At 43.2% G+C, this 72089-nt stretch overlaps 4 protein-coding genes and 2 pseudogenes across 4 annotated transcripts; 1 reads left to right on the top strand and 5 right to left on the bottom strand.

Annotated features, from left to right (window-relative positions):
- The first annotated feature begins 8385 nt into the window (after nucleotides 1–8385).
- On the top strand, nucleotides 8386–13389 carry LOC123114322 (actin-related protein 2/3 complex subunit 4). Its single transcript, XM_044535758.1, has 8 exons — nucleotides 8386–8641; nucleotides 8762–8827; nucleotides 8927–8979; nucleotides 10391–10418; nucleotides 11751–11825; nucleotides 11933–12037; nucleotides 12518–12607; nucleotides 12979–13389. The coding sequence occupies exons 1-8, from the start codon at nucleotides 8639–8641 to the stop codon at nucleotides 13066–13068; spliced, it is 510 nt and encodes a 169-aa protein (XP_044391693.1). The 5' UTR covers nucleotides 8386–8638; the 3' UTR covers nucleotides 13069–13389.
- Nucleotides 13390–13683: 294 nt separating this feature from the next.
- LOC123114321 (B-cell receptor-associated protein 31) lies at nucleotides 13684–17525 on the bottom strand. Its single transcript, XM_044535757.1, has 3 exons — nucleotides 17314–17525; nucleotides 16647–17184; nucleotides 13684–14314 (listed from the first exon to the last, which is right to left on the bottom strand). The coding sequence occupies exons 2-3, from the start codon at nucleotides 16930–16932 to the stop codon at nucleotides 13947–13949; spliced, it is 654 nt and encodes a 217-aa protein (XP_044391692.1). The 5' UTR covers nucleotides 16933–17184; nucleotides 17314–17525; the 3' UTR covers nucleotides 13684–13946.
- Nucleotides 17526–32756: 15231 nt separating this feature from the next.
- Nucleotides 32757–39910, bottom strand: LOC123117754 (uncharacterized). Its single transcript, XM_044538440.1, has 4 exons — nucleotides 39755–39910; nucleotides 37361–37583; nucleotides 37144–37267; nucleotides 32757–35244 (listed from the first exon to the last, which is right to left on the bottom strand). Coding segments are annotated over exons 2-4 (2589 nt in total). The 5' UTR covers nucleotides 37363–37583; nucleotides 39755–39910; the 3' UTR covers nucleotides 32757–32781.
- Nucleotides 38362–39035, bottom strand: LOC123117755 (cysteine-rich receptor-like protein kinase 19). Its single transcript, XM_044538441.1, has 2 exons — nucleotides 38871–39035; nucleotides 38362–38721 (listed from the first exon to the last, which is right to left on the bottom strand). The coding sequence occupies exons 1-2, from the start codon at nucleotides 39033–39035 to the stop codon at nucleotides 38458–38460; spliced, it is 429 nt and encodes a 142-aa protein (XP_044394376.1). The 3' UTR covers nucleotides 38362–38457.
- A 1352-nt stretch (nucleotides 39911–41262) lies between the features above and the next one.
- LOC123115321 (receptor like protein kinase S.2-like) lies at nucleotides 41263–50399 on the bottom strand (annotated as a pseudogene).
- Nucleotides 50400–53633: 3234 nt separating this feature from the next.
- Nucleotides 53634–57881, bottom strand: LOC123115320 (uncharacterized; annotated as a pseudogene).
- Between the last annotated feature and the right edge of the window lie 14208 nt (nucleotides 57882–72089).

Raw genomic sequence — 72089 nt, 5'->3', positions numbered from 1 at the left:
TTCTCAGTTTCATAATTACCCAACTAACATGACTCTAACATTACCACCTTTATATCTCAAAACAATTATCAAGTATCAAATTTATCATAGTATTCAATGCACTTTATATGATAGTTTTTATTATACCCAACTTGGATGCCCATCATATTAGGATCAATTTTATAACCAAAGAAAATTACCATGCTGTTCTAAAAGACTCTCAAAATAATATAAGTGAAGCATGGGAGATCAATAATTTCTACAAATAAAACCACCACCGTGCTCTAAAAAGGTATAAGTGAAGCACTAGCTAGCGCAAATGACAAGCTACTCCAAAAGATATAAGTGAAGCACATAGAGTATTCTAATAATTGTGCAACTATGTGAAGATTCTCTAACATTTAAGAATTTCAGATCTTGGGATTTTATTCAAACAGCAAGCAAAACAAAATAAAACAAAATGATATTTCAAGGATAGCACACATCATGTGAAGATGCAAAAACTTAGGTTCAACCGATACTAACCGATAATTGTTGAAGAAGAAAGGTGGGATGCCTACCGGGGCATCCCCAAGCTTGGATGCTTGAGACTTCTTGAAATATTATCTTGAGGTGCCTTGGGCATCCCCAAGCTTGAGCTTTTGTGTCTCCTTAATTCCTTTCATATCAGGGTTTCCTAAATCTTGAAAGCTTCATCCACACCAAACTCAACAAGAACTCATCAGATAAGTTAGTATAAAACAATGCAATAACCTTATCATTTTCTACTGTAGCAAATCAATAAATTATTATTCAACATTGCATACTAAATGTCTCTGCATATTTAATCCTCAAATAGAATCATTAAACAAGCAACATAACAGCAATCTGCCAAAACAGTACAGTTTGTAAAGAATGCAAGATTCATCATACTTCCCTAACTCCAAAAACTATGAGAAAAATACTACACTGTAGAAGATTTATCAGATCTCAATATGCAAAAAGTTTCAATATTATATCATTCTCTGACTTTTCTAGGGAATTTTTGCAACAACGGTAAACTTTCCATTTTGAAACAACAACATGTATACATGCAAAATAAGCATGGTAAAGGCTATCCTTGACATTTTTATTGAAAATATAGATGCAAAACATTATTCTATATAACAGCAAGAAAATACTAACAAAAGAAAATGATGCTCCAAGCAAAACACATATCATGTGGTGAATAAAAATATAGCTCCAAGTAGAGTTACCGATGAATGAAGACGAAAGAGGGGATGCCTTCCGAGGCATCCCCAAGCTTGGGCTCTTGGTTGTCCTTGAATATTACCTTGTGGTGCCTTGGGCATCCCCAAGCTTAGGCTCTTTTCACTCCTTATTCCATAGTCCATCGAATCTTTACCCAAAACTTGAAAACTTCACAACACAAAACTCGAAAGCTCCGTTAGTATAAGAAAATAAAACCAGCACTTAGGTACTGTTGTGAACTCATTCTAAATTCATATTGGTGTTAAACCTACTGTATTCCAACTTCTCTATGGTTCATACCATCCGATACTACTCATAGATTCATCAAAATAAGCAAACAACACATAGAAAACAGAATATGTCAAAAACATAACAGTCTGTAGTAATCTGTATCAAACGAATACTTCTGTAACTCCAAAAATTCTGAAATAAATTGATGGATCAGAGGAATTTTTCTATTAATCATCTGCAAAAAGAATCAACCTAAAAGTACTCTTCAGTAAAAAATGGCAGCTAATCTCGTGAGCGCTAAAGTTTCTGTTTATTACAGCAAGATCATAAAGACTTCACCCAAGTCTTCCCAAAGGTTCTACTTGGCAGAAACACTAATTAAAACATAAAACCACATCTAACCAGAGGCTAGATGAATTATTTATTACTAAAAAGGATCAAAAGCAAAGGACAGAAATAAAATTGGGTTGGCTTCCAACAAGCGATATCGTTTAACGCCCCTAGCTAGGCGTGATGATTTCAATGATGTCACATAGAAGATAAGAATTGAAACATAAAGAGAGCATCATGAAGAATATGACTAGCACATTTAATTCTAACCCACTTCCTATGCATAGGGATTTTGTGAGCAAACAACTTATGTGAACAATAATCATCTAGCATAGGAAGGCAAAACAAGCATAACTTCAAGATTTTCAACACATAGAGAGGAAACTTGATATTATTTCAATATGTAGAAGCATATGATCCTCTCTCATAATAATTTCAGTAGCATCATGAATGAATTCAACAATATAACCGTCACATAAAGCATTCTTTTCATGATATACTTGCATAGAAATTTTACTACTCTCCACATAAGCAAATTTATTCTCATGAATAGTAGTGGGAGCAAACTCAACAAAATAAATATCATGTGAAGCATAATCCAATGGAAAATTAAAATCATGATGACAAGTTTCACGATTATGTTTATTCTTTATGGCATATGTATCATCACAATAATCATCATAAATAGGAGGCATGCTTTCATCATAATATATTTGCTCATTAAAACTTGGGGGACTAAACATATCATCTTCATCAAACATAGCATCCCCAAGCTTGTGGCTTTGCATATCATTAGCATCATGGATATTCATAGAATTCATACTAACAACATTGCAATCATGCTCATAATTCAAATATTTAGTGCCAAACATTTTAATCCGTTCTTCCTCTAGCACTTGAGCACAATTTTCCTTACCATCATTCTCACAAAAGATATTAAAAAGATGAAGCGTATGAGATAAACTCAATTCCTTTTTTATAGTTTTATTTTATAGATTAAACTAGTGACAAAACAAGAAACTAAAAGATTCGATTGCAAGATCTAAAGATATACATTCAAGCACTCACCTCCCCGGCAACGGCGCCAGAAAAGAGTCTGATGTCTACTACGCAATCTTCTTCTTGTAGACGTTGTTGGGCCCCCAAGTGCAGAGGTTTGTAGGACAGTAGCAAATTTCCCTCAAGTGGATGACCTAAGGTTTATCAATCCGTGGGAGGCGTAGGATGAAGATGGTCTCTCTCAAACAACCATGCAACCAAATTACAAAGAGTCTCTTGTGTCCCCAACACACCTAATACAATGGTAAATTGTATAGGTGCACTAGTTCGGCGAAGAGATGGTGATACAAGTGCAATATGGATGGTACATATGAGTATTTGTAATCTGAAAATATAAAAACAGCAAGGTAACTAATGATAAAAGTGAGTGTAAACGGTATTGCAATAGTAGGAAACAAGGCCTAAGGTTCATACTTTCACTAGTGCAAGTTCTCTCAACAATAATAACATAAACTGGATCATATAACTATCCCTCAACATGCAACAAAGAGTCACTCCTAAAGTCACTAATAGCGGAGAACAAACGAAGAGATTATTGTAGGGTACTAAACCACCTCAAAGTTATCCTTTCTGATTGATCTATTCAAGAGTCCGTAGTAAAATAACACGAAGCTATTCTTTCCGTTCGATCTATCATAGAGTTCGTACTAGAATAACACCTTAAACACAAATCAACCAAAACCCTAATGTCACCTAGATACTCCAATGTCACCTCAAGTGTCCGTGGGCATGATTATACGATATGCATCACACAATCTCAGATTCATCTATTCAACCAACACAAAGTACTTCAAAGAGTGTCCCAAAGTTTCTATCGGAGAGTCAAGACGAAAACGTGTGCCAACCCCTAAGCATAAGTGCACAAGGTCACTGAACCCGCAAGTTGATCACCAAAACATACATCAAGTAGATCACGTGATTATCCCATTGTCACCACAGATAAGCACATGCAAGACATACATCAAGTGTTTTCAAATCCTTAAAGACTCAATCCAATAAGATAACTTCAAAGGGAAAACTCAATCCATTACAAGAGAGTAGAGGGGGAGAAACATCATAAGATCCAACTATAATAGCAAAGCTCGCGATACATCAAGATCGTGCCTTATCAAGAACACGAGAGAGAAAGAGATCAAACACATAGCTACTGGTACATACCCTCAGCCCCGAGGGTGAAATACTCCCTCCTCGTCATGGAGAGCGCTAGGATGATGAAGATGGCCACCGGTGATGGATCCCCCCCTCTGGCAGGGTGCCGGAACAGGGTCCCGATTGGTTTTTGGTGGCTACAGAGGTTTGCGGCGGAACTCCCGATCTATTGTGCTCCTAGATGTTTTCGAGGTATATGGACATATATAGGCGAAAGAAGTCGGGCAGGGGAGCCACGAGGATCCCACGAGGGTGGGGGCGCACCCAGGGGGTAGGGTGCGCCCTAGACCCTCGTGGCTTCCTCGAAGCTTCCCTGACGTCTACTCCAAGTCTCCCGGATTGCTTCCGTTCCAAAAATAACTCTCCCGAAGGTTTTATTCCGTTTGGACTCTGTTTGATATTCCTTTTCTGCAAAACACTAAAATAGGCAAAAAACAGCAATATGGGATGGGCCTCCGGTTAATAGGTTAGTCCCAAAGAATAATATAAAAGTGTATAATAAAGTCCATTAAACATCCAAAACAAGTAATATAATAGTATGAAACAATCAAAAATTATAGATACGTTGGAGACATATCAAGGACGCCATGGCGGAGTTCGTGGGTGCCCGAGCAGCAGAGATAGCGTGGCAACAGGCAATTCTGGAGTCCATCCAGGATGAGGCCTATGTCGAGGCATACCGACAGTTCATTCGAGAGGAACGGGCGGCGACCGACACGCTTTTCGCCGAACTTGACGCGGAGGTGGAGGCCGAAGCAGAGGAGCCGCAGAAGCCGGAGTTGCGGCTGTTGCACATGTACCCGAAGCCAGACACATATAACTTTTTCCAAATGCTTTATTATCATTTTTCAAATATCTATTCAATATTTTATTCAAAATGCATGATTAGCATTTTTATATACATGGTAAAAAAATCATTTTTAGTACACGATCAACATTTTTCTAAATGCTTCATCAATATTTTTAAATACGTGTTGAACATTTCAAAAAAAAATCTTGAGTGTTTTTTGTAATATATATTTAGAATATTTTAAATTATAAACAAAAATATAAAAATAAACCAAAAATAAAAAAGGCTTCGGCCTGCGGGGCGCATGGGTTGCCCATCTCGCTCGCCCCTTCAGCGAGTCGGAAGATCGACTCGCTGAAGATGAGTTCTCCTATTCAGTGCGTAGGTCACGCGTGAGCGGGAAGTGTATGCACGCACCATGCTCCCCCGTGCGAACAAGTGGGTCGACCCATATTTGCTCCTTTTCGGTTTTAGGAAAACATTCAATTTTTGTTTATCGCAACCAAAATTTGGTCATCGTATTTTAAAAATGTTCATGGAACTTTTATAATATGTTCAACATATTCAAAAAAGTAAAATTCAAATTTGTTCATCGAACTAAAAAAATCATCTATCCAAAAATGTTCATAATTTTTTTTAAAAATGTTCATTACATTCAAGAAATGTCTATTGAATTTTAGTAGTGTTCTCAATTTCAAAATTTGTTCATCAGATTAAGAAAATGTTCATTGATTTAAAATGTGTCCATCAATGTGCAGATTTTTGAAATCAACTTTTGAGTCGGTGAACATTTTTCGAATCAATGAATGTTTTTGTGAAATTATTGAATATTTTTGGAATTCGCGAATTATTTTTCAATACGCGGACATTTATTTTTCAAAATCATGTTCATTCTTTAAACTATGAACATCTTTTTTTTCTGGAACATATTTCGAAAATTCCCTTTTTTTTCTGGAACATATTTTCTGGAATTGTTTTAAAGAAGGAAAAAACAAAAAGCTAAAAAATGAAATAGAAAAACTGGGGCATACGGCCCCGCTCATGGGCCGGTACAATAGGGGCGTGCGGGAGGAGAGGTGGTGCGCTGGCATGTTTGCCACCGCCTCACGCACCAAATAGGAACTCCCGAAGGCGAGATATAGGGGTGTCCTTTTTCCCTTCTCGCCAGCAAGCAACTAACAAAGTACTCCTTTGGGTGGCCCACAAGGGTAACCTGGGGTGGGCTGAGAGCGCGCCAAGTGGCACACTCTCAGCCGCCGTCACGTGTCGCTCTCTGAGCGCTACCTTCGAATTTTATTTATTTATTATTTTTTCGCACACGTTTTCTGCTTTTTAGATGATTTTTTGGTTCTTTCTGCTTTTCGGGTTCCCTCCAGTATTTCTTAGTTTTGGACCAAAAAATTATGAGAAAAAACATGTTTTCTTTTTTTTTCCTTTCATGATAGGCACATTCGTGCCTCTTGAAAACGGAAACGATATCGCGAAGAACACGGATTTGCTTTCACGAGAGGCATAGTCATGCGTCTTGAAAACTAGGGAAAACGACCTTGAGAGGCACAATCATGCCTCTTGAAATCGGAAAAAATATCTCCTTTTTTGTTACGCGAGAGGTATGAATTTTCTTCCGCGAGAGACATAGTAGTGCCTCTCGAAATGAAAAAAAATGTTTTTATCTTTTTCCATTCTATGAGAGGCACATATTTAGTTCTTGTGGAAGCACGGATTTATTTCCGCGAGAGGCATAGTCGTACCTCTTTCTTAAAGAAAAGAAACATGCTTTCGGTTCGGGTTTTTTTGTCTGGTTTTTCGTCCGTTTTTCTTTGTAAATTTTTTTTCTCGTCAAAATCTATCAACATGAAATCTAGTTTTAAAGATCTCGGCGCGAGGAATCCAACAATGAAAACGGTCCGAGATTTGGATGCATGTCACTTTTCAAAACCTACCTAAGAAGGTGGAAGTGACATTTCCATTTTATTTTAATTTTTTAGAATCCGAGTGATCTTTACAAAAGTGCTCGGCTTCTTTTTTTTTGAGAAATCTCGCCTGCTTTATTTATTCAGAAGCAATTGTCATAGGTACAATATTTGGGTCATGGGGATTGCCCAACCAAACATGTCTACCTATATATAGGTTACAAGCAAACTTGGCGAGATTGTGAGCTTCAAAATTGAAGTTCCTACGCTCGAAAACAAAAGAGCAGGTAATAAAACTATTACAATGGTTCATTATTTCATGTACCAACACAGCATTGGGGCCTCCTGTTCCCTTGTTGATATCATTAACCGCCTCTTGGCAGTCCGATGCGACGCAAATCTTCTGTTGTCCAGGTCATCCGCCAAAGCAAGAGCCTCACGGCATGCATATTTCTCCAAGGTTAAGTGGTCCGTGATCCCATAGTAAACCATCGCCGAAGAGCCCAAAAAGTGCCCATCATGGTCGCGACAAAAGGGCAGCAACTGCGCCTCCTCTCCGTGATCTTACCACAACCCCATCAACATTAATCTTCGCGATGCCTCTTGGTGGAGGAAGCCACCTATTCGGTTGTGGTGGTGCAGCAACAGAGCGTTCATGCACTCGTCCAACAACAAAGTGTCCCAACTCGTCAATGTAATTATTTATAAAAGACGCCGTTTGTTGGGGGTTCTGAAATATAGATTCATAGATAGCCTTTCTCCTGGCATACCATATGGACCATAGCGTGATGACCATCCTTGTGAAGCTAGCATGGTCCAATTTCTCATTAAGATCAAACAGCCAAATTCTTGCGTTGGATTCCTCTCTCTCAGCCATGAGTGACACCAAATTTTCATCCGACAGCGCCCACACGCACCGGGACATCGTGCATGCTACCAACGCATGTCTCCATGAATCTTCACATCCACAAAGCGGGCACACATCTCTGTCTGACATGTTTCTTCTCTTCAAGACATCCGTTGTGGGGAATGAGTGATGAGCTAGCCTCCAAAGGAAGATCCTCACCTTCGACGGGATTTTAAATTTCCACAAGGAAGTCCAAGCTTTTTCGTCTTTCTCGGTGTGAGATGATCCGCTACTTCCGTTTAGCCACTCCTCCCTCTGCATTTTTGTCTTAAGCAAAAACTTATAGGCCGAACTAACACTGAACTTGCCTTTCTTGTCCGGATACCATGCCCAAAAGTCCTCAACATTGCGGGTACATACCGGGATCTTCAATATAGCATCAACATCAATGGGCAGGAACACTGACCGGACTATAGCCTCATTCCAGGAGGCTGTTGCCGGGGAGAGCAACTCCGAGACATACCTAGGAGGATGAGCAACCAGTGACGTGATGGGACGTGGTGTCATCTCCTTTGGTATCCAGTTGTCGCTCCATATCTCCGTTGTTAGACCATTACCAATCCGGCAAATGAGCCCCTGCTTCAACAGATCCCGTCCTTCAAGTATAGCTCGCCAAATCTGAGACGGTCTTGACCCCAACTCCGTGTTAAGGACCATATTGTTTGGGTAGTATGCAGCCTTCAAAATTCTTGCACTCAAGCTCATTGGTTTCTGTAAGAGTCTTCAAGCTTGACGAGCCAATAAGGCTAGATTGAAAATCTCAAGATCCCTGAAGCTTAACCCGGCTAGATGTTTCGGGCGTGTCATCACATCCCATGAAACCCAATACTCGGCTTCTGGTCACTGCGCACACGAGCACGCCTACACGCTACACCAGCCTGTACAGTGGACACGGCCCAGGCCCACAAACAGTACCGAAGCACACCTCCACCTCCACCGGCGCCTCTCCCCCACGAACTCCGGCAACCGGCGGCCACCCCGCGCTCCCGATCCACCAGATCCCTTCTCTCCCCCTCGGTCGATCCACGCGGGCGGCGACCCTCCGTAGCCATGGTGAGTCCACCCCCCTCCCCTTCCTCTCTAGATCCTCCCCTTCCCCTTCCCCGCGCACCGCCGCCGGCGGATCCTCCCCTTCCCGCGACTCCGTTCAAATGGGTTCTCGTGTCTCCGCAGGCCAACACGCTGCGGCTGTACCTCACCTGCATCCGCAACACTCTGGAGGCGGCCATGTGCCTGCAGGTACGCACCAGCTCCAGGATCGCCATTCCGCTCGGCAGTTTCTTGATTTGCTCAGAGAGAAAAATTAATGTCGCGCGTGCTTCTTCCTTGTGCCTCCAGAATTTCCCTTGCCAAGAGGTCGAGAGGCACAACAAGCCGGAGGTGGAGCTCAAGTAAGCCGATTCTTTCACCTGGACACCGTTTATTCAGAGCTTGTGTTGCTTCTTTCTCTAAGTGATTCGGTTCAGACCAGTACAAGATTCTGACCCAGCCCTCCTCCTCTCCCGCGCGTGTGTTCTCTGGACCGATTGTCATTGAGATCAGACCACGCTTCCAAGGCATCTCTACCTGTTCTTCAATTATTAAGGGCATAATTGGTTGCCCTCCATGTTTTGTCACACTTCGGTGTCATAATAAGTGTATAGCATATGCCACAGTTTTTGTGGTGACCGAATTGATCATCACCTTTGTGGCAAAATTGGCTAGCAATTGAGTCTATAACAAACGAGGTATGTGATTATGAAAGTGTGATAGAGAAGCGTGGCACGCTATGGATGCCAATCAAACATGAAGAACTTTGATCAAGTTATTGTTGATGCCAAGCTACAACTTCTAATTTTGATCTTTTGTTGTAGGATTGGTATGTTGCTTTAGTCTTGAGTTTATGGTCGTTTGGATGTTGCTGTAAGCAGGATCATGTGGACTGGTGGCCGGTTGTATTTTTTCTCTCTAATTTAAATATACATGCAGTCCTCCTGCATGGTTCCAAAAATAAAACTAAGTCGTGAAAGTACGGTGCAAAGTCGAGGCAACCTTTTTCTCCTGCAAAGAGAACGGCCTTCCGCTTCTATTTTTCGTATGTGCATTTGTGTGTCAAAACCTAGTACTAGAAACAAACTGGAGATGTCTCCAGTTTATTCATAGGATGTATTTCAAAGACAACAATCTAGATTGCACCGATACGGTTACGCGTACCAGTATGAGCGCGATACAGATACTTAAATACATCATCTCTGAAAGGGAAAAACGCCAATACCCGGATACAGTTGACTAAATACGTTATCAATTAAGCATCAAACCATTTAGCATATATTTAGTCAGTGCAGTGCATTATCTTCTACCTTTATCCATGATTCCAACAAAAGCAAGAACTAGCAGCCAAAGGGTAGCCGCAATTTACCAAACATAAAAGTTCAATTAGAGAGAAAGGGAGGAGCAGGAGAAAATCAGCATTCTACAGGATAGTGGGGAAAGGGGAGCAGGAGCACCGGGAAAGGATCCCCCCACCGGCACTACTAGAGCCTGAGAGGTATCGGGGACGTATGGTGAACTTATGGTGAAAGAATCAGTATCGGATATGGTATCCGATACGGATATGTTGGTTGCTTGAAGTATCGGTGTTTTCTTGACAACAATAGTGGCACTATCTCTGGCTTCCTTTGATAGTTTATATGCCATTGTATCCCTGCAATCGCGTTCACATGTGCCCATGTTCCCTTTTTGTTTACACCTCCCCTCCCTGAAGTTCATGGATGCGAGTAAATCATGTTTTGCTGACATCATCTTTTTTAATTCCTTTTACAGGACTAGCTCTGAACTTCTGCTGAATCCGGTAAGGGAGATTTCAGATATTGATTCTTTGATGTTGCTAAGAAAATCTTGTGAGAGTAATTCCCTTCTATATATGAATTTGATTTTTATCCATGCATTCTCCAACTGCAGAATCTTGTGGTGATTAGACGGTAGTGAAAAAATTGTTTTAAATGCCTCTTTGTAATATTTCGTATGCACCAGTATTATTCATTCCTCAGAATGGCAACACTTATTCTCAGTTTGGAGCTAAAATTTCTTTACTGTATTGTGAAGTGAGTAGAATATATCTGCAGACACCTGCCCAAGAAGTATATGGTAATTGTGTGTCATTTTAAACTTCTAACAGATACACTCTTCATTAGACTCTGCTGGAAATCATGAACAGATTGTTCTTAGTACTTTAGTTAACGTTGTTCTTAGGCAAGCAAAATTCAGCCTCACAGGGCAGTGGATGTTCTTTCATCTTTCATCCTGTCCTATCATGAAATTTCCAATGCTCCCTTTATAAGACCTGGTCCTTGGCTAGGTGATGACAAGTAACATAGGCCAGCACTGATGCCAATTAGGTACCTAAATCAAGATATAAACAAGATGCTTATACGATAGTACTAAACTGGAAAAATCACACTTTCTCAATTTTGTACTATTCAAATGGCTGTGAACTCGACATGCTAGAATTTCTGATTTATGTACATGCGTATCATATTAGAGTATAGGATCGAATATTGTTATTGTGTTCTACTCCCTCTGTTCCTAAATGTAAGTCTTTGTAGAGATTCCACTATAAACCGCATACGGATGTATATAGATGCATTTTAAGTTTAGATTCATTCATTTTGCTCCGTATGTAGTCCACCTAGTGGAATCTCTACAAAGACTTATATTTAGGAACGGAGGGAGTAGAATACTTGCCTGTAATTATTTATTGCGTTTGAGAACACTTGCCTATAATTAAATAACTCGGCATAGCAAAAGTTATTGAATGTATCATTAAAGTTCCCTATGTGAGATTGATATTTGCTACTCCTTCCGTCCCGAATTACTTGTCGCAGAGATGGACGTATCTAGACGCATTTTTAGTTCTAGATACATCCATTTCTGCTACAAAGTAATTCGGGCGAAGGGAGTATTTGCAAAACTCTGAAATGGGTGACACAGAGCATATGCGATAAAGCATAAGTCTAATGAATACCATATTGTTTAACACTGCTGAAACCTACTGAATCAATTGGTGATATCTTGCATATGTAGTCTGTGCCATCTCTTTATGACTATGCTTCTCTGGAGATGTTTGAAATAAAAAACTGTTTCTTCAGAATGGTGATTCATAATCAAGATTTTCCTCTTACAGGTGCTTATATGTCGTAATGAAGCCGAGAAGTGTTTGGTAGAGACTTCAATCAATTCGATCCGTATAAGCTTGAAGGTAGTGAACAATAGCTGGTGGATATTATGATAATTCTTTTCAGAACATTGTAGCTCAATCATTTGTGATCCAGTATGCCATCATATACTTGTTTTCTTATTTGACAGGTTAAGCAGGCAGATGAACTAGAAAATATTCTTGCAAAGAAGTTTCTTAGGTTTTTGTCGATGAGGGCAGAGGCATTCCAAGTGTTGAGGAGAAAACCAGTTCAGGTATTACAATACCGTGTGCATGCATTACTTCTGTACCTCTAGTAATCGACTACTCGTAGTAGTACACAAACTTTATTCAACTGAAGTTGGGCCGGCAGGACTACTTGATACTAGGGGATTACACATAATTGCCTTTTCTAATTAATTACTCTATCTGCTCTGAAAGTTAAGAGGTATACACATTTTAGGAATTTAGTTTGATCAGCAGTTAGACTTGGATTAAGTGGTGAGACTGGAAATTTCAAGTATCAAATTGAAAAACTTGATATCAGCAATACAGTATTCAGGACAACTAAATAGTAGTCTCTATGTTGCCTGGAGTTTTACCAGCTTTCAATTTTTCCATCTTGATGATCTTTTCACAAAGTTTATTAGCCATGTAGATCAAATTTGTTTAGGTACTTGCCGGAATGTTAGTGTACAGCATATTATCCAAGGACACCATTGGAAAATGACTAACTTGGTTTTCTTTTGTTTCAGGGTTATGATATTAGCTTCCTCATAACAAACTACCACTGTGAGGACATGCACAAGCATAAGCTCATAGACTTCATTGTTCAGTTTATGGAGGTAAGTAAAGGTCTAGTAAATGAACAGCTGACCGCAAGACTAAGTTTGGACATGTTTGTAGTTTCTGAAATGTTTATCTTACGTGCCTCTGTAAAATAAGCACTCAGCAGTTTGTACTAAAATCACAAATGAATCCCTTATACAAATAATTTTAGAGTACATCTATCATGAAACGGCTGTGCGCGCCCAGCTTGGCGATTGCCCATAAATTGCTCCCAGTCTTGGATTGCCCATTTTACAAGTGAAGAAGAACAAAATGCAGAAGACTCGCGATCATGTTTTTCTTTCACAGTAGAGCTAAAAAAAATTGCCCATAAAGTGTTGCCAGTCTTGGACATGCTTTGACACACATATGCATCTTCGTGTTGTAGGACATTGACAAGGAGATCAGCGAGCTGAAGCTGTCGGTGAACACACGTGGCCGGCTCGTGGCAACCGAGTTCCTAAAGCAGTTCATCTGATCTCGCTGTCCGACTTCTCCTCCTGGCGGAAGGACCAATTCTCCATTGGGAGTTTCTTCCTCAGGGTAATGAGCTTCTGGAGGTAGTGGTGCACCGGGTCGATGACAAATGCAAGGAACAGTGTGTGTCCTGCAAGGAGCGATGAGCTGTTAGAAGTGTGGTGCCAGGTTTAACTATGAATGTGTATTCTACTCTACTTATTGTTTGATAGAGGACAATATATTGGTGTATTAGACATGGGAAAAAATGGAGTTCTGCATTCATCAGAGTATAGCCTTAATGCCTGGAAATAATCTTTGGAGGTCCGTCTTCATCATTTTAGTTCTGAATCTTCCTATGTATGAACTGTAATTTGAAGGAACTTCAACTGCAATTGCTTCAGTCATAAGCAGGCCTTAGATCCCAACTCCAGCGAATCATGAAAGCCAAAATAAAATCATGTATGCACTCCATGATTTCCAAATCGTAAGGAGATCTCTAATGCAAGCAAAACAGTATCACAATTGAAAAGGGGAAGTTATTTTTGGTAAGAAGTGCAACTCTTGAAAAGATGCAAGCCTTCTTAACAAAAAACAATTTTCATTTTCCAAAAACACGGTGACAGTTCAAAATCTCTGCGAGAATCGGGGATAAATTACTGCATTCCAACACATGGTCTAACCAGTTCTACAAAGCGCATTCCGAAACCCGATCTTTCTCCCATATCCATCTCACCATCCCTGACTTTTTCAGTGCCTCAAAACAAACTACAGAGCAGAGAGTACATCCATCCATATCACCATAAGTTAGAGAGGGGAATGAAAGCCAAGAACCACATCAAGAGCCTTGGCGATGAGCGCTTCGAGTTCGAGATAGCTACATGCCGCGGGTCAACCAGTTCAGCCTTTGTAGTGAAGCTGGGACTGCAGGATCTGGTTGTCCTCCAGCAGCCGGTCGTACTCGAGGAGCAGCTCCTCCGACTGCTTCTGCAGGGCGTTGACGTGGGCCTCCGCGTCAGACGCTTTCCTCTGGTGATCCTCGGACTCGGATTTCAGCTTCTTCATGTCCTCGCTCAGCTTGGCCATGTCCTGCTGAAGCTTCTTCATCTCGCTGGCCGACTTCTCCTCCTTCTCGCGCAAGGACCGGTTCTCCATTTGGAGCTTCTCGACCTCCTCCCTGGAGGTGTTGGCTGATTTCCTCAGGGTGATGAGCTTCTGAAGGTAGTGGTGCAACCGGTCGATGACAAACGCGAGGAATAGTGTGTATCCTGCAAGGAGCGATGAGCTGTTAGAAGGTTGAAAAAAGATCTGGTATTCCAACTCAGTATCAACATCGATAAAAATGAATGTATTCTACATTCCCATCAAACTACAACCTTTAATGTCCTATGCCAACTGCTCAAAATAAAATCTTTTAGGAAGTGATTTTTTGAGGCCTACCTTTAGACATTTTAGTTCCCAACAGCCCCATGTTGAAGAACAAAAATTACCAGACCAGACTAACAGCTTAGAATTTGAACGAAATGGCGTGCATTTAACTTGAAACTAGCCCGCATGATTACTTATTGATGCCTAGTTAATTCATTAACCGACAGTGCTGCTCTTAGAGCTTTAGAAGGCCAACGTGTGTACACGAGATTCTGTTTCTACAGGCCAAGAATCCCCCTTTATAGTTGTCTGGAAAAAGTACACTTCAGATTCAACAAATCCTCCACCTGAATAGACCCAAACCATATATACCAAGTCCAAACTGCACCAGAATCAGTTTTAAACAGACTCTAAATTCCAAATTCAGTGAATCATGAAAATCAATATTAAATTTGCTCTATCTTTTTGCATGACAAAAATCATCCCTTAATTTTATTAACTGCAACTGCCTACCTTGAAGATCATGATTTCCAAATTGCAAGTAAGATTTGTAACACAAGAACAGCATAATGATATGACTGACTACACAAGTAAACAGTACAAGAATTACTAAAAAAAGCAAGTTTTTTCTGTACAAATAAAATGCACCTTATTCTCAAATCATGTTTATATTGATCTAAACCTTCATAAGGAGTCATGCTCGAGTAAGATAGTTGCCTATCTAAATTTACAACGTTTAGAGGCCCTAGAGTTAAGACTAAAAGGTGCCTTTGCCATACCCCTTAGTCCGTGCATCAGAACCCTGAACATTTTTACAGAACTAGGTGTTCAATCCCCACCAATAGTGGACATGATGTTAATTTAAGGCACAATATTGCACGCCATTAATCAAAACAGATCTGTCTCTAGGCAGCTTTACTTTCAGCTATGAATCTGTCAGCCAAACTCCCGCCAAACATGAAAGCAGCGTATAGCCTATGCAAGCCTAAGCAATATCAGTTCCTGTTATATTGTATCCAACCCAAGTCTCTATAATATAATGGGATCCCTAATTTAATATTTCTTGATCAGTTGACCAACACCACATGGAAGACTAATGCTACCGACATGTAAATATAATAACAGCATTCTTTAACTATAAAATCAGATTGCGGTTAGCTATAGATTTCCAAATTGAGATTTAAAATGCCGTATTGAAACTATAAGATACCAAGTGGATTCACAAACAGGTATGCTAGGACCCGAGACACCATTTGGTTTGACATACCTTTTATTCAGTACATCAGAATACTGCACATTTTTACGGAACTATTTGCCCAATCCTCACTTACAGAAACATGATGCTAATCAAGGCATAATATAGCATGCCATTTAGCAAAGCAGATCTGTCCCTGTACAGCTTACTTTCAGCTAAGAATCTGCCGTCCAAACTCCGACCAAGCAAGAAAGCAACATAGATCTGATGCAAGCCTAAGCAATATCAGTTCCTAGTGTAGTCAACCCAGGCCACTACAATATAATATTTCTTGACCAGTTGACCAACACCACATGAAGGACTAATGCTACAGACACATAAATATAATAACAGGATTCTTCAACTACAGAATCAGACTGCAGTTTTGTATTAGTTTTCTAGTTTGAGATAGAAAATGCACATGTTACCAAGTGGATTCACAAACATGCATGCTAGGACTTGAGACTGCATTTAGTTTGCGCATTGTTCATGGGCCTATTCTAAAGTATACGGTGGAATTATAGATCTATGAGCACGAAAAACGCATCTAAAATGGCACCTTCATCTCCAAAGCCACCCCCTTGACAACCTAAGCAGCAAATTCTTGCTTGTAGTCCATAACGCGTGATTTACACTGTAATTTACATACTCCTAGAATGAACTGCAAATAATCGGTCGGATCCGAAATGCTAAACGCACAATCTTGAGAGAGGATATATAGAACTTAATAGCAGATACATTGGACATTCTAAAGTACAGATTGGTATAACAACACTTTTCTGTATACTTGACTAAAGGCGAAAGCATCCGAAGTGACTAGTGGTTGCTAACCAGTGGTTGCTCGGCCACTTCAGCAACTAAGCAGCAGCCACCACCACTATCCCAATGCTAACTAGTATTGCTAGCTAGCATCATGTCAACAGCACATCAAGAACTAGTAGAGACATCTGTTGCTGTCGGAGTAAGAAATGAATCGGGGAAAGAAGGTGTGAGCTGACCGATGAGGGAAGCCTCGAGGAGGTGCGTCCGCCAGAGCACCTGGTCCATGGGGCTGACGTTGCCGATCTTGTGGCCCCTGTTCTGGATCCTGACGATGGCGGCGACGCTGGACATGAGGATGACGGAGAGCGTGCAGGCGAGGGTCTTGACGGTGGCGGGGCCCTTGCCGGTCTTGACCTGCTCCACGCCCCGCATCGCCAGCTCCCGCAGCGGCCCGATCTTGACCATGAGCAGCAGCGCCACCGCGCCCTCCGCGAACAGCACCAGGAACAGCAGCGGGATCATGGCCCCCTTTTCCGCCTCTCCGACCGACCGACCGACCGGATGCCGGGTCTCCTTGGATTCCGCCCGGGGACTTAAGGAACGACCCCTTCGCTCCACGGCGCGAGGATTAATTGGCGGAGGTCGGTCCGCCGCGCGAGTACGGCGGGCGGTCGTTTTCCGGCGGAGGAAAAAGATGGCGAATTTGGTCGGCGGGGAGATTCAGTTCCAAGGCGGACAGGAACCCACCACCTTTCCTTCGCCAATCTGACTGTCCTGCAAATCAAATCAAGAGGGCGCGGTAGGGTGGCGCGTCGTCAGCGATTGGAAGGACGGAGCGGCTAAAATGGGGGAGGGGAGCAAATCAAATGGGGGAGGAAGACAAGGAAGAAAGGAAACCCCCACCTCGTCTCTGCCAAGAACTGATCCTCCTCGGAGGAGCGGAGGGGCGGCCGAGAACCGGCGGCCTGCGGGCGGGCGCGGATCACGGGAGGATGGAGGCAGGAAAGGGGGGTGGGAAAGGGGCGGAGGCGAAAGGCGACGGGGAGGGAGCACGCGCAGTAGCGGGATGTGGGGGGAGGACGCTCCTCTGCCGTGCCCTACGTGCCGTTGGGCCACTGACATGTGGGCCAGGTTCCCAAAAGACCCACATGTCAATGACAGAACGGCAGGCTGCCGTACGTCAGAGGATCCTCATCCGATGTGTGTGTGTGTGTGGGGGGGGGGGGGGGGGGGGGTGGAGTGGAGGTGGGGAGTGTGGGAGAGCGTGAAGCTCTTGGCCCCCTCTGTTCATTCCCAGCGACTAATACTACTCCTTGTTTCTTTTGGACTCTTTTTCTTTTCTGTTAAAAATGAAAAATGGTAAAGTGAGTAATAATAGTTCTTTTGCCCTTTGGGCTCCTTTTGTTTTTATTAACAAAAAGGGTGCTTTTTCCTTGTAGGGAGATTATAATTAGCAATGTGCTTGATGCCACTGAAAATCTTCATGGCTTTAAGCTAATTAAAGGTCTCCCCCCACATGCATGCTTAAGGAAAGGCTGGAGTGCTACTTATGAGCAATGCTGGACCAACCTTTTGTAGATGGGGCAGAATTACCATGCACCCATATGATCTCATCTGATCCCATCCTATCTTTTTGTAATGTGTTGCTTGCTTGCTTCACTTTTGGGAAAAGGGGGAGGAAGGAGTCTCGGTTAAAGTTTTGCATGTTCTGGTTTCCTCCTCAATTGCCGCCGGCTTCCTTTTTTTTGATTTAAAAGGAAACTTTATTCATTTGAAATAACCAGTACATTGTTTGTGAGGATCATTACAATTTCATTTGGAGGTTCCTCAAACCAGTCGGAAGTCGAAGAAAATCTAGCTAATCTAGCAAGTTCATGAGCTACTTTATTTGCCTCTCTATTACAATGTTCGAATCTAGTCGTGACAAAATCACAGGCATAGTGGTAACAATCCTCGAAAACTGCTGCCGCCGCTCCCGTTGATTGTCCTCCTTCCTGCATGGTCTCAACCACCTCCATGTTGTCTGAGTTGATGATTAGGCGGTTACACCCCGCCCTTTGCGCCGCCGGCTTCCCTTTGCTTTCATTGTGGGCATTGTTTTTGTTTCCTCACGGTTCCGAGTGTTAAGCTACTAGACTAGTTAAGTCTCGGCTCGTTAAGCTAGTACTCGTTAAGTCTCGACTCGTTAAGTTTGTTAGAGCAATTCTAACGGGGCGACCCATTTCGTCTGCCGCCGTCCGTTTGGGTCGGCACGGACAGAAAAGGCGGCCCAAAAGCGCCGACCCAAAAGGACGCGCGTCCGCTTTTCGTCCGCGGGTGACCCATTCCCGGCCCATTTTTGAGCTGGATTTACGTCGGTGCGGATACGCGACGGACGCGCGCACGCTCGCCCTCTCCTCCCCTGGACCCGCTGGTCTGTGTCACATTGCCCATACAACAGCAACCCTCGCCCTCGTCCTCCGTCGCCGACGCCGCCGCCCCATTTTTGCCGCGCGACTCCGCCAGCTGCAGGGGCATCCACATCCGCCCAGCTACGCCGCCCACTCCCACGTCGTCTTCCACCGCCGTCTTGTCACCGGGAGCCGACTACTTCCCACCCCCCGCCCCTCGCCCCCCACCGCACAACCGCCCCTTGCAATCTCGATGGGGCATCATTTGGTATCCTGCTAATATCTGGAGCACGCAGAAACTGTGGAAGGTGATGACTGCTTCTGTGATCATGCATAATATGATCGTAGAAGATGAGCGCCCGGAACGTCTGTATGATCAAGGGTTTCAGTTTCAGGATGAGAATGTTGTGCCTGAGCATGGAGTAGCGGCAACGTTTGAACAGTTCACCCAATTTCATCAAGACATGCGTGATTGAGAAACTCACGTGCAACTGCAAAATGATTTGGTTGAGCATATATGGGCTCATGTTCGCAACCAATAGATGTATCTTTTTTTATTTGTTTGCAAAACTATGTGAGAGCTATGTGAGACCTTTTTATTTTCATTTGGCTTCTAATAAATTATGCAATTTTATTCGGTTCAAAACGATTTTATTTTGATTCAAACTATGCAATATGCAAAAAAATAGAGGGACAGGCAGCCACGCCGGCACATATGGGTCAGCGCGTTGGGCACCCTGTCGACCCATATCTAAAACAGGACGGACGTCGGACAGGCGGCCGGCCCAAACAGACAAAAAGCGGACGAAATTGCCGTCCGTTTGGGTCGCCTCGTTGGAGTTGCTCTTAACGAACAAAAAAAAAAGATTGTTCGGCTCTGTTCATTTAAAGCTCGTCAAGCTCGCGAGCGCTCATTAGCAGACAATGATGTGTTACGGGCCTCACGGGCCATAAGGTCAGAGTGTGGGTGTAATTTTTATGAAGGAGTGCCATGAGGTCAGAATATGGGTGTAATTTTTATGAAGTAGTAACATGACTATCGTTGGAGTTGCTTGTGAAACTCATTCATTAAGCTTGTTAAGTTTAACGAGCTGAAATTAGTGATTGGATATTCATTAAAAAAACGAGGTACGAGCTAAGCTATCAAACATTTTCATTAAACTGGCGAGCTATGAGCTTTTGATCCAGACGTACCCCCCCCCCCCCCCCCCCAGGCCCCCAAAGACCACAAAAAATGTTGATCTACAACCGGACTGCATGGTAATCTAGAACGTGTCCCTGAAATTGTTTTTTCATCCATGAGGCACGTGTCCTATCCCTTCGATTATGAACTAGTAATCCGAAACTAAAAAGATCGCGAAGCCTGCTCCCTCGTGGTACCAGCTCCACTGCTAACTGCCTCAAACCAAAGACCAGCATGAGTCCATAGCAGAAGTGGCACAATGGAATAAGCGGCTTAGCAAGCCAAACGGGCGGTCGGTTGACACGGGGGACCTACAACTGACAACTAGGTCCATTGTGAAGTAGTCCATAGCAGAAGTGGCACAATGCACCAGTCTGCATTGCCGCAACCGGCCAGCGAGAATTTGTGATCACCGGTCGACATTTGCAGGAACCGCTCGAACGATAAGCTGTAACAGGTTACGACGGAGCCGCGATGGGCAAATGGGATCCGCCGCAACCGCAAGGACGACACCATCTTTTCCTAGAACCAGAGAGAAAAAGGGAGCTGCAACCACCAACAAAAAATGCTACAACCGGTGAAAAGTTAATGCTGGAATCAGAGAGAGTTGCAACCAGAGCATGATAGAGTTGCAACCAACGATGGTGAATCTGCACCCCGAGCATGACAAAGTTGCAACCAGTGACACAAAATGCTACTGATGTCAATTTTTGCTGGAACCAAAGAAAAGTGAGGGTTGCGAGCATGTCGTCATCTCCACCGATGCTGCAACCATGGGGAAACACTGGCTAGATGCAGAGTTGTGATTGGCGGTGCACTTTTTGTGGGGACTGGCGAGACACGATGCTGCAACCAGGGGCAAGAGGAGGTGTTGTGTTGTCACCAGCGAGGCGGCGACTGGAGGTGGCTACTCATGGTTGCAACGGGGTATGAAAAAATCTGCTATTGGAGAACTTTTTTCTATGACTAACGACGACAAGACTGTGAGCGTCGACGGCGGGGGGAGTGGGTGGCCGGTGAGGCAACTAGCTCCTGGGAGAGCATGCGCTACGCGATATGAGGAAGTGGACACCATTATTTCGCGTGGGATTTCCTCATACAGAGATGGTCGCAAGGGGATGAAAGAGTCGGCTAACTCAGATCCAACGGTTGCGAGAGAATGCATCTGACGGCGTATTTGTGCAAGTGCATACCATATTCTTAGAAAAGTATATGGAGATGGATTTGAAAAAGAAATAATATGTACCATTTACATTCCTGCAGTGGAAATTCCCAATAAAATTGTGTGTGTTGAGGGATAAAAAAACGACCTGCCGCTCTTGAGGTGCACATGCCTTGAGGCTAGATTGAACAAGCTTTGGTGACTTATAAGTAGCACGGAATTTTAAAAACTATGAAAAATGACATATTTGAATATATTTTGAAATTTTGAACACTTTTATTTTAAAGAACTAAATACTTCTTCAAATGCAAACATTTTTGAAAGTGTGATAAAAAAATCAAAACACAAACAATCTTCGAAAAATAGAAACACATTTTGAATTTCTGAACAAATTTTGAAGAACGAGAAAAAAAATTGAAATTATGAACAATTTTTTAAAAAATAAATAAAATTGAAACTATGAACTTTTATGAAAACGCGAACAAATTTTGAAATTCTGGAAGGTTCCCAAAAATGTAAAGGCGACGAACAGATTAAAAAGGGTCGCTCGGGCCTGTGCGAATCAGCGACTGTTTGACGCAATATGTGGCAAATAGGGTTTTCCCTAATACGTCTCGCCTACAACTTGGTGCTATTGACAGGCCCAATACTGTGACTGCGCACAAGTGTTTTCTGTGTTTTTCTCCCGCTGTTTTGCATCCCTTTTTTTCCTTTTCCTTTTTATATTATAGATTCAGATTTTCCTTTTATTTTTAAATTTTCCTCAAATGTCTAATTTTGTTCATGCACATTGTACATTTTTCATATGCATCAGTAATATTTTTTCCCACACATTTCTCATTTTTCAAATACATGATCAACATTTTTTTCACATATATGTTTTGATGTCTACTTTTTTCATACACATTGTATATTTTTGGCATACATATGAAACATTTTCTATATATGTTTAACATTTTCTAAATCGATGATTAACTTTCTTTTCAAACACATATTTTATACTTTTTTCGAATATATGTTGTACATTGTTTTCCAAACACACATTGGAACATTTTTTTAATATATGATTTTTTTAACTACGGGGTTTTTTGATATTTGTATAAATATTTTTTCCAATTTCACTAGCATATTTTTTTTTCAAATGCATGAACATGTTTTAAAATGTAGCATGCATTTTATGAAACATTTTTGACATTGTATAAGCACTTTGTAAAATGCCACCTACGTGTTTTGAAATGTGTGAACAGTTTTTAAATGTCCAAGTGTTTTTAATGGTACCAATATTTTTGCACTGTGTTAATATTTTTCAAATTCACGGTTTATTTTTTAAGTAGATTAAATTTTGGAATATATGCATTTATATATATATTTTTTTGCGGGGGCAAAGGGATTTATATTAAATCAATCTGGACTTGAGAGATCCAGATCACAAAGTCTTAGAACCCCTTCCATGCAGCCAAACTGAAGTTTTTACATCAACACGCCCTATCCTTGTTCTTCCCTCTCGGTACAGCCTGCACATCAAACTTCCTGCCTCCTCCCATCAAGGTTTTTATCTCATTAATCAGGAAAATATAAACAAAAGTAAAATATAGGGTGGGGTGGGCCCCGCACCCTATGTGTTGCGCTTGGATTCGCTGGGGCTTGCGTGCGTGGAGGCCGATCGGTCGGCGGGAAACGTTTCCCTTTTCAAAACAAAGGAATATTTCCAATGTGTTTGAGTCACTGGAGAAGTTTCTATATAAATATATTGCAAACAACCCGTGACAAAAATGTAGTTCTAAGAAATACATACGAAAAGTCAGATTTAATCCTAAAAAACAAACACCCCATGGAAAAAAAGCTAAATTTCCTAATCCTCTAGATTATCTGTAAAAATGCGTTAGATTGATGTGTGGCGCTTCTTTTATCTAACACAGCTAGTCTGATTACTGTTGCATTTCCCTGCTACTCTGCAATTATATTGCCCTTTACGTACAGAGAAAAGCAAAACAAGTAGGGGACACCCAGCGTGAGAAAACAGAGCAGAAATTCAGATAAACGAAGCTTCAGACACGAAGGCGGGGCAGTTTCACAGCCTCGGCGAGATCTCTGGAGTAGGCCTCCTTCCTTTTCATCCTCCTGCTCCAGAGCTGCAGGGCTCTTGATGCATGCATTTGTTTGGTTACCAGTTACCACCCAGTCACTCTTGACGAATTTTCTATGAACAACAAACTTTCTCTGAACAAAGCAAGAAACAGATTTGCATCATACATCATGGTTCTATACAGGAGCAAAATAAATCAAACGCCGGTAGCTTCCTACCTTAGTCCAAGACATGAATGTTGTTTGCACCACAATATGCATGCATCAGCTTATACATAGCTAAACAGCTTGAGGCCTGCGAGATCGATTCAGTACGAGGAGGCGCTCCGCGACATCTGCCATCGTGGGCCTTTGATCCGCATCAAAGTTAATACATTCCACAGCGATCTCTGCAAGATGGCCGAGAAGTTCCAAGTCTCCTGCTGTCACTGCAATATCCATGTCAAACAGATGGGTTGCTTTCTTCCCCTCTTTGTGAAGTTCAACGAACCGCCTCGCCAGGCTGCGGTTGCTATCATCATAATGATTGGGCTTCTTCCCGCTAACACTAGTAGAAAAGGGGGCATTTTTCCCGGTTCGTAAGAGCTTTTAGTCCCGGTTCTTGAACCGGGACTAAAGGGTCGTTACTAATGCCTTCACTCTTTAGTCCCGGTTTTAACACGAACCGGGACAGATGGGCCTCCACGTGGCCACAGCGAGCAGCCCAGGCAGGGGGGCCTTTGGTCCCGGTTGGTGATATGAACCGGGACCAAAAGGCTTCCACGTGTCAGCAGCTGAGGGTTTTTTTTTAAAAAAAAAGTGGCTGGTTTAGGGGTTTTGGGGGTTAATTTTAGGTTGTCATTAGCTAGCTAATAGAGAGAAGTGTCCTCTCTTATATCTTCGTTCTTGGTTTACCAACGCTAGCTATTGCTATGTTCATTTCACCCGCTGATATATAATAACTCATGCATGCTCGCATCATACATCAACATATATAATAACAAGTCCTACTAATCATGCATCATCATACAACTTCTACTCGTTATTAATAACAAGTCATACGATCATCATCCTCATAGTCTTCGAACCCAACCCTACATAATTGTTCTTAGCACATGATCATCAGTATTAGGTAGGACCTAAACACCCTTAAGGTAAAATAGCATAAAACAATATAGACCCTGACTCTCCATTATGAAGAATGGAGATCATCCTGTCTCCAATTCTTGCGCTTCACCTCCTTTTGCTTGCAAGAAGCTCCTTACGACTCTCCATACATTTTTTCCATTCTTTGATTGTCATGTCTCCACTTCTTTTAGAAATCCGGTATGGACAATTGAGATTCGTAGAACGACCTGGTTATATGTTCAAAACATCAAGGCGACCGTGCGTATACATCAGATGAGGCACACAATCATTTGGGATTATCTGTTGAAAAACATAGTAATAACTTCGTAGTTAGCAATGATGTACTAGTTTTTGAAGTATTTAAAAAGATGCAGGGATGTCGTAATAGTAAAAAATCTTACCAGGGTATCTCCATGGTAGTTACCGTAATTCAACACGTGCACTAGTGGCACGTATTGACCATAATGTTGAGGAGTTCGATTATATACATTGTAATTCTCAAGATCAGTATAAAATATGATCAGATGATTTTTCTCCTTATAAGTTAATTCGGAGCCATCGGTGTAGTGGGTTTTGTCTACCATTTTCCGCATATTCTTTGAAGAATGAAAATAAGCTGTCAATGGAAACAAGCTGTCAACTATTTTGAAATAAACAATATAAATTACTTAATAACTATGTTAAGCTCATATAGGGAAGAATTGGAAGCGTATCAACAAGGACCCAAATGTCCATATTGTCTTGCTCGATTTTAGGATCACCAAGATCCATGGTGACAAGCATACCCTCATCAAAACCATACATCTTGCAAAGTGCTTCTCAATTTTTGCAACCAAAATGGGTACACTCTCAGAATTGTACAGCTTTACTTCAAAATCCACACCATGATGGGTTCTTAGGTGAATTTTTTTGTTTCCATACTTTCATGGTCTTCAAAACCCATCCTCTCCAAGACATAGCGTCTTGTATAGCATAGGATAAGCTAGTCGAATTGGAAAAGATGAAAAGTACACGTTGAAATAGTTGAAGTCATGCTTAATTACAAAAAAAACTCTTGTCGTCGTTGCACACCGTTTCAACATCGAAGGTCTCCTCGAGCTTAATGCTGAAGCGCCGATCTTCGTCCAGCTCAATGAACCTGTCGCACATACCTCGGTCGTCGTGGCACCAGTCGCACTCCTCCGGGCGGTTTTCGTCGTCCGAGTACGAAATTTCCGGCCTAAGTTCATAATTCAATTTTAGCATAGAGTGCTCTTCAATTTTAGCATTCAAAGTAGGAGTACTTTTCCAATATGAGCATTCAATAAGCAAAACCAAATCGTAAAATAAAGTAGTATTCAAATTAGCATCCGTTCAATTATAACCAAAAGTACATCATCTCTTGTGTCCGTACATCGTCGAATACTCCTCGAATACTATCATACATATAGCATCGCTAATTAATACAGCTAGAACCGTAGCGTCCGACGGGTATCGTCCCGGGCGGTGGACACCCATAGATAAGGAACGATCCCGTCCTCCTCGCTGACACGGACGTGCTCCAACGCAACCATGTAGCGACGGACGTGCTCGTCCTCCTCGCTGACACGGTGACGTACCACCTCCGCGGTGTTCGGAAGCCTCGGCACCGTCACTAGCCCACGCGACCGCCACCGAACAAGGATCGGTTCAACAACGGGCTGCCTCCTCACCAACCTACGTCCCCCAGAAGGTAGCACCTCCCAATACCAGCCTGGCGGAGCCCAGTCCCAAACATGGCCCTGATCAAGCAGGCCTCCACCGCCGAGTCGACGACGACGAGGATGCGGGATAGGCATCGTCGACGTCGATGCGGGAACTACTTCTATATATAGTTAAATAAAGTAGTTTTATTAATTAAATCAACTAGTTCAACTACTAAGCACTTACTATAAATAAATAAAGTAGTACTTATTAAAAATAAACTACTTCTATATATAGTAAAATAAATTGGTTTATTAAATCAACTAGCTACTTCAACTATATATGAAGCACTTACTATAAATAAAATAAAGTAGTACTTACTAAAAATAAACTAGTTTAACTATAGTTCTGTTATTTTTCTAACTAATTTTTATACATACACAATAAATTGATAAAGAAAATACTATGAACAAAAAAATCATAAAAATTCTTTGAACAAAATTACAACAGAAAAAGTCCATAAAAATTCTATGAACAGAAAAAAATCATAAAAAATTGACATCTAAATTACTTACACAATATGAAAAAAAATTGACATCTAAATTACAACAGAAAAAATCATAAAAATTTGACATCTAAATTACAACAGAAAAAATTATAAAAAAATCTAACACAATATGAACAAATTAATTACACAATATGAAAAAAAATCTAACAGAAAAATCTATGAACTACACATCTAAATTACTACACATGTAACAAAAAAATCAATAAACTACAAAAAAATCTACAAAAAAATTTAACAGAATCTAACTCAATTAACTACTACTAACATCAAATTAAATTAGTTGCTCACGACGACGGTGTCGGGGACGGCGACGGCGACGGCGACGGCGGGGGTGCGGCGCGGGGCGGCGCGGGGGTGGGCAAGGACGGGGCGGCGACGGCGTCGATCGGGGCGGGGCAGGGCGGCGACGGCGAGCCGAAGACGGACGGGCAGCCTGGCGACGTCGGGGCGGGGAAGAACGAACTGAACGAAATTTTGGCGAGTGCCAGATATATAGGCAGATCATTGGTCCCGGTTCGTGAGACAAATCGGGACTAATGCGACCTTTAGTCCCGGTTGGTGGCACCAACCGGGACCAAAGGCCTCTTTTCAGCAGCTCAAAGGGCGGGAAGCAGAGACCTTTGGTCCCGGTTGGTGCCGCAAACCGGGACAAAAGAGAGGCATTGGTCCCGGTTGGTGCCACCAACCGGTACCAATGCACCCCTTTAGTCCCGGTCCGAGCCAGCAACCGGGACTAAAGGCCTTGTGCTGGCACGGTGCAGTGGGATGTTTAGTCCCACCTCGCTAGCTGAGGAGCAGCCGCACCTGTTTATAAGTGCAACTCTGCCCTCCCATTTGAACTCCTCACTATTGCAGGCCTACTGGCCTAAACTTGTGTCTCTGCCTGTGGGCCTACTGGGCAGTCTGCGGACCTGAATCCTGGCCCAATAAGATTTCTAGTCGTATTCAGGCCGTGGTGGCTCAGTAGGTGAGAATTTTTTATTTTTCCCTTTTTTGTTTTCTTTTTTGCTTTATTTATTTTATGATAATTCTTTTTGCTATTAAAGTTTGTAACAAAATTCTAATTAATTATTTATTTTCTTTTATGATAATTATTTTTGCTTTTAATGTTTTGAACAGAATTCTAATTACTTATTTATTTTCTTTTATGATAATTCTTTCCGCTATTAAAGTTTGTAACAAAATTCTAATTACTTATTTATTTTCTTTTATGATAATTGTTTTTTCTATTAAAGTTTGCAACAAAATTCTAATTACTTATTTATTTTCTTTTATGATAAATCTTTTTGCTTTTAATGTTTTGAACAGAATTCTAATTACTTATTTATTTTCTTTGATAATTTTTTTTGCTATTAAAGTTTGTAACAAAATTCTAATTACTTATTTATTTTCTTTTATGATAATTCCTTTTGCTTTTAATGTTTTGAACAGAATTATAATTACTTATTTATTTTATTTTATGATAATTCTTTTTGCTATTAAAGTTTGTAACAAAATTTTATATAATTTTAGTTTCAATAATACTAGAGGTTTATAAAAGCTTTTTAGTTGATTCCTTTAGTACCAGTTCTAAGGTTGTTACAAAGGCATTTTATTTGGTACAGGTTTTAAGGTGACCTTTTAGTACCGGTTCGTGGCATGAACCGGTAAAAGAGTTTTTTATTTGATTCTTGTTGCAGCTGTTTTTTAGTCCCACCTCGCCAAGCGAGAGGCACTCGCAGCGGTTTATAAGCCCTGAGTGCAGAGACGATGCAGAAGAGGCTCAATGCTAACCTGCACGTTGCTTAGCTTCAAGTCTTGAGGAATAGGGTAGACTGCACGGAGCTATGTGCAGTGCAGTTTACACTATTTCGAAAGGCTTGAAGCTAATTAACGAGCATTGCGCCTCTTTTTTATTTTAATGACTTATTACAACTCAGAAATAAATAGAAAAAAATAAATATAGCAGAAAAGAAAAAAAATATAAAAAACTACTCAACGAGGACCAACCCTTTAGTCCCGGTTGGTGGCACGAACCGGGACTAAAGGGCTTCCTTTGGTCCCGGTTCAAGCCATCAACCGGGACCAATGGTGGTGGGCCAGGAGCGAGGCCCATTGGTCCCGGTTCATCCCACCAACCGGGACCAAAAAGTCCAGACGAACCGGGACCAATGGCCCACGTGGCCCGGCCGGCCCCCGGGGCTCATGAACCGGGTCCAATGCCACCATTGGTCCCGGTTCTGGACTGAACCGAGACTAATGGGCTGACCCGGCCTAGACCATTGCCCCTTTTCTACTAGTGTAATGACCTCCAAGATCACAATTCCAAAACAGCAGACATCAATTTTTTCGGTCAGCAGGCCTGTCTGCACGTACACTGGATCCGTAATATAACTCCCATTGCCAACGAGAGCGCCAGTGTATTGCCAATCACTTAGAAGAATCAACTTCGTTATGCCAACGTCTGAGATCTTTGGCGCAAAGTCATCATCCAAGAGTATATTTGCTGATTTGACATCACCATGCAGGGTTTTGATAGGAGCTTGTGAATGCAAATAAACTAGAACTTGTGCAGATTCTGCAAGGATATTCAGATGCACATCCAAGTTGAGAGGCATAACCTTATTGCGGCTATGAAGAATTTCAGCAAGGCTTCCGTTGGGGACGAACTCATACACAAGCATGAGGGAGCCTACTTCTAGGCAACAACCTATGAGCCTAACAATGTTCTTGTGGCTGACTTGAGACATGACGACGACTTGATTTTTGAATTCTAAATTCTGCAGCGAAGAATAAGTAAACGGTATCTTTACCGCCACCTGTGTGTTATCAACATAGCCCTTGTAAACATTAGAGAAGACACCTCTTCCAATGAGATTCCTACCCTTTATTATTGGCTTGAGCTCCTCTTTTCTGAAGATCTTTATATTATGTAACTTTGCTAATGTGTGCATGTCGATGCTATGGAGGTTCCTGCTTGCTTTCCTGCGGAGGACGTTCAATTTGTTTAATTTGTAGAATATATTAGGGATACAGCTAGAAATGCTTGTGCCACAACGGTTAACCTTTTGCTTCGTATCTTGCACTCCCCGTGATAGTGATGGTAATTGGTCTAGTTTCTGTCGGCCATCCTGGGAATGAAGCCATTCGATACTTTCTGCAACATCTTCCAGTATTTCAGAGTGTTCCTCGACATCCACTTGGAGGCTCCCAGCTGCAAGTTTTCCAGTTCTTTCTCCAGGTTGCTCCCTTGGAGAACTTACCTGCGGCTGAAATAATGAACTTCCAATGCTAGTTTTGTCTGAACAGTCTGCACTTGCCGTTTTAACAAGCCTGTTAACTATGTGTTGTGCAACTGGTCTCTTCTTTGGGTCCAAATCCATGCACTCTACCGCTATCTTGCAGCATACTCTTACTTGTTCCAACTGTATGTTGCCCTCTAATGCCTCCAATCGAATCATCCAACTTTGAACTACCTATAAGGTTGCAATCATGAGTTAATATTTAGTATATAATACAGTTTGATGATATGTGATTATTACATTACAACTACTAGAGTAAAGAATGCTGGAAATCCTAAGAAAATGGGTTGTCATGATTTTTTTTCATGGGGGCTATTTAATTTCAGTCTGCATATTTTAGCTTGATTCGTGTATATAGTGCCTATGTCCATAGTATAGAGAATGGGTACATAGGAATAATGCAATTCACACCTTGATACGTTAAAACTACAACTGAAGTATACAAAACATGATAACAGAATAATGATCAGTTTGTTTAGGTGCTATATCAAAATGTAGGACTTCATAGTACAACATTCTTCCATCAGTATAAATAGTCCCAAAACTCAACCGCCTCACTGAGGTTGTTTCATAAAGTAAGCATTTAAGAAAATTCTCAAAAATAAATAAGGAATGGTATTTAAAATCAACATTCAACTTGGAGCAAACGCCTAAATTATGCTTACATCCTCATCTTCACGATAGCACCTCACTCCTGCCACTATCTCCATTTTATTATAACCCCAAGACTATATATGTCTGACGCGAATGAGATTTGTCTTGATCTGATGTATTCCGGATCCACGTATCCCCTATGAGAAGATTTATAACGTCCGGTCCGGTCAATATAAAGTAATCATGCCTAACCGACCAAAGATATTTCAAGAGGATGGCTTACAGTGTTCCCCATAGGTTTTGAGTAATATAACGGGTTTGTTCCTCACCGAGGCACCTCGACAGACCAAAATCAGCAATTTTGGGTACCATGTGACCATCTAGCAATATATTAGCAGGCTCACAAAAAATTAAAATTAAGATGGGCCGATGAATCGGCGGAGCGATCGCCGGCACGGTATGAAATTGATCGATTCGGCTCGCAGCGGCATGTAGAGTTGGAGACGCGAGGAAGAATGCAGACGAGCTAGCTAGCTATCCGTCCATCCTCCTTGTGCCCTGCCGTTCCTTGCTTTGACTCTTCCCGTCAGCGCCTCGCCTACCCAACCCAGCGGAGAAGCACATGTTGATTCATCCAAATCATTGTCGGCGAGTGGTAGAGATTATACGTGGCCTTTTCTTACCCGTACAGGCGTAAGGCGGGCTTTTCTAGGCCCTGCAAAGCTCGTTCCCAGGGCGCCTGCCTGAGTCGCAGGCTCGCAGCATGACAAAGTGGACTGACTGGTTGAGGAGGGAGCGCGTGGAAGAGAATTGTACATGCCTACCCATTTTTCCTTCTTAACCCTGCATTTGATATATCAGCTTCTCACATTAGTCGTCTTTTTGGTCTATGTTGCAGAGAAAAGGGTCTGTAAAGCACACGGTGCAAGAGCCAATCCGTCGTCGCACCGAAGTTGTTCCATAGAACTAGATGATACATCATGTGTTGCTGTGGGAATTGATTATAACATATTTCACATGAGTGAAATGGTTCAGAATAAAAGGTTTGTAGGGTCTTTTATTGTTTTTCTTCCAGGGAAAACATATGAATACCCTTTTAGATAGATGATTCTCATAAATATTCCTACGTTTAGGACTTTTAGAGAAAACAAATGTCATCTTGTTTTGAAAGATGTGAGTCGTAGTGTTCCAATTTGTACGGCTTCTTTTCCCAAAAAATCCAACACATTAGACGATGTATCTTTTTTCCATTGCTCCAACATCTTGAAGAGAATTTCACGTGTTTGAGGTGTTTCCTATGATGTATTCAAACAGCTTTCGGTGAAAATTCATTTGATATTCACTTCTATATATAGATCCAAGGCTATAAGTTTGTAATTTTTGCATAATTTTTTTTCACTTTGTACGGACTAATTGAATTCTACTCCTCTAGTAAATATAGTGCAAAAAAAATCCATAGAAAAAGTCACATTTATAATCCAATAAATCAAATAACACACGTGAACAAAAAATTGAATTTCTTAATCCTCTCGATTATCTGTAAAAGTTCTTTAAATCAAACATTGTAATCATGTGAGATACTAGATGCTGGTTTTCAAGCCATATTTTTGCACGCCCCTGTTAGAAAGAAGAAGAAAAAAGTACAAAAAATGTGCCTGTATGGGAATCTGCCAAGTCTGTCATCAGCGCGATTCGGTCCTTCATTCCTCTGCTAATTCTATTTTGCCTCGTCGATGGTTCAAGGGCTCTGAACATGCCGTCCATTTTCAGATTGCATCCAAGTTAGATGATCTAACTAAACTGGGTTTTTTGTTTTGTGAAAACTAAAGGGGGTTTAACTTGACAACTAGTTTTATTTTACGCTAATTAACAAAAATTAACAACTAGTCCGATCTGATGCTAATTAAGAGTACATAAACTAGCTTTTCTTTTAGACTAAAGGAAATTTTCATGAACCACTAGGCAGAAGAGCCAAATGGGGGCACCTAACTTCAGAAAACAGAGCAGAAATTCAGATACAAGAAGCGCCACACCAGGACACCGGAGCTTCAGAGTTCAAGCACGAAGACAGCGTGTTTCAGCCTCGCCTGGTCTGCCGCCGAGATCGCCGGAGTTGGCAGCGGTGAACATCCTCCATTAAGCTGCAGAAACCAACGAATCTTGACAGATAAATTGATTTGGTCAGAGTGAGCGTCACAACTTTCTCTGAACAGAGGAAGGAACAGATTTGCATTACACACCATGGTTCTATACGACAAATCAAACACTGATAGTTGCCTATCTTATTCGAATACATAAATGTTGTCCGCACCATAATATGCATCAACTTATATATATAGCTAAACAGCTTGCGACCTACGAGATTGATTCAGTATGACAAGGCGCTCCGCGACATCTGCCATCGTGGGCCTTTGATCCACATCAAGGTTAAGACATTCCACGGCGATCTCTGCAAGACAGTCAAGGAGCTCCAAATCCTTTGTTGTTACTGCAATCTCCTTGTCAAACAGCTCAGTTGCTTTCTTCCCTTCTTTGTGAACTTCAAGGAAACTCCACACTAGGCTGTTGTTATCATAATGAGTGGCCTTCTTCCTGCTAATGACCTCCAGGATCACAACTCCAAAACTGTAGACATCACTTTTCAAGGTCAGCCTGCCTGTTTGCATGTAAACTGGATCCATATAATTTCTTTCACCGATGACGCAATCAGTGTGATCCTTATCTCGCGCAATCAACCTCGATATACCAAAGTCTGTGATCTTTGGTATAAAGTTATCGTCCAAGAGTATATTTCGCGGTTTGACATCACCATGCAGGATTCTGATACGAGCTTGTGAATGCAGATAAGCTAGGGCCTGTGCTGATTCTGCAATAATAGATAGACGGAGATCCAAATTGAGAGGCACCCTGCTGCCACAGTGAAGAATTTCATCAAGGTCTCCATTGGAAAGGAACTCGTACACTAGAATGGGGATATCTACATCTAGGCAACAACCTATGAGCCTAACGATATTCCTGTGGCTGACTTGAGACATGTTGATGACCTGATTTTGATATTGTGCATTCTCTAGCGCACAAGAACCAATCGGTTTCTTTACCACAACCAGTGTGTTACCAACAGCACCCTTGTAAACTTCACCGAAGGCACCTTTTCCAATCAAATTGATCTTCTTTATTATTGGCTTGAGCTCCTCCTTTCTGAAGAGCTTTATAAAATGTGACATTTCTAATGCATGAATGTTGTTCCTATTGATATTTCTGCGTCCTTTCCAATTGAAAATGCCCAAATTGTTCAAATTGAAGAACCCACTAGAATTTCCTCCGTCATGACGGCCAGTATCTTGCACTGCCCGTGGTAAATGACCTACTTTCTGTTGCTCAACAAATAAACCGCTAATGTCAGTTTCCTCTGAGTAGTCAGCACTTGTATGTCGTGCATGTAACCTACCAGAACGATTTAGTATGAGAAGGCGTTCTGCAACTTCTGTCATCGTGGGTCTATGATCCACGTTCATGTTAAGACATTCCACAGCAATCTCTGCAAGATAGTCAAGGAGCTCCAAATCTTCTTCTGTTAGCGCAATTTCCTTGTCAAACAACTCGGTTGCTTTCTTCCCTTCTTTGTGAACTTGAAGGAAACTCCTCAATAGGCTGTTATTATCAGAATGAGTGGCCTTCTTCCTGCTAATGACCTCCAAGATCACAATTCCAAAACTGTACACATCACTTTTCGAGGTCAGCCGACCTGTTTGCAGGTACACTGGATCCATATAACTCGTGTCACCGGTGTGCTCCTTATCTCCCATAATCAATTTTGATAGGCCAAAGCCTGCGATCTTTGGCATAAAGTTCTCATCCAAGAGTATATTTTCCGGTTGGACATCACCATGCAGGATTCTGATACGAGCTTGTGAATGCAGATAAGCTAGACCTTGTGCTGATTCTGCAGCAATATTTAGACGCACATCCAAGTTGAGGGGGATCTTACTGTTGCTGTGAAGAATGTCATGAAGGTTTCCTCTGGGGGGGAACTCATAAACTAGAATGGGGTTATCAATGTCCAGGCAACAACCTATGAACCAAGCAATGTTCTTGTGGCTGATTTGAGACTGGATGATGACTTCATCTCCTAAGTCCTTGTTATCAACATCAAACGTTTGCTCCACTGCAACCAGTACATTATCAACAACGCCTTTGTAAACTTTAGTGAAGAAACCTTCTCTGATGAGATTCTCATTCCTTATTATTGGCCTGAGCTTCTGCATGCTGAAGATATTTATAAAATGTGTCTGTTCCAATGAACGCCTGTTGTTCCTATCAAAAATCTTGTGGGCTGTTCTGATGTAGATGTCCAAAATGTTCAACTCGTTCAACCCAGTAGAGATAGAGCTAGAATTACTTGCGCCATGGCGGTTGACATGTTGTATTGTATCTTGCTCACCCTGTTGGCCTTCCTGGAAATGAAGCCTTCCAAGATTTGATGCAACATCTTGCAGTATCTCCAACTGTTCCTTCATATCTGCGTTTTGGTGGCTCTCGCCTGCAAGCTTTCCAACTCTTTCTCCTGATTGTTCCCTTGGTGAACTTACCTGCAGCTCAATCAATGAATTGTTGATGCCAGTTTCATGCGATTTGTCAGCACCCTCAATTTGATCAAGCCTATCAATTATATAGCATGCATCTGGTCTCTTCTCTGGGACCAAGTCCATGCACTCTATAGCTATCTCACTGCATACTCTCACTTGTTCTAATTGCATGTCCCCCTCTGATACTCCCAATCGACTCATCCATCTTTCAACTGCCTATAAGGTTGCAATCATGAATTAGTATTATATAATGATATATGTGGTTATTACAGCTACTAGAGAAAAAAAATGTTGGAAATCCCACAAAGAGAGGGAACGTAAGTATCTTCTTTCATGGAAGCCACTTTATTGCAGTTACCATCTCTTAGCTTAATCTGTCTATATGTACTGCCTATGTCTGTAGTATAGAAAATGGGCATCTGGAAAACCAAGTGCCCCTGTGATTTCCTTCCATGCAATTCACTTGGTATATCTTAGAATGGTCAGTTTGTTTAGATGGTACATCAGAATAAGGGATTACATGAGTATATCAGAGTAAGGGATTACATGAGTATATCGGAATAAGGGAAGTATCCCTGTCAAAAAAAAAGGAACAAGGGAAGTATAAGTATTTTTTTTTTACGTGGTGAAGCATGCACTTCTCTTGAACGGATGAAGTGAACACGTGTGTATGTAAATGTGAGCAACATGCTTTGAATTCCAATGGGTAGAGCCATGCTCCACAAGTCAAGCATCTCTCTGAGGGATTGCTCCGATAAAATAGGTACACATATAAGGAATTTTTTTAAAAAGAATGATGTTGTTGATGATGTAATTTGGCTTGTCAGTTTTACAAATTTAATAATTGCTGGTTAGGCTGATTGGTTCATATATCATTTGGAATCTGAGTTTTGCTCAAAGTGCAGATCAGAAGTATATCCAATGCGGAGGTCGGAGGATAAGTGCGGCACGGTTTTGCATAATGGAGCTCTTGCGTGGACAGAAGAGGGGCAAGGAAGAAATCTGGCCTGGAAAATAAAAGATTCTACATGGGCTAGTTATTCGGTTGGGACAAGCCCAAATATAAGCTAGTACTCACTTTGTTCCTAAATATATGTCTTTTTTAGAGATTGCAATAAAGACTACATATTGGTGCATATAGACATATTTTAGAGTATACATTCACTCATTTTGCTCAGTAATGTAATCTGCATCGGAATCTCTAAAAAGACTTATAATTAGGAACGGATGGAGTACGTAGTATAGGACTTGGGCTGTTGTCCCATGTGTTTTGGGTGCTGGCTGAACTAATTATAGATTAGAAAATATTATATTTAACTTGCAAAAGAAGCAAAACAAGGACTGGTTTATGTACATGAAAAAGGAGTCATATTCCGATTCAGCCAAAGACCAGGCACTTGGCCGCTTTTTACAATCTTATGTTACTCTTTCCCCTGCGGTTTTTTTTCCTTCCATCACCTAGGTCGTAGCTTCTGCCTAGCTAGCCCTAGCAGCCCTAGGGTTCGGCTCATCTTTGTCATTTTGCACCGAAAATGATTGATTTACCTGTTTGGCACTGCTCCGCTTCACCAAAATCAGTTTCACTTAACCAAATCCACTTTGGAGCAGTTTCATATAGAAGTTGTAGCACTAATAAAAGAGAATGTTTGGCTTCCATATAGCTCCAGCTTCAAGAATGTAAAATTAGGTGGAAAGGATCTATTTGATTGTATGAGAGGGGGAAAACGAAGGGATATCCACTTACTGGTGGCAGTGGTGGGTAATTTTTCCCCAACTCCAGCTTCTTGAGTTTTTTGGAGCACCCCATCAAGAGCTTCGTAAAAAATTGGGAGTTGTACCCCAGATTCTAGTTTTTTTTGCGGACCGACATATCGTGGAGCTACCCCGTTTGGCTTGTGTTTTCTAGAGCGGAGTTGATTTTTAAGAAGTAGAGCAGTCCCAAACAGGCACCTTCATGAAAGTGAGGAATCGATGGTGCTGCGGGGATCATTTTCCCGTGGCAATAGATATTTTACTAACATAAAGCGCGACATAATTAATTGAAATCTTTCTTTTTGAAAAGGAATTATTTCAAATCTACAATTCAACTTGGGGAAAACGCCTACTAGTTCTCACATGCTCATCTTTGTGATATTGCCTCACTCCTGTCAGTATCTCCATGATTATAACGCCAAGGCTATACACGTCTGATGAGAATCCAATTTGGCCTGATCTGAGGTACTCTGGATCCATATATCCCCTGTAAGAAAATTTATGAAGCCCGATCAACAAATATGCAGATAAATGTATAGTCATGCCTAACAAACTAAGAGCTTTGAAGAGATTGGCTTACATTGTTCCAGCTATGTTTTTAGTAATAACATAGGTCTGCGTTTGAGTGAGGCATCTTGATAGACCAAAATCAGCAATTTTGGGTAACAGGTGACCATCTAACAGTATATTAGCTGGCTTCAGGTCCAAGTGAAGAATTCCCTTCTCACGGAGAAGAACTAAACCCTCAGACAATCCTCTGATTATTTGATACCGATTCCTCCAATTAAGTCCACAAGTTGCATCTGCACACAAGGAGCAGATGGGATTTGTAGTTTCTTACTTAACTTAGTACATGGCTATAATGTCACGTTAATAGATGAATGCTAGGTAAAATAAGCATACGACATATGCTATGTATTAATAATCTTTAACGGAGCAAATAAATTTGCTATGTGTTTAATAACCTTTAAAAGAGCAAATAAATATGTAAAGTAAGTGTATGACATGCTATGTGGTTTAATAACCTTTAAAAGAGCGGGCAAGGGCGTGCGCACACGGGGGACTCGGCCTCACCGGAGCGGGCAGTGGCGCTGGGCCTTGGCCTCGCCACAGCGGGCGGGGGTGCGGGCATGCGGGGCTCGGCCTCGTCGGAGCGGGTAGGAGCACGGGCACAAGGGGCTTCAGCCTTGCCGGAGCGGGCAGGGGCTCGCGCGGGGGGCTCGGCTTCGCCGGAGCATGCCGTGGAGGCCTCGGGTGCAGAGGATGGCCCAGGCGACAGAACATCTTATCTAAATCCTCCATGGGGAATTTCAGAGGAAGGGGATAGAACTGACGTGTGGGCCCCACATGTTAACGGTCAAAGTTAACGGTGCTGACTTTTTCAGTCCTGGCGAATGGGCCCAGTCTGTCATAAGCGCGTTTAAAATGAACGAATCGGTCGATTTACAGACATGGTAGTTTTTAGTCATAGATTAGCAAAAAAATGGTAGTTTTCGGTACAAATTCGCAAAGTGGTAGTTTGTGGGCACCGATCCACGAATTGTGGTAGTTTTTGGTTAAATACTCTAAAAGAGCAAATAAATATGTAAGTAAGTGTATGACCTATGTAAAGTAAGTGTATGACATACTATATGTATTCATAACCTTTAAAAGAGCAAACAAATATGGGAATAAACGTCATCCTACCGGTAATGTGATTATCAAGACTCCCGTTGCATACATACTCAAAACATAGCAACCAGTTCCGTTGATCTGCCATGACAAGTTTCCCCTTGTACTCTTCCATTTTTCCTTGCGTGTCAGCACATACCCCAGAAAACGTACTATATTCTTGTGCTTGGCCTTTATCAGGTTTCTAATCTCTTCATGGAATTTCTCTTCGGGAACAGCAGCTGTGTTGGTCAGCTTCTTCACGGCGACTATACCTTTGCCGACAACTCCCTACGGTGACAAAATACGTTGTTAACAAGAACTCTTGTGTGTGTGTGTGTGTGTGTGTGTGTGTGAATATCTGATATATTTGTTAGGTTTTCAGATCTACTATGATTGGGATTGGAGAAACTAGCTGATGGGATCCATTTGTGTGGTACCTTATAAACCACCGCAAACCCGCCCCTGCCAATTTCGTGATCAGAAGAGAAACAATTTGTGATGTCTTTTAGAAGTGATAACTGCAGGTTCATGGGCTCGGCGCTTTCATCAAGCAGTATCCTCTGGAGGTCGTCGCCGTGGCTTGTACCGGATTCATTGGCCATTTGCAATCACTGCAAATGGAATGAAATGAACACCTTTAAAGCAAGAGCAATGCATTTATTTTATTCTGAGGCTAGCCCCTATGCGTAATTAACTAATTACACAATTAATCATGAAAGGAGCGATTACAGAATGAAGATCCGGTGCATCAGGGACAGGGGTAGAATTTACCCAACTGCATGTCTGTCTAAATTTATTTCAGTATATCCAGGCATCAAGTTTTCCAACAAGGGACATCTCTCGATTACCATACCGAACACACATGATCTCCTCTGCTTCTGGGCATCAACTCATCCAGCTTCTCCACCGCTTGTGGACCAAATACTTGGTGGAAACATAATTTTGACATGCATGTGTGGTCGAAATTAAAAGGTAAATTAAGCCAGGTGTGTTGTTGATTTCTCTGCCCGTTCACAGAGTTGAAGTTGTGATCACGAGAATTAGTTACTACATCTTGGTGCCAGTTACTTTGACCATCTGGTGTTTACCAAATATGAAGAGGTTTGAAGATGTAAGCTTCTCCAACAGTTTTTTTTACCAAGATGCATGATTGACATGACAAGGAAATTAGATAGCAAGAAGACTTGGAGAGGAAATTAAGGTGAGATCAAAACATGGACGCATGATAATGCAAAACCTGGGGCGCTTTCCCATCTGAAGAAAATCAGCTTCAGATGGAGAAGAAACTGATTGACTAAGCTACGAATTGACGCATAAATACCTTGGCTACGGCAATTGGTCGATGTTTTGCCAAAGCAATCCTCCGCAAGTCCTTGTTTACGAGCTATGAAATCGATCTTGCTTGCAGCAGCAAGGTCGATGGATTGATATGTGAGGAAGGAGAAAGTCAATGCCTACCTTGCTTTTGATTCTTGCCGTCAAGGCCTGGCTAATTGCATGTATTTCTATGTGGAGTGGTACTACTAATAGTATAATGTGCAACTTTGTCACTTGCGGTGGCAGCTATCAGAACTATAATAAAATGACTATAGCCATGGTAGACCAACGGTAAGTGGAACACCCACCCCTGCCAGGGATGATTAGTGCCAATTTGATTAACAAATGACACTCACTAATCAATCAAGCTTAATTAACTTACTCCTCAGTAATGTGGTTATCAAGACTCCTATTGCATACATACTCAAAACAGAGCAGCCAGTTACCGATTAACCGGATGTCCTCCTTCGGTGGAATCTTCCATTACTCCAACTACCTGAAGAGAATTTTACGTGTTTGAGATGTTTTCTATGCTGTGTTCAAACAGCTTTCAGTATAAATTTGTTTCAGATTTAGTTCTATAGGGACTCAAGGCTACAAGTTAGTAATTTTGCGTCATTTTTTTCGCCTTTACGGACTATTTGATTTGAAGAATTTTAAGAGCATTCAAGGCTAGAAGTTCGTAATTTTGCATCATTTTTTCACTTCCAGGGACAGTTTATTCCAACAATTTTGAAACAAAGGGATATTTCCGGTATGATGAGTCAGTGAGAAAAAAAAATCTATGCCACACATCCATAGAAATATAGTGCAAACAAATCCATAGAAATACGTCACATATATAATCCAACAAATCAAACAACCCACATGAAAAACTTCTAAATTTCTTCAGCATGTAAAGCTTTCAATAGAACATCCTAGATGTTGGGTTCTAAGTCATATTTCCACGCGCAAAAATCATAGAGCGCCCCTGTGAGAAAGAAGGAAACAAAATCATAGAGCGTGCTTGTAGGGAAATCTGCGACTCCGTTCTCGGATTGATCTGTTCATCAGTGCTACTCGGCCTTGACATAGAAAAGCAACACAAACAGGGTAGAACCAGCTTTCCAGATCGATCCAGAAGGGGCACCTAACTTGAGAAAACAGAACAATTCAGGTACCTGTAGCCCCACACCAGGACACCGGAACCGGTTTCAGACAACGGGGACAAAGGACAAAGCCTCGCCGAGATCACCGGAGTAGATGACGGTGAACATCCTCCATTAAGCTCCGGTCCTCCTTCCTTTGAATCTTGCTTCAGAGCTGCAGGATCCAAGGACTCCTGACGCATTGGTTATCACGTTGCTCAATGCATTTTCTCTCTGAAGAGCAAACTTTCTCTGAACAAAGCAAGAAACAGATTTGCGTCATACATCATGGTTCTATACAACAGTGAAATAAGTCAAACGCTGATAGTGATAGTTGCCTATCTTATTCGAATACATAAATGTTGTCCGCACCACAATATACATAAACTTATATATATAGCTAAACAGCTTGCGACCTACGAGATCGGTTCAGCATGAGAAGGCGCTCCGCAACATCTGTCATCGTGGGCCTCTGATCCACATCAAGGTTAAGACATTCCACGGCAATCACTGCAAGACAGTCGAGAATTTCCAAATCTGCCATTGTTACTGCAATTTCCTTGTCAAACAGCTCCGTTGCTTTCTTCCCTTCTTTGTGAACTTCAAGGAATCTCCTCACTAGTCTGTTATTAACAGAATGAGTGGGCTTGTTCCTGCTAATGAGCTCCAAGATCACAACTCCAAAACTGTAGACATCACTTTTCAAGGTCAGCAGACCTGTTTCCAGGTATACTGGATCCATATAACTCAAGTCACCGATGACATTGCAAGTGTGTTCCTTATCTTCTGTAATCAACCTCGATATCCCAAAGCCTGCGATCTTTGGCATAAAGTTTTGATCCAAGAGTATATTTGCCGGTTGAAAACTACCATGCCATATTTTCATATGAGCTTGTGAATGCAGATAAGCTAGACCCTGTGCCGACTCTGCAGCAATAATTAAGCGCAGATCCAACTTTAGGGGAGCCTTGTTGCCGCCGTGAAGAATGTCATTCACGGTCCCATTGCAGACGAGCTCGAACACTAGCATGGGTTGATCTACTTCTAGGCAACAACCTATGAGTCTAACAATATTCTTGTGGCTGATCTGACGTACGATGGTGAATTCATTCGCAAATCGGGCATTACCTGAACTATTTCGACTAATCAGTACCTTTACCGCAACCAATGCATTGTCAATGTGACGCCCTTGTAAACTTCAGCAAAGCCACCTCTTCCAATAAAATTGATACCCCTTATTATTGGCTTGAGCTCCTCATTTCTGAAAACCTTTACAGTATGTGATATTTCTAATGGGCGAGGATGGTCCCTGTTTGCTTTTCTGTTGAAGATGTCCAAATTTTCCAAGTTGTAGAACACATTAGAGATAGAGCTAGAAATGGCCCTGCCATGACAGTAAACCTTTTGCTTCATCTCTTGCACTCCACAAAACGGTAATTCGTCTACTTTCCGTTGGCCTTCCTGAAAATGAAGGTCAATACTTTCTGTGACATCTTCCAATATTTCAGAGTGTTCCTCCTGGAGGCTCTCGGCTGAGGGTTTTTCAATTTTTTCTCCAGATTGTTCTCTTGGTACATGCAGCTCAAATAATGAACTGCCAATGCTAGTTCCGTCTGAATAGCTAGCACTTGCCGTTTTATCAAGCATATTGACTATATGCCGTGCAGTTGGCCTCTTCTTTGGGTCCAAGTCCATGCACTCTATCGCTATCTTATAGCATACTCTTACTTGTTCCAACTGCATGTCCCCCTCTGATGCCTCCAACCGAATCATCCAATTTTCAACTACCTATAAGGTTGCAGTCACGAGTTAGTATTTATATATATAATTTGATGATATATGTGACTATTACATTACAGTATTTGAGAAAAATTGCTGGAAATCCTAAAAATAAGGACCGTAATGATTTTATTTAATGGGAACTACTTAATTTCAGTCCACATATTTTTATCTTCATTTGTGTGGTATAGAAAATGGGTACATAGAAAAACTAAGTGCACCTGGCTTTCTGTTCATGCAATTCTATTAAAATTACAACTGATGTATACAAAACATGATAAATGAGTAATGATCAGTTAGTTTGGGTGCTATGTATCAAAATGCAGGACTACGTAGTACATACTTCCAGATGTATTATTAGGCTTTGTTTTATGTAGCGAAGAGCACACTTGGATATAAGAAATAGGTATATAGGAAAGAACTAAAAAAGAAGGAATGATATTGCCAAGTTAAAACGTAGAAAAATAAATTAGTCAAAATCTACAATTCAACTTGTAGCAAATGCCTAAATTATTCATACATATTCATCTTCAAGATACTGCCTCACTCCTTTCAGTATCTCCATTATTATAACACCAAGACTGTATATGTCTGACAAGAATGTGATATGTCTTGATCTGAGGTACTCCGGATCCATGTATCCCCTGTGAAAAGATTTATTGAGCCAATCTGTGTAAAGTAATCATACCTAATAAAATAAAGATCTTTCAAGAGGGTAGCTTACAGTGTCCCCTGTAGGTTTTGAGTAATAGAACGGGTTTGTTCTTCACCAAGGCATCTTGACAGGCCGAAATCGGCAATTTTGGGTACCATGTAAGCATCTAGTAATATATTAGCAGGCTTCAGGTCCAAGTGAAGAATTCTCTTCTTGTGGAGAAAAAGTAGACCGTCAGATATCCCCCTGATTATTTGATACCGCTCCGTCCAAGTAAGTCCACAAGTTGAATCTGCACACAAGGAGCGCCCGAGATACGTAAATCTGTGAATGCTAGGAAAAGTAAGTGCATGACAAGCTATGTATTTAAGTAACTATTAACACAGTAAATAAAAATGGGAATAGACATTGTCACCCTACCAGTAATGTGCTTATCAAGACTCCCATTGCATAAGTACTCAAAACAGAGCAGACAGTTCCGCTGATCTGCCATGACAAGATTCCCCTCGTACTCTTCCATCTTACCTTTTGTTTCAGAGCAATACCCCAGAAACCGTACAATATTCTTGTGCTTGGCCTTTATCAGGCACTTAACCTCTTCATGGAATTTATTCTCTTGAATAGCAAACGTGTTTGACAGCTTCTTCACAGCGACCATACCTTTCCCGACTGCTCCCTACGGTGACAAAATACATTGTTAACAGGAACTCGTGTGTTTAGTGTTTTAGATCGACTGTGACTAGGATTGAAGAAACTAGTTGATGGGATCTATTTGTGTGGTACCTTATAAACCATCGCAAACCCGCCACTGCCAATTTGGTGATCAAGAGAGAAATGGTTTGTGATGTCTTGTAGAAGGGACAACGGCAGGTTTGTGGGTTCTGCACTTTCATCAAGTAGAAGCCTCTCCAGGACGTTGATGCGACTTGTACAGGATTCACGGTCCATTTACAATCACCCTGAGAATGAACTGGATAGAAGACCCTTAAAACAGAGCAATGTCTGAGGCTAGCTAGTATACGTAATTACGCAATTGATTAATCCCGAAAAGAAGTGACAAAATTACCAAGCTTCTCTGCTGATTGTCCACCTAATAGTGGTTAGAAACGTATTTTTTTCATGTGTGCTCCAATTAAGCAGGTTTGTCGTTGGTTTCTCTGCCTATTCACAAAGTTGAAGATGTGATCAAGATAATCAATTGGCACATCTTGGTGTGAGTTACTTTGACCATTCAGCGTTCACCTAAAATGAAGAGGCTTTTAAGATGTAAGCTTCTCCAACGGGTGTTTTCTCCAATGGTCGAGAATCATACAACACATGAATCACAGAATGAACCCCCCCTGATGATATTACCAAAGTGCAGTACAACTTCCATCTCAAGTCTGTTAAAAAAATTCTTTCACCAAAAGCACAAACATATCTGACTCGTTCACTGTCAGCAGAAAATTTGGAGAGCTTGACTCAAGATTGCACAAATTTTGTTCTCTCTCCGTGAACATGAACTAGCAATATGCAATTACCAGCCACAAGCACACGTTAGGCACCACATGAACTAATAATTCTTCCATCTGAACAAACATCAATTGAAGAAAACTGCATATAGTCCTGTTAATATGAAACTATTTCTCACTTAACTACTAATTTCCCACCGGTGTGGACCAGGACCAACAGATGATCTACAGAAGGAGTTTCAAATGAAAAGTACCAAAAATAGTTCAAATCGACAGCATCATAATAATCAGAAAACAGACATCAGTTTAAACTTGTTTTCAGTTCATCAAAAGCAAACCACCGTGGTCCTTCACGCCAAGCAGCATCAGGGCTCCGGTGATCAGCAGCAGTTCATTGAACAGGAAACGGTCATGTTGGACTAATCAGCTGGCCATGTGATGCCCAAAAGTTGTGCTCTGATATCTCTGCAGCAAGTAGTATTCATATGCTTCAAGGATTTTGTTCACAAACGCAAAATAAATCAACATTGACAGCTGCCCATCTTATTCGAGGATATATATGCATGTTGTTCAGACAGCATGCAGCATCAAACTTGTTGGTGAACAACCCTTGACCTACGAGATCGGTTCAGTATGAGAAGGCGTGCCGCAAGTTCTATCATCGTGGGCCTTTGGTCCACATCAAGGTCAAGACATTCCACTGCAATCTCTGCAAGACAGTCAAGAAGCTCCAAATCTCGTGTTGTTACTGCAATTTCCTTGTCAAACAGCCCGGTTGCTTTCTTCCTTTCTTCGTGAACCTCAAGGAAACTTCTCGCTAGGCTGTTATTAGCAGAACGACAGGCCTCCTTCCTGCTTATGAGCTCTAAGATCACAACTCCAAAACTGTAGACATCACTTTTCTCGGTCAGCAGGCCCGTTTGCATGTATAGTGGATCTGCATAAGACATGTCAACGATGTACACTGGATCCTCATCTCTCACATTCAGCCCCCACAGGTCAAAGTCTGAGATCTTTGGTGTAAAGTAATCATCCAAGAGTATACTCGCTGGTTTAATGCGGCCATGCAGAATTTGGTTAAAAGCTTGCGAATGCAGATAAGCTAGACCCTGTGCTGATTCTGCAGCAATAGTTAGACGCACATCCAGGCTGAGAGACACCTTGTTGTTGCTGTAAAGAATGTCATGAAGGCTTCCTCGGGGTACAAACTCGTATACTAAGATGAGGGTATCCATTTCCAGGCAACAACCTATGAGCCTAACAATGTTTTTGTGGTTGACTTGAGACCAGATGATGATCTCATTTGCAAATTGGTCATCCATTATGGCATTACCATTATATAGTTTCCTAACTGCGACCTGTGCATTATCAACCACACCCTTGTAAACTTCATCAAAAGGACCTTTCCCAATCAAATTGCTATTCCTGAGTACTGGCTTGAGTTCGTCCTTTGCAAAGATCATTATAGTAGCTGATTCTTCTAATCTATGTCGCATGAAGTTTCTATTGAAACACATGCGTGCTTTGCTGTTAAAGATGTCCAAATTGTTCAGCTTGTTGAAGACGGTTGAGATAGAGTTTAAAATGTTTGCAATATGCTGGTTTGCCTTTTGCTTTGTATCTTGGGCTCCGCATGATGAATCTTCCAATATTTTAGAGTGTTCCTCGGCATCCGCTTTGCGGAGTCTCTCGGTTGCGAGCCTTCCTCCCAATTGTTCACTTGATAAACTCGGATGCAGCTCAACTAATGAACTGTTGGTGCCAGTTTCATATGAACAGTCAGCACTTGCCATATTGTCAAGCCTATCAATTATATGGTGTGCAACTGGTCTCTTCTTTGGGTCCAGGTTCATGCATTCTATACCTATCTTATAGCATACTCTCACTTGTTCCAACTGCATGTCCCCCACTGATGCCTCCAACCGAATCATCCAACTTTGAACTACCTATAAGGTTGCAATCACGAGTTAGTATTTCTATAACCAATTTTGATGATATATGTGATTGTTATATTACAGCTACTGCAGTAAAAGTGCTGGTAACCTAAAAAAATAGACCATGATGATTTTTATTGCAGCCCAGTGCATGTAGCTCCCGCTTGCGCAGGGTCTGACCACTTTGGGTCTATTGTATGCAGCCTTTCCCTACATTTCTGCAAGAGGCTGTTTCTAGGACTCGAACCCGTGACCTCATGGTCACAAGGCAACAACTTTGCTGTTGCGCCAAGGCTCCCCTTCTGCATGATGATTTTTTTTCTCGAATACGCACGAGTGTGCGTATCATCTTTTATAGAAGAGTGGGGGAAGAATCCCAAACCACCATGGATGTTACAGAGTTTTAAACGCTACAGTAACACCCGCTCATAACGAACAATCCACCGCTCCACCTACAAACGTGGCATGATGATTTTCATTGGAACCATTTAATTTCATTCCACATGTTTTAGCCTAATTTGCGTATATATTGTTTATACCTATAATGTAGACAAAGGTTTAATTTCATGGAATTTGCATCGGGTACTTTGCAATTAAAGTATACATACTATCACACATGTATATTGTCAGTTTGTTTAAGTGGCATATCAGGATGTGAGACTACAACGTATGAATATGTTTTTCTTTCATAGTGAAAACACACACATGTTTATGTAAATGTGATTTGAATTCTGATGAGTAGACTCATGCCTCACAACTCAACCACCTCACTGACAGGCTATTTTCATAAACTAGGAATAAAAGAAAATATCATAAAATTATATTTTTGCTAAGTTAAAGCAGAACACAGTTATTTCAAAATATACACCGAAGCTTGCAGTTAAAGCCTTAATTGTTCTTACGGTCTCCTCTTCGAGATACCGCTTCACTCCAGTTAGTATCTCCAAGATTACAGTGCCAAGACTGTATATGTCTGACGCAAATGTGGTTCTTCCTGATCTGAGGTACTCTGGATCCATATATCCCCTGTGAGAAGATTTTAAAGGTCTCACGATAAATGAATGTGCAAATAAATGTAAAGTAATTAAGCCGTGCATAAAAAAATGAATAGCTTTCAGGAGGTTGTCTTACAGTGTTCCACACCGGCTTTTAGTAATTAAACGGGTCTGACCTTTATCAAGGCATCTTGATAGACCAAAATCACAAATTCTGGGTACCATGTGACCATCTAGCAATATGTTAGCAGGCTTAAGGTCTAAGTGAATAATTCTCTTCTCATGGAGAAAAAGTAAACCCTCACATATCCCCCTGATTATTTGATATCGCTCCCTCCAGTTAAGTCCACAAGATGCATCTGCACACAAAGCGACCGAGATATGTATTTTCTTACTTAATTTAGGTCCTGGCGATAATGTGACATAATAAGTAAACAACATGTATTTATTTAAACCTTTAACTAAGTAAATATGGGAATAGACGTTTTCAACCTACCGGAAATGTGCTTATCAAGACTCCCGTTGCATACATATTCAAAACAGAGCAACCAGTTCCGTTGATCTGCCATGACAAGATTCCCCTCGTACTCTTCCATTTTTCCTTGCATGTCAGCGCAATATCCCAGAAACCGTACTATATTCTTGTGCTTGGCCCTTATCAGGTTTCTAACCTCTTCATGGAATTTATTCTCGGGAACAGCAAACGTGTTGGACAGCTTCTTCACGGCAACCATGCATTTGCCGACCACTCCCTACAGCGACAAAGTACATTGTTTAACAAGAACTCGTGCGCATGTGGTGGTGTGAGTTTTTGATATGTGTCTGTTTAGCTTTTAGACCGACTGTGATTAGGATCGGAGAAACAAGCTGACGGGGTCTAGTTGTGTGGTACCTTATAAACCACCGCGAACCCGCCGCTACCAATTTGGTGATCAAGAGAGAAATGATTTGTGATGTCTTGCAGAAGTGAAAACGGCAGGTTTGTGGGGTCTGCATTTTCATCAAGCAGAAGCCTATCCAGGACATGAACTTGGCTTGTGCCGGCTTCATGGTCCATTTGCAATCACTGCAAAAGAAATGAAAGGACACTTAAAACAAGAGCAGTGATGATCTAAAAAAGCAAGAGCAATTAATGCCTACATTTTAGAGTGAGGGTAGCTACTACTATACATAATTACACGATTAATCAATCATGGAAGGAACAATTACGGAATGAAGAAATGATGCATCACACAGCAATAGAATTGATCAAGTGCATGCTATATTTTGAATTTATTTTGACGGAGTCATATTTCAAGTTTTCCACCCCTTGTCAACACAGTACTGGGTGGAACCATATTTTTGACTTATGTGGTTGAAATTAAAAGGTAAATAATTAAGCAGGTGTGCTCTTGGTTTCTTTGCTTATTCACAGAATTGATGATGCGATCACGATACTCTTTTTATGCAACAGCCTTGGTATGAGAGATTCAAAACTTAGGCCCTGTGTAGATGGAAGGAGGGAGTAACTAATTACCACACCCTGGTGTCATCGCAGGGTACTTTGAGCACTTTGATTTGACCAAAAAAGGGAGAGTCTTGAAGATGTAAGCTTCTCCAACAGGTGTTTTAACAATATGTACGCTTGACATGCCAAGGAATTAGATACTACTAGAGCCACTGTAACTTAATGCAAGGCATTTTTGCAGTTTAAAGGGAGTACCTAGCAAGGAAACTCAGCGAGGAGATTAAGATGAAATCAGAGCATGGACACGAGATTTTTTTTTCTTTTTCTTTTTTCGAAAAGGGGAAACACCCCGGCATCTGCATCATCATGACGAGATAATGCACTACCTAGAGTCGCTTCCATCCGAAGAAAATCAGATCGAGAAGAGACTGGTCAATTAAGCTACGAATTAACACATAAATACCTCAGCTCCAAAGACCGGTTGATGAATGGGCAAAGCAATCCCTCGGCAGGTGACTTTTCTCTGGCGAGATATGAAATGGATCTTGCTCACAGTGGCATGGCCGATGGGATCGATGGATATGTGAGGAAGTAGAGAGTCAATGCCCAGCCGAGCGAGCTAGCCTCACTGCCTGCCTTGCTTTGATTCTCCCTGACAATGCCTAGCTAACCACACCTCCTTCTCTGTTTAGTGGCAATAGTATAATGTACAATTTGTCAGTGGCACATTGTAAACTCTCGATAGGTGGAACACCCCTCCCAGCATCCGCGCAGTATAAATGTATAAGTAATACAAACCGGCGAATTGGTACAAACTAATCAATCGAGCTTAACCAGTTTGTATCTCAAGCAAAGATGGATTGATTAATTTGTGCGCATCGATTTCCAAAAGACCCATAAGGAACTACAGAACTTCTCGAAAAAGGCAGGTAGGTATGCTCACCGATGAGGGGGAGGCCCGGAGGAGGTGCGTCCTAGTCCAGAGCACCTGGCCCATTGGGGCTGGCGGTGCCTTCCCCTGTTCTGGATCTTGACGATGGCGGCGATGCTGGACGGGGACATGAGCGGGGATCACCAAGAGCGTGCAGGGATTCATCTTCCTAGATTCCTCCGCAAATTATCAGGGACAGGCGCAAGATGCAATGGAGCTTAGGCGCAAGGAGGCTGATGGGCTGCGGCGGAGGGGCGGCGGCGGCGAGGAGGGAGAGCGAGGGAGCGCGTTCGGTGGGAGAGGGGGTTGGGAGTTGGAGATCGTGGGCCCCGTTCTTCAGTGAGTACCCTTTTTCGCTGCCAAACAAACATATGAATGGTATCTTTGATTTAAATTGTTTTCTGGTACTACGTACTAAGTATTTGTAGGATTTCAATATTCAGGAAACAAATACGTTGTTTTATTTTGAAACAAATGATATGTAGGATCCAAATGTATAGGATTTAATTTAAGAATTCATTTGCATCAGATTCATGTTTCTCCCCACAAAAAAAATAAAAATAGATTCATGTTTTCTTGGGGTTCCAACTCCGACGTCCTGACAAGAACTTCAGGTGTTTCCTATGCTGTATTCAAACAACTTTAGGTGAATATTCACATGATAGTCGCTTCTATAAAGATCCAAGACGGTATAAATTTGTACTTTTGCAACTTCAAATATGCATTTTAGGGCCTATTTGATTTTCCAGGGCTCGCAAACGCGGAAGAGCATCAATGTAACCTTGCATCTATGATGGTGTTTGCGGCGGTATAATTTTGTAGTTTTGCTCTTTAAAAAATGCATTTTAGGGCCTATTTGACTTTTCCAGGGTTTACAAATGAGGAAGAGCATCAATGTAACATTGCATTCACGAGGGGTGTTTGCGCCAGAGTTTTGTCCGGCTGGGTCATGCATACAACAAGGAGTATTTCCAATGTGTTTTGGTGATGGAGAATTTTGCACCAACTATAGTGCAAATAAATTCATAGATAGATAAGAGCCTGCAAAAAAAAATCATAGACAATGGCCACATTTGATCGTACATCTCAAACAACCCATGTGTAAAAACTTTACCCCCAAATGATAAATGCCACACGTGTGGCATGGAGCACTCCGATCTTGACATTTTTTACAACTAAAGTTGCCATATGAAAAGAAAAAATCAAACCTACCCAAAAAGCTGAAACTTGCCATCCGAAAAGAAAATTGCCATGCTTGACAACCAAAATTGTTATCCTCGTGTCACTAAACTTGTCATTAAAAACGTTCGGAGTTGTCGTGTGTTCGTGTCATACGTGTGGTATTTATCATGATCCAAACTTAATAGTCCAAACTATATGTAGAAAACTAATCATCTAAAATTTGAGGTTCCATCTAACTAATCAGGGTCAGCTTGTGTTAATTTATGCTAATTACAGATGGATTTTTTTCATTTTTTTAGAATTTCTAATTACAAGATAGTTTTTTAGGCACAAAGATAGGTAATACAAGTTCCTCTCCAAACTAGTTCCCCATTTCGTTTTTGGGAAGGTTCACCCTTTTTTTAGTTCTTTGTTTTCCTTCTTCATTTTCTTTTTTATTTCGTTTTTTCATTTTCCTTTTCGTTTTATTATATTTTTTTCTTTTTCATTTTTCAGTTTTTCATTTTCTTTTTTTTAGAATTCAGGAGTTTGAAACCCGGGAACATTTTTTAAATTGCTGGATATTTTTTGGAATTTGGGATATTTTTCAAATCATTAACTTTTTTGCAAATGCACGAATATTTTTTGAAATCCGGGAATATTTTCTAAAATCGTGAATATCTTTTGAAATCCGAGAAAAAAAAATCACTGGTTTATTTAAATTGTTTTCGCTGGAAATTTAATCATTTTTCAGGTTTGATTTAAATCCTTCGACTCATTCACTGGGAACAAATTCGAGAAAAAAAATCATTGGTTTGATTTAAATTATTTTTAAAATTTGAGTACTATTTTTGGCTGGAAAAGAAACATATGAAAGGTACCTTTGATTTAAATGGTTTCTGCAAGTATTTGTATGATTTCATTATTCAGGAAAGAATTTATGTTTTTTTTTTGAACAAATGATATGCATAATTCTGCCAATCTACAGATTTACATAAACTGGTCAATAATCACAACATCTGAATCAGAATGAATCCATCTGACAATATAGCAAAGTGCAATACAACTTGTCAAGTCAGTTAAAGAAAATTATTTCACCAAGAGCACAAACAAATCTGATTCATTCACTGTCTCCAGAAATTTGGAGAGCTTGACTGAAGATGGCACAAATATGCAATGAACAGTCACTAGCACACATTAGGCATTTAGGCATCACATGACCTACTAATTATTCGATCTCGATCGACGTAAACTTCACTTAACTACTGATTTCCCACCAATATGGACCAATAGAGGATCTACAAAGGAATTTGAAAAGGAAGTACCAAAAATAGTTCAAATCGACAAACATCATAATTATCAGAAAACATACAACATCATACGCTTGTTTTTAGTTCTTGGGAAGCAAACACCATGGTCCTTCATGCCAAGCGACATCAGGGCTTCAATACACTTAAGATTCATTAAGATCGATCAGAGTTGTTGGACTCATCATCTTGCCATGTGTTGTCCGAAAATTGTACTCTGATATGTCTGCAGCAAGTAGTATTCATGTACAGCAAACTTCCTCTAAACAAAGGGAGAACTAGATTTGCATTATATTATCGTTGTTCTATATCTTTCAAACATGTTGTTCACAACAGCAAAATAAATCAAACACTGAGAGTTGCCTATGTTATTCGACGACATGCATGTGGTTCACACAACAATACAAGTAAACTTATTGGCAAATAACTTTTGACCTACAAGATCGATTCAGTATGAGAAGGCGCTCTGCAACATCCGTCATCGTGGGCCTTTTATCCACATCAAGATCAATACATTCCATAGCAACCTCAGCTAGACAGTCAAGAATTTCCTTGTCAAACAGCTCGGTAGCTTTCTTCCCTTGTTTGTAAACTTCAAGGAAGTCCCTCACTAGACTGTGATTATCAGAATTAGTGGCCTTTTTCCTGCTAATGAGCTCCAAGATCACAATTCCAAAACTGTACACATCACTTTTCAAGGTCAGCAGGCCTGTTTGCATGTATACTGGATCCATATAACTCAAGTCACCGATGACGCGTCCAGTGTGTTCCTCATCTCCCGTAATCAACTTCGATAAGCCAAAGTCTGAGATCTTTGGTACTCCCTCCGTCCGGAAATAATTGTCATCAAAATGAATAAAAGGGAATGTATCTAGATGTATTTTAGTTCTAGATACACCCCTTTTTATTCATTTTGATGACAAGTTTTTTCGGACGGAGGGAGTATAAAGTTATCATCCAAGGATTCTTGACGCACTGCTTACCCCGTTGCTCAATGCATTTTCTCTCTAAGACTGATAGTGATAGTGATAGTTGCCTACCTTATTCCAAGACATGAATGTTGTTCACACCACGATATGCCTCAACTTTTATATAGCTAAACAGCTTGTGACCTACGAGATCGATTCAGCATGACAAGGTGCTCCGCGACATCTGCCATCGTGGGCCTTTGATCCACATCAAGGTTAAGACATTCCACAGCGATCTCTGCAAGATAGTCAAGGAGCTCCAAATCTGCTGCTGTTACTGCAATTTCCTTGTCAAACAGCTCGGTTGCTTTCTTCCCTTCTTTGTGAACCTCAAGGAAACTCCTCACTAGGCTGTTTTCGTCATAATGAGTGGCCTTCTTCCTGCTAATGACCTCCAGGATCACAATTCCAAAACTGTACACATCACTTTTCAAGGTCAACCGGCCTGTTTGCAGGTACACTGGATCCATATAATTCATGTCACCGATGACGCGCCTAGTGTGTTCCTTATCTCCTGTAATCAACCTTGATATGCCAAAGCCTGCAATCTTTGGCATACAGTTTTCATCCAGGAGTATATTTGCCGGTTTAACATCACCATGCAGGATTTTGATACGAGCTTGTGAATGGAGATAAGCTAGCCCTTGTGCTGATTCTGCAACAATAGTTAGACGCACGTCCAACTTTAAGGGCGCATTGTTGCCGCCATGAAGAATATCATTCACGGTTCCGTTGGAGACGAGCTCGAACACTAGCATGGGGTGATCTGCTTCTTGGCAACAACCTATGAGCCTAACGATGTTCTTGTGGCTGACTTGAGACATGTTGATGACCTGATTTTCAAATTGTGCATTCTCTACCACACCAGAACCAATCGGTATCTTTACCGCAACCAGTGTGTTATCAACAAAGCCCTTATAAACTGCAGCGAAGCCACCTTTTCCAATAAGATTGGCTCCCCTTATTATTGGCTTGAGCTCCTCCTTTCTGAAGAGCTTTATAAAATGTGACATTTCTAATGCGTGAATGTTGTTCCTATTGATATTTTTGCGCCCTTTCCAATTGAAAATGTCCAAATTGTTCAACTTGAAGAACCCACTAGAATTTCCTCCGCCACGACGGCTAGTATCTTGCACTGCCCTTGGTAAATGACCTACTTTCTGTTGCTCAACAAATAAACTGCTAATGTCAGTTTCATATGAATGGTCAACACTTGTATGTCGTGCATATAACCTACGAGAATGATTCAGTATGAGAAGGCGCTCTGCAACTTCTGTCATTGTGGGTCTATGATCCACAACAACGTGAACACATTCCACAGCAATCTCTGCAAGACAGTCAAGGAGCTCCAAATCTTCTTCTGTTAGTGCAATTTCCTTGTCAAACAGCTCGGTTGCTTTCTTCCCTTCTTTGTGAACCTCAAGGAAACTCCTCACTAGGCTGTTTTTGTCAGAATGAGTGGCCTTCTTCCTGCTAATGACCTCCAAGATCACAATTCCAAAACTGTACACATCACTTTTTTCTGTCAGTAGACCTGTTTGCATGTATACTGGATCGATATAATTCACGTCACCAATGATGGTTGAAGTGTGTTGCCCATCAATCGGAATCAACCTCGATATGCCAAAGCCTGCGATCTTTGGCATAAAGTTTTCATCCAGGAGTATATTTTCCGGTTTGACATCACCATGCAGGATTTTGGTACGAGCTTGTGAATGCAGATAAGCTAGACCTTGTGCAGATTCTGCAACAATATTTAGACGCACATCCAAGTTGAGAGGCACCTTGCTTTCGCTGTGAAGAATGTCATGAAGGCTTCCTCTGGGGAGGAACTCGTAAACTAGAATGGATTTATCATTTTCTAGGCAACAACCTATGAGCCAAACAATATTCTTGTGGGCGATTTGAGACTGGATGATGACTTCATTTTCTAAATCCTTGTTATTAACATCAAACGTTTGCTTTAGTGCAACCAGTGCATTATCAACAACACCTTTGTAAACTTTAGTGAAGAAACCTACTTCGATGAGATTCTTACTCCTTATTATTGGACTGAGCTTCTCCATTCTGAAGATATTTATAAAATGTGTCTGTTCCAGTGTACGCCTGTTGTTCCTATCAAAAATCTTATGGGCTGTTCTGATGTAGATGTCTAAAATGTTCAACTCGTTGAACCCAGTAGATATAGAGCTAGAATTGCCTGCGCCATGGCGATTGACCTTTCCTAACTGCCCACCCGATAATGATAACTGGTCTACAGTCTGCTGGCCTTCCTGGAAATGAAGCCTTCCAAATTTTGCTGCAAAATCTTCCAATATCTCTGACTGTTCCTCCATGTCTGTGTTTTGATGGCTCTCGCCTGCAAGCTTTCCAACTCTTTCTTCAGATTTTTCACTTGGTAAACTTACCTGCATCTCAATGAATGAACTGTCGATGCCAGTTTCATCTGATTTGTCAGAGCCCTCAGTTTTATCAAGCCTATCAACTATATGATATGCATCTGGTCTCTTCTCTGGGTCCAAGTCCATGCACTCTACCGCTATCTCACTGCATACTCTCACTTGCTCTAACTGCAAGTCCCCCTCTGATACCCCCAATCTATTCATCCATCTTTCAACTGCCTATAAGGTTGCAATCATGAGTTAGTATTTCTTATAATGATGTGTGTAGTTATTACATTACAGCTGGAAAAAAAAAATGCTGGAAATCCTAAAAAGAGAAGGACAGTAATTATTTTGTTCCATGGAAGCCACTTAATTGCTATTTCTGTAGTAAAGAAAATGGATATCTAGAAAACCAAGTGCACCTGTGATTTTTTTTCATGCAATTCACTTGGGGTATATTAAAAATGATCAGTTGGTTTACGTGGTATATTAGAATAAGGGACCATATGGTACTTCCAGAAGCATAAATAGGCTTTATTTTTTGTAGTGAAGTGCATGCATTTTTCTTGAAGGAATGAAGTGCACAGATGTGTATGTAAATGTGAGCAACATGATTTGAGTCCCAAATGGGTAGAGCCATGCCCCACAAGTCAACCGCCTCTCTTAGGGGTTGTTCCCATAAAATAGATACTTAAGGAAATCTTAAAAAGAAAGGATGATATTTTGCTAATAAAGCATAGCATAATTAATTCTGAATCTACAGTTAAACATGGGGCAAACGCCTAAGTCGTTCTTACATGCTCATCTTTGCGATACTGCCTCACTCCTGTCAGTATCTCCATGATTATAACGCCAAGGCTATATACGTCTGATGAGAACCCAATTTGGCCTGACCTCAGTATTCTGGATCCGTATATCCCCTATAAGAAAAAAAATCTGAAGCCCAATCAACGAATATGCAGATAGATGTAGAGTCATGTCTAACAAAATGAGGAGCTTTCAAGAGATTGGTTTACATTGTTCCAATTATATTTTGAGTAATTGCACAGGTTTGTGCTTGACCGAGGCATCTTGATAGACCAAACTCAGCAATTTTGGGTTCCATGTGACCATCTAGCAATATATTAGCAGGCTTCAAGTCCAAGTGAAGAATTCTCTTCTCACGGAGAAAAGCTAGACCCCCAGATATCCCCCTGATTATTTGATACCGCTTCCTCCAATTAAGTCCACAAGTTGCATCTGAGCACAAGGAAAGGCCGGAATTTGTAGTTTCTTACTTAATTTAGGTACATGGCTATAATTCCATGTTAATCTATGAATATTAATAGCCTTTAACAGAGTAAACAAAGATGAGAACAGACGTTGTCATCATAACAGTAATGTGCTTATCGAGACTCCCATTGCATACATAATCAAAACAGAGCAACCAGTTTCGTTCCTCCGCCATGACAAGATTCCCCTCGTACTCTTTCATTTTACCTTGCGCGTCAGCGCAATACCCCAGAAACCGTACAATATTCTTGTGCTTGGCCTTTATCAGGCACTTAATCTCTTCCTGGAATTTATTCTCGTGAACACCATACGTGTTTGACAGCTTCTTCACGGCAACCGTACCTTTCCCGACCACTCCCTATGGTGACAAAATACATTGTTAAAAAAGGAACTCATGTGTGTGGTGGTTTCAATATCTTATACATTTGCTTAGATTTTAGATCAAATGCGGCGAGAAGCTGATTAGATGTAGTTGTGTGGTACCTTATAAACAACCGCAAATCCGCCGCTGCCAATTTGGTGATCAAGAGAGAAACAATTTGTGATGTCTTCCAGAAGTGATAACGGTAGATTCGTGGGCTCTGCGCTTTGATCAAACAGAATCCTCTCTAGGACATTGTGGCTTGTGCTGGCAGCCACCATCGTTTTCCCCCATTTTTCCAAAAACACTCCCGCCCGCGCGCGCTTGCTCCCGCCCCAACCAGCCATGGACGACGCCATGGACCTCGACGCCGCCGCCGGCCTCGCCTCCCTTGCCTCGTCCGGCACCGCCGCCCCCGCCGGGAAAGGCAAGCCTCGTGCCCCGCGCAAGACGGCCGCGACGACCAAGCCAAAGAAGCGCTGACGCCCGAACTGCGGGCACGCGAGTCGGCCAAGAGGAAGGGCCGGAGGCACGCCGCGGACGCGAGGGATGAGGCCGCCGCTCAGGCCGCCATCGTCGCCGCCGCGCAGCAGGAGGTCACCAACGCCCGCGTTGTGGCGGCAACAAGGGAGGCGCTCTACATGCTAGGGTTAAACCCTAGCCAGCACGGCATCGTCCAAGCCGCTGTCACCGGGGCCAGCACCGGGTCCAAGGACGGTGCTGCCCGACTCTGCGCGTCGGTTTGCAAACCGATCCCCGGCTTCCACGTCTACCCGCAGGCCTCCCGCCTCTCCGGGGAGTGCTCGCCCAAAGTGAGCGTGATCGCACCTTCCACGCCCGCGCCCATCGACCTCAACTCCACCCCGGTGGCCGGTGGATCGTCATCCGCCGGCGCGAGGAAACGCACGCGGCAGACGTCGGCCGGCGTGCTCCCAGACACCCGCAACCTGTTCGACGAAATATCGTCCGCCGCCGACGAGGACTACATGCAGAACCTCATCTTCGAGGGCGGTGTGCCGGCCGCTGGCTACGATCCCGATGAGACACAAAGCCTGGACGGCCGCGGGGCGTTCACGCCGGCCGCTGGCTATGATCCCGACCAGGCGGCCTTCATGCGTGATCAGGTCGGCTTCGACCTGGATGGCTTCCCCCTCGACCACGAGTTCCCGGACGACTACGGTTAAGAGGAAGAGGACGAGTGCGACATTGATGTGGAGCCCTTGTACGAGGACGAGCTCGCCAACCAAGCCGTCGGTCCTAAGCCGAAGCGCAAGAGCAAGCATACGAATGCGTACACGGCGGCCGAGGACAAGCTTCTTTGCGAGTGTTGGCGAGACATTGGACAAGACCCCAAGACGGGCGCCGAGCAAAAGCATTCAACCTTTTGGATTCTTGTCCACCGAGAGTTTCATGAGCGCAAGAAGTTTCCGCCGTACCAATTTGTGAGCACGCGTGGATGGGTCTCCATTTTCAAGTGGTGGAGGGTGATCTAACAAGAGTGCAACAAGTTTTGCGCCACTCTTGAGAGCGTCAAGGCCCGCCCCGTGAGCGGCATCGGCATTCAAGACATTGTATGCTAGCAAGCCGCCCTCTTTTGTGTCATCAAGTTCATCCTTTGCGTGTTCATTTTCATATCACTTGCCCATATGCTTGCATGGAAACATTTTGTAGGCATTTCAAGCTTTGGAGGCATTCAAGGTGCAACACAACGGCAAGTGCTTCAACCTCTCCCATTGCTATCGGGTCATCAAGGACGAGGAGAAGTTAAGGCGCAATATGCCGCACTCAAGTAGCGTGGGGGGAAGAAAGCCGTGGAGGATGTTGGGGAGGGCGAGCCAGCATGACCGCGGGGGAAGACCAACTCCAAGAAGGAGGACAAGCGAGATGCGGCCACCAACGCTTTGATCGCAAGCGTGGACGGCATGATCAACAAGAAGGACTCAAGGGAGGAGAAGCGCCGGCGTTTCAAGGCGGAGCAAATGGACGCTTTCATGGAGATTCAAAGGAGGAGGCTTGACCTGCAAGCCGAGAAGCAAGCCAAGATGTTCGAGTTAGAGGCGGAGAAGTAGGCCAAGATGCTAGAGATCGAGACCGCCAACGCCAAGACCAAGGCAAAAGAAGTGGCTCTCGCGAGCATGATGACCGGGGTGGAGATCATGAAGGTGGATCTTAACACCGTGTCGCCAAGGAAGAGGCCGTGGTTCAAGAAGATGCAGGCCACCATGCTCAAGTTCGACGATGAGTGATCTATGGCGGCGAGCGCCATCTTTTTTGTATGCCGGCAAGTGTGCAGGCATGACCACGGGAGCCGTGATGGCGCGGTCGAACTCAAGTCCCACCCTTTTTTGTGTGCTGGCATGTGTGCCGACCGGCTGGCGATTGCGCCAGCATGAACTATAGTGATATTTTCTGAAGCCGACATTGTATGTCGGCGCTGGCATGGTGCCGGCATGAGACATGGCCGCTGGCATGATCGCCCCGCGGGCCTTTTTTAAAAAAAGTTGAATGCGGACATGAAATGGGTCGGCACATTGGGCGCACTGCCGACCCCAATGCAAGACGCCGAGCGGGCGGCCGACCCAAACATACAAAAGTCGGACAAATGCGTCGTTCGTTTGGGTCGGCTCGTTGGAGTTGCTCTTAGACCCACCCAAACGACTCACCCGCTCTTCCCGTGCTTTTCATCTCACGCATTGTGCCGCTTACTGCGCCATATTCATGCCCGTCCAGAGCATGTCGCGACCGACATTGATGTCGTGATTTGACCGGACGGAAAGGCGGCACAAACGGATGCAACCTCTGGGTTCCAGCTTTGCGCGCCTCACCGCATCCTACATATCCCGAAGACAACGCAATCCGATGCCGCTAGTCCGCAGAGCCCAGATCTGGCCCGGTGAATGCGACTCCACACGTGACGCCTGTGGACGGCACACGCTGGCGGTGCATGCACGCGTCACTGAGAGCATCTCCAGCCGTTGTCCCCCCAGGACGCCTAAAAATCGCCTCCTGGGGGCGAGCCGGCGATACATTCGGCGCTGGGGCCGGTTTTGCGCCCAGTCGTCGGCCCCAGCTCGCCCCAGGGCGCCGATGTTGGCCCACTTTTTAGCCCCATTTCGGCGAATAAAGCCCATATGGGCGAGAATAGGCCCATATTCAGCGTGGTTCGCCGTGGCTCGACGTTCAATTGTCAATATAAATATTTTTTTATCACATATTTCATCACAGAAAAATCAAATACTTCAACAAAATAGTACAACAACAAATAGTTCAATACGAATTATATAGTTCAACAAATAAAAACTCATATTTCATCACACGTCGCGCCTGGCGTCGCCCTTGATCCTCCATAGGTGCTCTATCAGATCTTGCTGCAGTTGATGATGCACCTGTGGGTCTCGGATGTCCTGACGCATACTGAGGTAGGCAATACAGGTTACTGGTAGCTGGTGATCAACTTGGGCAAGAGGACCCTGCCTGTGGTATGGTTCAGTGTCAAACACTGGCTCTTCCTGCTCTCTCTCAATGATCATGTTGTGCAAGATGACACAGCAGGTCATGATCTCCCACATTTGATCTTTCGATCAGGTCTGAGCGGGGCACCGGACAACAGCAAATCGAGATTGGAGCACACCAAATACCCGCTCGACATCCTTCCTGGAAGCCTCCTGAATCTTCGCAAACCAGGCGTTCTTGTCTCCTAGCACAGGGTTTTTGATGGTCTTCACAAATGTCGACCATCTCGGATAGATGCCATCAGCTAGATAGTACCCCTTGTTGTAGTGCCTCCCATTGATCTCGAAGTTCACCGGAGAAGAATGACCTTCAACAAGCTTGGCAAAGACAGGAGAGCACTGCAGCATGTTGGTGTCATTGTGAGTTCCTGGCATACCAAAGAAAGAGTGCCAAATCCAGAGGTCATGTGTGGCCACGGCCTCAAGTACCACACTGCAACCGCCTTTGGCGCCTTTGTACATCCCCTACCAAGCAAATGGGCAATTCTTCCATTTCCAATGCATACAGTCGATGCTTCCAAGCATCCCAGGAAATCCTCTTGCTGCATTCTGTGCTAGGATCTGAGCAGTGTCTTCCGCATTGGGTGTTCTCAAGTATTGCAGTCCAAACACTGCCACCACTGCCCGACAGAACTTGTAGAAACACTCTATGCTGGTGGACTCGGCCATGCGCCCATAGTCGTCCTGTGAGTCACCGGGAGCTCCGTATGCAAGCATCCTCATCGCTGTCGTGCATTTTTGGATCGAGGTGAATCCAAGTTTTCCGGTGCAATCCATCTTGCATTTGAAGTAGTTGTCGAACTCCCGGATGGAATTCACAATCCTGAGGAAAAGTTTTCTGCTCATCCGATAACGGCGCCGAAATGTTCTGTCGCCGTGAAGTGGAGCATCGGCGAAGTAGTCAGCGTAGAGCATGTATTAGCCTTCGAGACGATGCCGGTTCTTTGCTTTCACGCGCCCCGGCGCCGAGCCACCTCGCCGCGGCTTTTCATTGCTCGCCAGCAGCTGGGCGAGGGCGGCGAGCACCATGAGATGCTCTTCTTCCTGGACGTCGGCCTCGGCTTCCTCCTCCAGCAGCGCGGCGAGCACTTCCTCGTCATCCGAGTCCATCACCGAGGCAGGCAAATCGCCGAACACCTTGCGCCCGGTGGGTGTGCACCCGCCGGTAAACTGCCCCTCCGCGGCCGGAAGCGGCGGCCGGAAACGCCCAGCTATTGTCGGAGGCGCTACTAGGAAAAGGCCTACTAATGGCGCACCGGTTTTGCCTACTAATGGCGCACTACCGGTGCACCATTAGTACCACGCCACTAGTATTTTTTACTAATGGAGCACCACTGGTGCGCCATTAGTATCTGGTATACTAATGGCGCACCAGGCAATGCGCCATTAGTATGTAACACCATGCGCCATTAGTATGCCTCCCGGGGGGCCATACGTAACCATGTGCTTTGTCATACTAATGGCGCACTCTGTGGTGATGCGCCATTAGTATCCTTTGGCATACTAATGGCGCACCTGTATGTGATGCGCCATTAGTATGAATATTTGGTTTTTTTTTACTTTTCTAATTTTTGCACAGGTTACAAAATATATTATTGTGCAAAATATAGATAGCAGCACACAGCAACAGCAGATTCATCGAATACAATAGAAGATTAGTCTCCAAATACAATTCATCATATTAGTCTCCGAATTCAAAAGACCGAACAAAGATAAAATATTACAAGTCTCAAGACCGCGAGTATCGAGTTTGTCTTCACATTACAAGTCGATATCGATCATCTAAACTACCATCACATAGAAGAGAGCTGCGGTCATCACGACAAGCATCATCACGATCAAACTGGTCTTCATCCGGTTCCTCCAACGCTCCCTCCTCTCTCCCGCTAGATAGCGGGCGTATCTAGATTCAGCCTCCGCCCTAGTGGTGTACCCTTTGTAACTGTTACCGCTGAAACAGTGAACCTGTCTCCGACACTCCTCCCAGTGTCATAGACTCTGGGAACCTTACCCTTGTACACGACATACGACGACATCTCTATGCACAAGCCAAACAACAGACAATACATAAGCAATATGTAAGTATGCAACAAAAGGATCGGAAGAGAAAAGCAAGACATTAATAGCACGATTCATGGTCCTACTAATAAATAGCATCGATTACATCTAAGTTGAACGACTGTCCGAACCAAAGAGACATACGAATTCATTAAAGTTTAATTACAACATGAGCCAATCAATGTTTCAGAACTACACATCACTACTTTCGACTCGACTCATCGGACAGGAGCGTGGATGAAGCCGTCGTCTGTCGTGATGGTCATGAAATCGCGGTCGTTGTCACCCTGCATTTGTAGCGTTCCATCTATCTCACTGTTGGACGGTTGATATCTGAGGAAGAACTGCCCCGAGGTATGAAGGACATCTTGATGGATGATGTCCGCAAACTCCGACTGGATGCGAAAGAATTCTTGTCTGAGGTCCGCGTCCTGGATTGCCGACAAGCTCGCGGCCCAATCTTTGAGATTATCTGGTAGCAGAAGGTGATGATGGTCCCTTACGATCGCCCGCATGTGATGGAGGGCGTAGTAGGCATCCTTCTGACCGCCAGGCGGCTGCTTGACGCAGCAGAACTTCGTATTGTGTGAGAAGGTGTGCTTGCCGTACTTACGAACTGCCCTGGTGAAGGTGCCTCCAGATTTGGCGTAGCCGGGGAGAACATCATCAAGAACTTTCTTGACATTTGTGTAGTCTATCTTGGAGTTACGGTTCGGGTCGAAATACGTGGCCATGGAATATTTCGGGCTTAAGAGGATGAGTGTGCAATGTGTGTCACTGCACAGAACACGGAATGTTAGAAAAAAAAGAACGATCGAAATCTAAGAAATCATATGTTACGGGGCGGTTGAGGGATGACTTACTCGGGAAAGTAAGCCACAAGGAAGTTATCCTTATCTGCGTTTGCCAGAATGACGCCTTCGAGGTGTGAACTCGCAACTTGGCGGTCCCCAGCGCTGCTCAAGTGCTTGGCACACATGTAGAAGGGGTCGACTATCACGATGTCCGGGGTCTTGTCTCTAATGATACGCATCTCCATACTCAGCGAAAACAGCCGAACGAAGTTGTAGTGCAGCGGATGAAGGTTAAACATAGCAAAGATGTCATCAAACCGCATGACGATCGTACCCCCGATGTGCCATCCACAAAGCCCTTGCCCTCTGGCACCTTGGCCACGAAAACCGGGTATGCCACATCATTCTCTCTGAGATGCCGCTTCTCCAAAGAAAGAACACTGTCGTGCAGACTCCGCATAGCACCGGTTGCAGCATTAAGCATATTTGGCGGTAGCATCGCCCTACCCGCCACATGCACCCTCCTCGAAATATCCTTAGGTGAAGGTGGCCCGTCCTGAGCACGGATCGAACTCGGTGCCGGCTGGCTCGCACTGGCACCCTTGTTAGTCTTTCGTTTCCGTCCCTTCTTCTTGATCTCTTGTAATGGGACCGAGTTCTGCTCATAGACCGCCTTCTTGAGCGTGTTGGGGCTGATAATATTTCGCTCCTCAGCTATCTGAGGCTCGGTGAAAGCGGGAGCTGGAGGCGTCTCCTGAGAACTGAACGCCAGACGACGCCTGTTGCAATTGGATTTCTCTGCCGTACCAGCTATATCATGGTCGTCTTGATTGGGTTCTTGAGAAAGAGGCCCGCAGAACTCGTCAGCGTACCCATGTTCGGCAAAGTACTTATCGACTTTGGTAAATGTACTGTCGTCGTTGTCGTCGTCGTCCGGATCCTGTGCCATAGGGATGTCCGGATCCTGTGCCATAGGGTGTCCGGCATAGGGATGTCCGGCAGGTCCGGTAGCGTTGCGGCGTTCTTGCCATGGCTTGGCGCCGGCACGACTGGCGGTCTTGTTTGTGGGGTGGTGTCCCCCGCCCCCAAACGAATCTGGCTCTTCGGCCAAAGCAGGGGCCAGTTTACGCAGGCACTGAGGGTCATCTCATCTTCTTCGTCGGCCCCAGCGGGTCGAATCAAAGGTAACAGCTCGTCGCAGCCTGGCAGCACCCGAACCACTTCAACCCTATACACTATGGGTGGCATCAGATTACCGTGGAACATGGGGTTGCCCGGTTGAACGATTCTGCCCTTGGCGACATCGACCAACTCGCCGCCCACGAAGTGCAGAAGAGTGCAAGGAACGTCGGCGGCGCCCTGTGAAAACATGTAGGGCGTCAGGGATGCCCAGTCAAAGGCAAGGAGATGAAGTCATCGGTCGAGAGGCTTAGTTACCGTGATGCCGTCGAGCTCGGCTAATGTCGAGGCACCGCCAATGGCGGGCGTGCAACTGACGGAGGGGGCGCTTGCTGGCGAGGTGCCGGCCGGCGTACACCCGGGTGCATCAAGCTCCAATGCCCGTGCCGGCGCCGGAGACACAATACCGCCTCCGCCGGAGACACCAATGGTGCCGCCGGAGACACCAATGGCGCCGCCTGCACGCTGTGCGAGTTGCTGGCCGTGAAGCTGGGAACCGGGGGAGGCCCCTGTTGGCCGCCCGCAATCCACGTCGTCAGCCCATGAATCAACGTAGGCACCATGGCATTGAGCTTCGTTCCCAGTTGTTGTTCCACTTGCTCTTGGACAAGCTCCGGAATCCGCGCCACTTGAGCCTTGAGTGCTTCAACCTCGCGCGTCTGGCTTTTCGAGCTGGTCTTTTTCTCCTTCCGCCCACCAGCGGTATAGTATGACGACCATTTTCTGGACAAGCCTTTGCCGGCCACACGACCAGCTGACGTCGGCTTATTGAGCTTATCATTGTTTTTCATTATGTTCAACGCCCTATTTAAAGGGGTGTCGAAAGGGGAGCTCTGAGATGACCCCGCACTACTGCTTTCAGTGTCCTGCGGAAGGAACGTGAACCATTTAGAAATATTGGGGATTGATTAGAGTGCAACCATATGGAGCTAATTACGCGGGGATGTATTCCTTACCAGAACAAGATCAAGCGCCCTGGTCTTCGGATCCGTGGTAAGCTCCTTTGTTATCGGGTCCTCCTTGTACCGGGCCCTGACAAAGTTCCTGGTCTGCTTGTCACCGATGTATTTCTCGAAGCGGGGCGGTAGGCCTTGCTCGGCACGCTCCTCGTCCTCCTTGTCCCATATAGGCTCCGCCACTCTGTAACCGTCGGGACCGAGTTTGTGTTCCCCTAAGTTCAACTCCCGCATTTCTTTCCCCCACTGTCTTGATTCGGAGGTTGCGCTGCTCTCGCACTTGATCTTGAACTCCTTGTAGTCATCTTCGCTGATCGAAGGATATTTCGCCTTGATCTTCTCATAACTATCACCTTTATCAATCATTCTCTTCACCGCGCTTCTCCAAGTAGACAGGGCCGTGCTCATCCTCGTGAGGGCGGCACTGTTCACTTTATTCCCTGAGAGGCGTGTGTTTTCAAAATCGGCGGGGAACTTGTATCGTTCGTGCAGCTTCGTGAAGAGGAGGTTGCGCAAATTCCCTCGGTCCTTATGCCTAAGGTTCTCGGTATTGATCGAGACGATGCTCCGGAGAATGCACCCGAGCTGAAGTGAGTACCCCCTGACTATATGTTTGGGCTCCGTTGGATGCCCGTCGGAGTCCACTTGAGTAAATTCCTCCTTGAGGGTGCGGAGCGCATTCGGGCGCTGGTCCTTCCTTTGCTTCTTCGGTTGGCTGCCATCTGTGTGTGCGCCGCCATCATCAGTGGTGGCATCCTCGGCGGCACCATCAGTGGTGTCATCCCCGACGCCACTAGGGGTTGTGTAGTCAGGATCGGTGTCTTCCGCGGCGTCCTCATAGCGGTGAGGTTGTTCCTCCATCTCCTAGGACAGCTCCCAGAATTGCTTGCCGCCCGAACCGCCGGCCTCATCGTTGTTGGCCATGTTTCGCTCTAAATAGGAAAACAGTTTGGTCAAAAAGTTGGTTATTGTCAAGGAACAAGATCATGGTCTCATCATTTAGGGTTTGTCGACACCAAGGCATCCTAAAAGCTAAGCTTTTATCGTTTAGGGTTTGTCGATGCCGAGGCACCCTAAAAGCCTAAGCATACATCATTTAGATTCTCATTGACACCGAGGCACCCTAAAAGCCAAGGTTTCATCATTTAGGGTTTGTTGACGCCGAGGCACCCTAAATGCTAAGTTAAGTTTTCGTCATTTAGGTTTTATCGATGCCGAGGCACCCTAGGTTGGGCCTAATCACTTGGCTCTATTGCCACCTATGTTGGGTTTATCATCTAGGGTTTATCGATGCCGAGGAGAATTCTAAGTTGGGCCTAATCACTTGGCTCTATTGCCACCTATGGTTTAATGCAGCAAGAATAAAGGGGCAGTTGATCCTACTTAATTAAGTACTAAGATACCCCGGCCCATGCATTAGTAGCAAGTACCCCATATGTCCGAACTTTAGCAAAGTCATGCTAAAATTCACGGAAAATTTCAGCATGACCTTTGCTGAAAATAAGACATATGGAGTACCCGAATTTGCCGGAACGGAAGTTAATCAACATTCCGGCAAACTCAAGGGCCTCTCGGGGTACCTACAAAATCACCACGACATGAAGGGCCTCTCAAGGGCCTCAAGCAGCAGTGGCATCTCCCAGGACCCCATTTTTTTGCTAAATTTCTTTGAGCAACAATCAGAGCAGAAAATTCAGCATATTTCTATACAACAGCACTGTAAAGATGAAGAACAGTTCTACAGCAGCCCACTTATATACAATAGCATCTTTGGTCATACCAATTTCTGAAACAATTCAAATCTGAACTGTATCTCTGGTCATACAAATTTCTGAAACAATTCAAATCTGAACTGTATCTTTGGTCATACAAATCTCTGAAACTATACAGATCTAAAATATATATTTGGTCATACAAATTTATGGAACTAATCAAATCTGAACTGTATCTTTGGTCATACAAATCTCTGAAACTATACAAATCTGTGGTCTACAAATTTACGGAACTAATCAAATCTGAACTGTATCTTGCGTAGGCACCACTACTGCAAGTGCCATACTACTGCAAGTGCCATACTACAGCAAGTGCTATACTACTGTAGGAAAGGAGGATCATCATACACATATATATGTATAGCAATTGACAGGAGCTTCATCATTTTTAGTAACAACAATACATATATAGCAATTGGAAGCAAACAGATGTACACATAAGATAAAAATGTAGTGCTGAAAGTTTAATGCTTACAAAAGACTTGCTGAAATAGTGAAAAATATGGAGTCACCAAGCTGGCTAAGAAACTCCCAAAGTCCACTAGCAAATCCAAGATATAATCCTGTTACACACATCATAACAATTTAAGATAATTAGGATAAGGATAGTAGGAAATGAAAAAGAAAGAGCTCAAAAAACAATCACAACAGAAAATAATAAAAACCTAGTCCTAGAAGAAAATAAATCCTAAAAGAAAAGAAATCCTAAAATCTGGAGCAAGTCCTAGCAGTAGTAGTCCAACTAGATGGCCACCACTACTACTCCTATCACTAGAGTAATTTAGGTACACCCAACAGACCTTAAACTACTACTTCATCAATGATGACTCACATGGTACAAAAGAAGTTGAGTGGACCAAGTTACAAATCCAACAAGATTCTAGGATGTGAACCAAATGATTTACCAATAAAAGGTAACAATGATATTGCAGGAATAGACCTTCCTAAAATAGGAATGATAATCTAATGTCAATAACCATTGAATAAAACAGATTTACCAACAAAATCTAAAAGGACACCTGCCTATCAGATTCAAACAGTTTATCATTTTCTAAAGCCATAAGCACAACAATCATGATCAGAACTAACACTACTTCAGACAAATAACCAATTAAGCGCCAAAAAAAGCAAATAAACACTAATCAGCAGGCACTCTCCTGGTACAGCTAACCAAAATCTGCTAGCCAATGACACAAGACAACATAATAAACAAGTCAAACACTACATAATAACCACCATGCAATATCTTCAGACAGTTTGAGCACTACAATTCTCACAAGATCTGCAATAGGTCAGGTAAAGACAGTGATGACCAAGTTATAACTACTTGAACAATCAGTGGACAAGATATTCACAACATAAAGGTTGTGCACCTCAAATATATAAATCACATGGTATACAAATAATGCATAAAAGAAAGCTAACAATGGCATAGCATGGTTAATAAGGCCACCGATTTACCTACCAGCATCCTTTGAAGCAAGGATAAGGACCCAAATAATCAGTACTAATACATAGGACAGTAGTTCAACAATTCTATCAAGAAATCATAACAGAGCACTAATTCCTTAGTCATCCTCCAGGAACACTACTGAACAATTTATAAGGACCAAAAACAATATGCAGGAGCACCAATTTGTATAACCAAATGGTAGCTACATGTATGGCAATTATGAATTTCTTGACCGGTTTTGATAGCAACATGTAGGACCAGGCAAAATTCCTAGACTTGTCTTAACAACATGTGATTTGCACGCATCTATCTATAATGGCCATTACTTATATCTCTATCTGAGAAACCTTAGGAACCCTATGGTTAATTGAAGATAAGCATGGCATGAATTGAAGGTATGGCAAGAACCTCATGAGAATAAACACAAGCACCTGGTGGGCGGGTGGGAAGAGAACTGACCCGATGTCGCAGGAAAGGCGCAGACGCTGTAGACGGTGGAGGCGTCGGTGTCGTAGAGGCGTCGGAGACCTTGCCCTACGAGACAGAGAAGGGGTCATCAGCTGCGCAGGCGGGGGGCAAGGGGAGGAGGAGGGTCGGGGGGCGTACGGTGTTGTGTCGCTGCTCGGCGCCGACGACGAGGAGGAGTCCGGCGAGGGTCGGGCGACGGGGGTGGGGGCGCGGGGGCGGCGGGGGTGGAGTCCTGCGAGGGTCGGGGCGGCGGAGGTGGGGGCGCGGGGGTGCGGGGGCGGCGGGGGTGGAGTCCGGCGACGTCCGGCGGCATGGCGGCTCCGAGGTTTCTAGGGTTTCGAGGGGGGAGGCGGGACTCGGGGGGCAGGCGGCGCTCGAGAGGGGGAGGAAGGGGAGAAGGAGGCGGCGGGGGCGCGGGGCGGCTGCGGCGCAGTGGGTCGAGGCAGCGGCGGCGGCGGCGCGGTGGAGGGAGGGACGAGGGAGGGAGCGACACAGTGGAGGGAGAGGGACGAATCGAAGTAGTCTGGCGAGAGCGAGGGGCGAAAGAGCGGCGCGGTGGTGTATGGATGGGGAAGATTACTAATGGCGCACCGCCTGGCGGTGCGCCATTAGAATGTTTTTTTTCATAGCAATGGCGCACCAGCGCCACAGTGCGCCATAAGTATTCTTTTTTTTAGATAGCAATGGCGCACCATCCACCCATGCGCCATAAGTAAGAATTTTTTTTAAAAAAAATGAATATGAATATGAATATGAAACAGTAATATTTTTTTATAAAAACAGTAATAATTGTTGTTTAACAACAATTGTAGTCTACACTTTATTATTATTATTATTTTTAAAATGAATATGAATATGAAATAGTAATATATTTTTATAAAAACAGTAATAATTTTTTAAAAAATATCATCAAATTTGTTATTTGAAAATATCATCGGCGGCGGCGGTGGAGCGGGGGAGGGTGCGGGGGGTGCTCGTCAGCGGCGGTGGAGCAGGGGAGGGTGCGGGGGGTGCTCGTCGGCGGCGGTGGAGCGGGGGAGGGATCGAGATCGAGATGGAGGGGGATAGCGATCGAGATGGAGGGGGATCGAGATCAAGATGGAGGGGGAATCCAGATCAAGATGGAGGTGGGTCGAGATCGAGTGTCCTCATGAATTCAAAAAGTGCCCATGAAATATAAAATATTCATGATATCAAAAAGTGCCCATGAAATACAATCGAGAAATGAAGGCTACGATTTAAATACAATCGATCTTAGCTAGCTATCTGTTCACAATCTTCTTGCCCTTGTTTTTTGCAAATGGAGTTCTTCTGTGAAACGGACGTCCTTTAGGTAGGGTGATCCTGCTTCTTCTTGTGGTGTGTGCTGCTACTTCATCGTCGTCGTCATGTTCGATCTTCGGGTCGCCATACTTGTCGAAGTCTTGCTCATTGGCTACTCCATCCATTCTGATGATCTTCCTTTTGCCTCTCCTCACGACAACACGACTGGGCTTTGGCGGGTCAGTAATGAAGAAGCATTGGTCCACTTGGGAAGCCAGTACCCATGGCTCATTTTTCGCGGTGACGTTTGCGCCTGCGGTCTTGGATTTGGCTTCGGGTATAACCATGGTGGTGAAATACCGGTCTTCTTTTAGGACGCTCTTGGCCCATCTGACACGGAACATCTGGACCTTCTCTCCAGCGTATCTCAGCTCCCAGATCTCCTCGATCCTTCCGTAGTATCTGTCCTTGTCATTACCGGTGTAGAATTCCATCGTTACCCCAGAGTTCTGATAACCATCGCTCTTCATGTCCTTGTTCTCGGTGTAGAATGTGTAGCCGTTGATATCGTACGCCTCATAGGTCATCAGGTTGTGCTCGGCGCCATGTGACAAGGCGAATATGAGTTGTTCTTCCGCGGAAGAATCCTCATGTAAAGGGTACGACAGAAGCTTCTGCTTGAACCAACGCGTGAAACATGAGTTGTGCTCTTTGATTATATCTCCGTCCGTCCTCTGTTGGCCTCGGCCATTGTACGTCTTCTCAATAAAGGTTTTGTGCTCTACCACCCAAGGATCGACCACGTCTATGTGTTGTCGCGCGACTAGGTTTGCTCTTTCAAAGTCAGCAAGTCGACCCTCGAAGTCGACATGCATTTCGCGGCGACCCTCACGGTGACCCCATCCAGCGAGCCTGCCGAGGTGCCTATTGACGGGCAGACCAACGGGGTTCTCGATGCCTAGATAATTCATGCAGTAGGAGATGCACTCTTCGGTCAGAAAGCCCCTGGCTATACTTCTCTCTGGACGTGACATGTTGCGAACGTATCCTTTGATGACACCATTCATCTTTTCGAATGGCATCATGCTGTGAAGGAACGTCGGCCCGAGTTG

The sequence above is a fragment of the Triticum aestivum genome, chromosome 5B (assembly GCF_018294505.1).
Source record: "Triticum aestivum cultivar Chinese Spring chromosome 5B, IWGSC CS RefSeq v2.1, whole genome shotgun sequence".
NCBI classification, from domain to species: domain Eukaryota; kingdom Viridiplantae; phylum Streptophyta; class Magnoliopsida; order Poales; family Poaceae; genus Triticum; species Triticum aestivum.
The sequence above is the reverse complement of the archived record's forward strand: the minus strand, read 5'-3'. Positions and strand labels throughout refer to the sequence as shown.

Excerpts from the sequence above, each read along its gene's own strand:
- LOC123114322 (XM_044535758.1), top strand. Across the intron at positions 8,828-8,926 it reads AGGCGGCCATGTGCCTGCAG|AATTTCCCTTGCCAAGAGGT; the intron begins GTACGCACCAGC and ends TTGTGCCTCCAG. Across the intron at positions 8,980-10,390 it reads AAGCCGGAGGTGGAGCTCAA|GACTAGCTCTGAACTTCTGC; the intron begins GTAAGCCGATTC and ends TTCCTTTTACAG.
- LOC123114321 (XM_044535757.1), bottom strand. The coding sequence starts at position 16,932 with ATGATCCCGCTGCTGTTCCTGGTGCTGTTCGCGGAGGGCGCGGTGGCG. Across the intron at positions 14,315-16,646 it reads CCTCGAGGCTTCCCTCATCG|GATACACACTATTCCTCGCG; the intron begins GTCAGCTCACAC and ends CGCTCCTTGCAG.
- LOC123117754 (XM_044538440.1), bottom strand. Across the intron at positions 35,245-37,143 it reads AATATCACAAAGATGAGCAT|GCAGTTGAAAGATGGATGAG; the intron begins GTGAGAACTAGT and ends GCAACCTTATAG.
- LOC123117755 (XM_044538441.1), bottom strand. The coding sequence starts at position 39,035 with ATGGCCAATGAATCCGGTACAAGCCACGGCGACGACCTCCAGAGGATA. Across the intron at positions 38,722-38,870 it reads GGTTTGCGGTGGTTTATAAG|GGAGTTGTCGGCAAAGGTAT; the intron begins GTACCACACAAA and ends TTGTCACCGTAG.